General features: G+C 44.0%; 1 protein-coding gene and 3 pseudogenes across 1 annotated transcript; 3 read left to right on the forward strand and 1 right to left on the reverse strand.

The window, feature by feature from the left end:
- The first annotated feature begins 8117 nt into the window (after positions 1 to 8117).
- LOC101176196 lies at positions 8118 to 9089 on the forward strand (annotated as a pseudogene).
- A 10152-nt stretch (positions 9090 to 19241) lies between these two features.
- Positions 19242 to 20105, forward strand: LOC100601358 (annotated as a pseudogene).
- A 7802-nt stretch (positions 20106 to 27907) lies between these two features.
- On the reverse strand, positions 27908 to 60745 carry LOC100582236 (beta-glucuronidase-like). Its single transcript, XM_030795611.1, is given in 15 exon segments — positions 27908 to 28080; positions 40798 to 40911; positions 41065 to 41081; positions 45764 to 45910; positions 45995 to 46165; positions 46393 to 46553; positions 47501 to 47526; positions 47529 to 47669; positions 47672 to 47692; positions 57728 to 57870; positions 58047 to 58176; positions 58179 to 58212; positions 58520 to 58705; positions 60167 to 60525; positions 60607 to 60745. Coding segments are annotated over 15 exon segments (1962 nt in total).
- Positions 51700 to 52573, forward strand: LOC115831009 (annotated as a pseudogene).
- Positions 60746 to 63514: the final 2769 nt, after the last annotated feature.

Consider the following 63514-nt stretch of genomic DNA (forward strand, 5'->3'; position numbering starts at 1 on the left):
TTTCAAGGTTTTTAACTTGTGATGGGTTCAAACCTTCTCCTTTAGCTCGGAGAAGTTTGTTATTACCAATCTTCTGAAGGCTACTTCTGTCAACTCGTCATTCTCCATCCAGCTTTGTTCCTTTGTTCTGTTGCTGACAAGGAATTGCAGTCCTTTGGAGGAGAAAAGCCACTCTGATTTTTAGAATTTTCAGCTTTTCTGCTCTGGTTTCTCTCCATCTTTGTCGTCTTATCTACCTTTTGTCTTTGATGATGGTGATGTACAGATAGGGTTTTGGTGTGGATGTCCTTTCTGTTTGTTAGTTTTCCTTCTAACAGTCAGGACCCTCAGCTGTTGGTCTGTTGGAGTTTGCTGGAGATCCACTCCAGACCCTGTTTTCCTGGGTATCAGCAGCGGAGGCTGCAGAACAGCGAATATTGCTGAACAGCAAATCTTGCTGTCTGATCGTTCCTCTGGACATTTCCTCTCAGAGGGGTACCTGGCCGTGTGAGGTGTCAGTCTGCCCCTACTGGGGGGTGCCTCCCAGTTAGGCCACTCGGGGGTCAGGGACTCTCTTGAGGAGGCAGTCTCTCCGTTCTCAGATCTCAAACTCCATGCTGGGAGAACCACTACTCTCTTCAAAGCTGTCAGACAGGGACATTTAAGTCTGCAGAGGTTTCTGCTGCCTTTTGTTCGGCTATGCTCTGCCCCCAGAGGTGGAGTCTACAGAGGCAGGCAGGCCTCCTTAAGCTGTGGTGGGCTCCACTCAGTTCGAGCTTCCTGGCCACTTTGTTTACCTAATCAAGCCTCAGCAATGGCAGGCACCCCTCCCCCAGCCTCACTGCCACCTTGCAGTTCGATCTCAGACTGCTGTGCCAACAATGAGCGAGACTTCGTGTGCGTGGGACCCTCCAAGCCAGGTGTGGGATATAATCTCCTGGTGTGCTGTTTGCTAAGACCATTGGAAAAGCACAGTATTCAGGTGGGAGTGACCCGATTTTCCAGGTGCAGTCTGTCACAGCTTTTCTTGGCTGTGCAAGGGAATTCCCTGTCCCCTTGCACTTACCGGATGAGGTGATGCCTCGCCCTGCTTGGGCTCACACTCGGTGCGCTGCACCCACTGTCCTGCACCCACTGTCTGACAAGCCCCAGTGAGATGAACCCAGTACCTCAGTTGGAAATGCAGAAATCACCTGTCTTCTTTGTCGCTCATGCTGGGAGCTGTAGACTGGAGCTGTTCCTATTCGGCCATCTTGGAACCGCCCCTACTCTTTCTTCCTTTTTTGAAACAGAGTCTCCCTCTGTCACCCAGGCTGGAGTGCGGTGGCATGATCTCAGCTCACTGCAATCTCTGCCTCCCAGATTCAAGCGATTCTCCTGCCTCAGCCTCCTGAGTAGCTGGAACTACAGGTGCCCGCCACCACACCCAGCTAATTTTTGTATTTTTACCTAGTTGAAATCAATTCAGTTTTTGTTTACCTGGAAGGCCTTATATTGCCTTTATTTTTTATTGATAGCTTTCACATTCAGATAATTACTTCTTGACAGTTTTTCTATGATAAATAGGCACAAAGATTTAAATAGAGTTGAAAGGCTTAGAAAAGGCAACTAAATTACGATCTAAAAAAAGGAAATGAAATTGTTTTTAAATTGAATTGAAAATAAAATTATATTTATGACAACTGATGATATGTTGGACTGGGATGCAGAGACCAGGAAGAATTAAACTTGTGGACAATAAAAGTCTGTGAGTTGTTTGGTCCTGACTTAGGCCAAATGAAGGGCATGCTTTTTAGAGAATTAAAGATGTTGCATGAGAGCACAGCCATGCTGAAACTAAAGAGGCTGAGTGCCTTATAGAAACAGAAGTCACTATTTTAACATACAACAATTTAACACACAATATTAGACTAAGAAAGCAAATAGGCAGTGATAATTATGATTAATGTTAACTTTAGTTTTAATAGAATTGTGTTTGGTGTCACAGAAGCCAAAAAACCAAAATGGACTTTGCTATAAAATCTACTACTGAGTGTGTAAAGCACTCCTGTGAGTGGAAGCCACAAAGAAACCTGAGGGTCAGGGTGGTAGAATAACCCTTTGATACTTCATATCTAAAAAAAAAAAAATCTTGGCATGGACAGTTTGTATCCAAACACTCACTGCTCGAAATAGATGTGCATTTCTATACTCTATAAATGTACCTGGACAAAGTAGTGAGAGGTATAAAGCAGCCTACATTTTGCTCCCATGTCCCATTTTGCTCCCTGACTCAGAACTGTGTCCTCAGGAAAATGGAGCACTTTGCCCATTTAGGTCTGATAGAGGTGGGATTTTCCTGATTCTCACAAAGGTGCTTGTGGTCTGCTTCTTACCATGAAAATCAGAGATTACTGGGGAATATTAGTGAGGCAACCATGAATTACTTGAACCAGTAGTAATGCAGTGGAAAATCTGACATTGTGTTTTACTAATTTTGAAGGTTGGATAATTGGGAGATCACTGTTTTGTTTATAAGAACAGACACCATACAACCCACTGGGCTGAATATACCTGGGGAAATAAGCTTACACATGGAAAAGTTGGAGCACAGCTATTTCTAATGTTTTTTCTAGGAATCAAAAAGTTTCATTTCCCCTTGGTGGTTCCCTTTCTTAAAATCACAAAACCAGAGCTTATGCTATCTTTATAGTTGACGTGAAAATTGTAAGCCTGGAGGGAATGGGCTGATGGTGTTGCTTCCTTATAACCACACAGTGTGGGCCTCATCTTACAAACATGGACTCACTCCAAAGACTCAGCTGGGTGACTGTCTATCTGTCAGCATTATTAACAGTGAGAGCTCAAGACAGGTGAGTGGTGGGATGAGGCAGAATTTTCTCAATGAAGAGCTAGGATCATTGTCTTTCCCTAATTTCAGTCATGTCTCAGTGAATCATATTTAAGTACAATAGATGATTCCAATGAGAAAACCAACTTTATGAATACTGAGGCCATAATATATCAATCTTATACTTTGTTAATTTTGCAATATTGTATTTAAATTGTAATTGTATTTTGTTATTATACTAGTTTTTTCTGTTTAACTTACTGTATATACATAGCCAAAGTTTTATTTTTTGAAATATGAGAAATCTGAATTCATAAGAATTTAGTCATACTTGTTTGTTCTTTTGAAGTTGAAAACACTAAAGTATAATGTTTACAGTCATCTCAAAGCATGATTACTATTTAATATTTTACATTAATTAGCTTTCAGTGAATGACCATAAAATTATTTTGTTTTATTGTGGTGTGGTAGCACATACAGGATTTGGTTCTGGTTACCACGAAACTGTGAACAAATATCTCCTTTTGTCATTTATCACATTTTGTAGAGTTAATCACAACATTACACATGTAAAACTTCTTATACAAATTTGTAAAACAAATTCAGCTTTAGTGTATTATATTTTATTACTATGAACAGCTAATATAATAAGTTATTTTATTTTACTAATGAAAACATAAAATGTTCTATATATTAGTTTGGGTAACATTTATAATAATGAGAGAATAATAATCTTCAAAATTTGAAGAAAATAGCATCTTATTATAAAAAATTATCCAAGTTTTGCATTCTTACAGCTTTTTCTGTAAGTTTCAAATTTGCAACTTACATATTAAAAATATATTCATGAATGTGGCCAGTATATTTTAATTTTGCAGTTAAAATACATGTTAATTTTGTCTAACTTTATTAGGAAATAATGCTTTCTAGCTCTGTGATTTTTAACATATAAAAGAGAGATAGGAGTAAGGAGAAGTCAAAACAGAAAAGAAAAAGATAATAATAATGATTGTCTAATTGTGGCTCATATGGGCATCAAGCCCTCAAAGACATATAATAGTACAAAATCACTATGTCTCTGAACATTAGGGAAATAAAAGCATTTCTAAGTGCTTCAAATATCTGCATTTTATGTATTTAGGAAGAAAGGACCTCAACTGCTCATAGTAAGTGTACACAAAGAATAGAAGATGCGGTTTTCCAAACCGCAATTTTCAACTTGGAAATATTCCTCCAAATTCAGTATCTGACTCATTTGGTAAGACAGGCCTAATCTATAATGTGATTCACAGGGGCATGACTGCACAAGACCCTTCAAATTTTTAGGAAAAAGTGAGTGTTAAACTTAGCTGGTATCCCCTCAGTTGAAATAATCAGAAAAAAAAAACAAAAAACTCTTCCAAAAGGATTTTACTTTTTCAAAATTGGTAGCAAAGAATTTGTGATCAAGACCCTCCAATATTTTTCTATTGCCTACATTTAAAGTAATAATTTTCCTGCTTATTTTTTCCTCCGACGAAGCTGAGAATTAAATGTCATGAAATTATAAATATCCGTGTCAGCAAGCAGCTTCTAGCTGCCATCTACACTATATTTCAACATGCAAAGAGTGGCAAATGCATTACAATCATTCGATGCATCTGACACTTACCATATTTATTATTTTAGTCTTGGTGTATTTTATAAAACTTCTTAACAGGCCTAATCTTGGTGGAAACATTTTTCTTTTCTAAATTTGCCGGCTGGATTTTTCAGTTTGCCATTTATTGCCACTTAACAACAAACCCCTTCTCCCTGGCACCTAAATTTCATAGGGCTGATAAGGCTGTTCTATGAATGTTGTAAAATGTATGATAAAAATAGGCTTTTTATTAATAAAATAAAAAAATTTTACATTTATAAAGATTATATTTTAAATCTACACAAGGGACAATGCAAACATCACTATTCAAATACTACTACTAATAAAATAATACTAAAAAGCTGTATTTTATAATAAAGATGAGAAAATTATTTTATCAAACTTCTTTTTCTACAAATAACATATCCATCATATGCAAAACAGCTTCTGGATTCCTATAAGTGCCTTTTTCCTTTTATACACCTTTTATCTTTGCTTCAGATGTCTGATCTAAGCTTATGTTTTTTTATGATCAGATTTTCATTCCTGGTCTGTATAATGGTGTTATTCCCCTCTTATATATGATTACTTACACATTTTGGGACTTAAAAAATATTGAGAATACACTACAGTGAAAGGCAGTATAATGAGAGTAAACTTGAGCTGCATTATGTGTTTACTCAGGAGCTTCACCCTCAGCCTCAGCAACCTTAGGCTGTCACTTCTAATGGTGAGAGCTAAGCTGTGCATTTAGATTTTGAAATTTTCAATGGGTCACATAGAACCAATTTTTTTTTTTTTTTTTTTTTTTTTTTTTTTTTTTTTTTTTCACTCTGAACAACCTAAAAGCAGCATCTATGGATTTTTCCCCTATTTGGTTTCACACAGTTTGGCATCATATTAATGCAAATTCCATAATTCTTCCATGGTGTAGTTGCCAGATTCATCAAATAACAATACAGAACATGGCTAAGTTTAATATTTGGATTAATATGTTAAAGGCAATTATCAATTGTTTAGCTCTGGCAGGTGAGAAAAATTTTTGAAGATACAATCAATCAATCATGCTCTATTTGTATGCTCTAATTTATGACAACCAAGATTGTGACAACCAAGACTGCTGATCTCATCTGGGATCAGCATCCATGCTCTGAAGAGCCTCAATGGAAAAATACACCATCTGATCAAGCAGAAGATTATTCTGTTTCAGTGTGCTTAGGTTATTTACAGAGTAAGGAGAATGAATTTGAGAGCATAAACTGGATTTTTTTAGGGTGAAAAAATAAAATATTAAAATTCTTATCTATGTTAATCTAATTCTTTGTCCTATATCTTCTTTTGGTGTGTGGTTCATAACATACGGGTTATATTAATAAAACTATACAGATATATAGTTAATAACTCATTATACATATATTATTATCTTACGCTCAAATATATTTTTCTAGTACTGAAATGTGATCCTTAAAATTTGGATACCATTAAGTCTTTAATTTAAAATTACTTTTTTTTTCTGATTTCAACTTGACAGCAGAACTGAACTGCGCTGATGGGGTAGATGTGTGCTGGTGGAAATCTTTCATTGTTTCCAAGATAAATGGATTTACTTATTAAAGTTTTGTAGAAAGAGTAATAACCATTTAATCAACTAGATGTTTCCTTTATAAAATAAAACATATCTGGTGGTTTTAGAGCAACTTTTTCTCAGTCACTGATTTTTGATTATTGTACAAGGATATTCAATGTCAACAATTTTGCATTGTCTCATATATTTTTATTTATGGAATTGTATAATGATGTGACCTTGAATCAGACACACTTTCATTTAAAAAAAATCCGAGTGGGTTTAATGGTGTTTCACTCTTTTAATGTCATGAAGCTAAATTGTTCTTAGTCCTAGATTAAAGTAAAATGATAAATGACGTCTGAATCTTGGCCAAATAACATGAAATGCTAACTGCAAAATTGTTCTGCAAAATTTTACAAGGTGTTATAGTATTGAAGTTATCCCAAGAAAACTTGAGAGAAATTATCTTTCTTATTGAAGACTATTTTTGATCTTATTGAAGACCTTACTGAAGTATTTTTTATCTTATTGAATAGTAAGTCTTATTGAAGACTTAGTATTCTTATTGAATACTCAGACTAAGACTTAAGTATTTTTCTAGGCATGGTAGAGTATCTCTGTATTAAGTGAAGTCTCAGGAAGAAGACCAACATGTGACTATTTTGATGCAACTTCATGGTGAAACAAAGACTTTTTTTTTTTTTTTTGAGACAGAGTCTCGCTCTGTCACCCAGGCTGGAGTGCAGTGGCGAGATCTCAGCTCACTGCAAGCTCCACCTCCTGGGTTCACGCCATTCTCCTGCCTCAGCCTCCTGAGTAGCTGGGACTACAGGAACCCGCCACTAAGCCCAACTAATATTTTTGTATTTTTGGTAGAGACGGGGTTTCACCATGTTAGCCAGGATGGTCTCGATCTCCTGACCTCATGATCCGCCCACCTCGGCCTCCCAAAATGCTGGGATTACAGACATGAGCCACTGCGCTCGGCCCGAAACAAAGTAATTAAAAGTAATGGCCAGGCTCGGTGGCCCACGCCTGTAATCCCAGCACTTTGGAAGGTCAGAAGTTTGAGACCAGCCTGGCCAACATGGTGAAATCTTCTCTACTAAAATAGAAAAATTAGCTGGTGTAGTGGTGAGCGCCACTTGGGAGGCTAAGGCAGGAGAATCACTTGAACCCAGGAGGCAGAGTTTGCAGTGAGCAGAGATCATGCCACTGCACTCCAGCCTGGGCAACAGAGTAACACTGTCTCAAAAAAAAAAAAAAAAAAGTAGTGTTTATTTTGTTGGTAACTGAGAGGAAAATATTAAAAAATGTGTTCTGAGATAAAGAGAAATCACATAATAAATCTCTGGGCTGTGAACTAAACTGAGATAGCCAGAACCATTTCTATATTATATGCAGTAAATTAGGGTTTGATTAAGCAGAACAACGTCCCCCAGTCCCTCTAAGGATATTGACATGTGAATTCCAAGATATCACATTACACATTATAATTTATGTCAAAGAGAATATAAGGGTGCAGATAGGATGAAAATTGCTTTATGCTGATGAAATATTATGAATTTATCAAGGTGAGTCCAGTAAAATCACAAGGGTCAAAAATCATGGAAGAATGATGATGAATAAATTGTATCAAAATGATAGATCATGAGAAAGACTCAACCGAATATATTTTTGTTTTATTGAGTCTTTTCACATTAACATACATTTAATTCAACTGTACAAATACTATTCATTTTATATGCCTGATTGAAGTGCTAAATATAAAATGAGAACATAGAATAAGGATATGATTACTGAGATGAAGGCCAAGGTACATGAGGAATATAGATAGTATGCACCTTAGGCAAAATTGAAAATGTATTTACTATATATAGAGATTCATAATAATTATATATGTATATATTTATTTGGTTTAGAAAATAGTACAGGAGATTCATTATCAAGAATTTATGCAAGATGGGGTTAATCAAGAAATGAGAGTAAAATAAAAATAATAATGGTAATAATTTTGAACACTGACAAAAGAACACTGATGACACAGATCTACTTTTTTCAGGTCTTCAAAATATGTTTCTTCTACATCATTAGGATGAACACACATTTCACATGTTACCTTTCAAAAGGCCTTTTGTTTTCAAGCTGGCACTGGAATCTCAGCCAACATCTTTCTTCTTCTCTGGCACATTTTTACATTCTTTAAGGATCACAAGCCTAAAAAACCATGACCTGATTGATCATCTGTCACTTGGCTTTTGTCTACATAGTGATGCTAGTCATGGCAGCAGAGTTATTGTCTCTAGACGTGTTTGAGTCACAGAATTTTCAGAATAATTTCAGATGTAAGGCTGTGTTCTACATATACAAGGTAATGAGGGGCCTCTCGATCTGCACCACCTCTCTCCTGGGCATGCTTCAGATCATCACCATCAGCCCCAGCACCTCCTGGTTGGTGAGATTTAAACATAAAATAACATATCCTGGGTTTACTCTTTTTTTGGTCCCTCAATTTGTCTTTCAACAGTGACATGATAATCTACATTGTAGGTTTTTCCAATGTGACCCAGCTAATTCTGGATGTCAGTAAATACTGCTCACTTTCCCCAATGAATGTCACCATCAGAAGGCTGTTTATTACTCTGTCGTTATCCAGAGATGTCTTCCTTGTAGGAATCATGCTGCTCTCAAGTGCCTACATGGTGATTCTCTTGTCCAGGCATCAGAGGCGCTCCAAGAACCTTCACAGCACTAGCTTTTTATTAAGAACCTCCCCAGAGAAAAGGGCCACCAAGACCATCTTGCTGCTGGTGAGTTTCTTCATCGTTCTGTACTCATTGGACTTAATTGTCTCATCCTCCACAATGTTGTTACGGGTATTCAGTCCTGTCATCTACAGTGTCCACAAGTTTATGGTCAATGCCTATGCCACTGTCAGTCCTATGGTGCTAATCAGATCTGATAAAAGAATCATCAGTTTTCTGCCAAAGGTTCATTGGAAGTGCCATCCATTTTTAACAAGAGTGATAAAATTTTCTAAAAATTATTTTGTCATCATCAAATTATTCAAAAACACAGAATTTGCTATCTGATTTAAGTAAAACATGTGGAATTACATTTTTGTAATATCTAATTTTTTTTTTTAGATGGAGTCTCGCTGTTTCGCCCAGGCTGGAATGCAGTAGTGCGATCGCAGCTCCTTGCAGCCCTCGCCTCCCGGGTTCAAGCAATTCTTCTGCTTCAACTTCTCAAGCAGCTGGGGCATGTGCCACCATGCTCAGCTGATTTTTGTGTGTGTGTGTTTTTAGTAAAGGCAGGGTTTCGCCATGTTTTCCAGGCTGGTCTTGAACTCCTGACCTCAAGTGATCAGCCCACTTCAGCCTCCCAAAGTGCTGGAATTGTAGGTGTGAGCCACTGTGCCCAGCCTACCTCAATATTTTTTTTCTTATTATACCTTAAGTTTTAGGGTACATGTGCACAATGTGCAGGTTTGTTACATATGTATACATGTGCCATGTTGCTGTGCTGCACCCATTAACTCATCATTTAGCATTAGGTATATCTCCTAATGCTGTCCCTCCCCCCTCCCCCCACCCCACAACAGTCCCCGGAGTGTGATGTTCCCCTTCCTGTGTCCACATGTTCTCCTTGTTCCATTCCCACCTATGAGTGAGAACATGCGGTGTTTGGTTTTTTGTCCTTGCGATAGTTTACTGAGAATGATGGTTTCCAGTTTCATCCATGTCCCCACAAAGGACATGAACTCATCATTTTTTACGGCTGCATAGTATTCCATGGTGTATATGTGCCACATTTTCTTAATCCAGTCTATTGTTGTTGGACATTTGGGTTGGTTCCAAGTCTTTGCTATTGTGAATAGTGCCGCAATGAACATACGTGTGCATGTGTCTTTATAGCAGCATGATTTATAGTCCTTTGGGTACATACCCAGTAATGGGATGGCTGGGTCAAATGGTATTTCTAGTTCTAGATCCCTGAGGAATCGCCACACTGACTTCCACAATGGTTGAACTAGTTTACAGTCCCACCAACAGTGTAAAAGTTTCCTATTTCTCCACATCCTCTCCAGCACCTGTTGTTTCCTGACTTTTTAATGATCGCCATTCTAACTGGTGTGAGATTGTATCTCATTGTGGTTTTGATTTGCATTTCTCTTGTGGCCAGTGATGATGAGCATTTTTTCATGTGTTTTTTGGCTGCATAAATGCCTTCTTTTGAGAAGTGTCTGTTCATGTTCTTCACCCACTTTTTGATGGGGTTTTTTTCTTGTAAATTTGTTTGAGTTCATTGTAGATTCTGGATATTAGCCCTTTGTCAGATGAGTAGGTTGCAAAAATTTTCTCCCAATTTGTAGGTTGCCTGTTCACTCTGATGGTAGTTTCTTTTGCTGTGCAGAAGCTCTTTAGTTTAATTAGATCCCATCTGTCAATTCTGGCTTTTGTTGCCATTGCTTTTAGTGTTTTACACATGAAGTCCTTGCCCATGCCTATGTCCTGAATGGTATTGCCTAGGTTTTCTTCTAGGGTTTTTATGGTTTTAGGTCTAACATGTAAGTCTTTAATCCATCTTGAATTAATTTTTATATAAGGTGTAAGGAAGGGATCCAGTTTCAGCTTTCTACATATGGCTAGCCAGTTTTCCCAGCACCATTTATTAAATAGGAAATCCTTTCCCCATTGCTTGTTTTTGTCAGGTTTGTCAAAGATCAGATAGTTGTAGATATGCAGCATTATTTCTGAGGGCTCTGTTCTGTTTCATTGATCTACGTCTCTGTTGTGGTACCAGTACCATGCTGTTTTGGTTACTGTAGCCTTGTAGTATAGTTTGAAGTCAGGTAGCATGATGCCTCCAGCTTTGTTCTTTTGGCTTAGGATTGACTTGGCGATGTGGGCTCTTTTTTGGTTCCATATGTAGCTTTTTCCAATTCTGTGAAGAAAGTCATTGGTAGCTTGATGGGGATGGCATTGAATCTATAAATTACCTTGGGCAGTATGGCCATTTTCATGATATTGATTCTTCCAACCCATGAGCATGGAATGTTCTTCCATTTGTTTGTATCCTCTTTTATTTCATTGAGCAGTGGTTTGTAGTTCTCCTTGAAGAGGTCCTTCACATCCCTTGTAAGTTGGATTCCTAGGTATTTTATTCTCTTTAAAGCAATTGTGAATGGGAGTTCACTCATGATTTGGCTCTCTGTTTGTCTGTGATTAAATAACAGGCTCTGAAATTGTGGCAATAATCAATAGCTTACCAACCAAAAAGAGTCCAGGACCTGATGGATTCACAGCCGAATTCTACCAGAGGTACAAGGAGGAGCTGGTACCATTCCTTCTGAAACTATTCCAATCAATAGAAAAAGAGGGAATCCTCCCTAACACATTTTATGAGGCCAGCATCATCCTGATACCAAAGCCTGGCAGAGACATAACCAAAAAAGAGAATTTCAGACCAATATCCTTGATGAACATTGATGCAAAAATCTTCAATAAAATACTGGCAAACCAAATCCAGCAGCACATCAAAAAGCTTATCCGCCATGATCAAGTGGGCTTCATCCCTGGGATGCAAGGCTGGTTCAACATACGCAAATCAATAAATGTAATCCAGTATATAAACAGAACCAAAGACAAAAACCACATGATTATCTCAATAGATGCAGAAAAGGCCTTTAACAAAATTCAACAACCCTTCATGCTAAAAACTCTCAATACATTAGGTATTGATGGGACGTATCTCAAAATAATAAGAGCTATCTATGACAAACCCACAGCCAATATCATACTGAATGGGCAAAAACTGGAAGCATTCCCTTTGAAAACTGGCACAAGACAGGGATGCCCTCTCTCACCACTCCTATTCAATATAGTGCAGGAAGTTCTGGCCAGGGCAATCAGGCAGGAGAAGGAAATAAAGGGTATTCAATTAGGAAAAGAGGAAGTCAAATTGTCCCTGTTTGCAGATGATACGGTTGTATATCTAGAAAACCCCATTGTCTCAGCCCCAAATCTCCTTAAGCTGATAAGCAACTTCAGCAAAGTCTCAGGATACAAAATCAATGTACAAAAATCACAAGCATTCTTGTACACCAATCACAGACAAACAGAGAGCCTACCTCAATATTTTTAAAATTTGCTGGTGCTATGAACTATATGGTGTCCTCAGTTGAGTGTCCCCCAGGACTGAATATTCCCAAAGCATGTCTCTCACTTCTTAATTTTAATTTTACCTTTACACAGGACAACATTTATTTTTCCTTTCTTCTCTTTTTACTTTTTTTTTTTTTTTTTGAGACGGAGTTTTGCTCTTGTTGCCCAGCCAGGAGTGCAAAGGTATGACTTCTGCTCACTGCAACCTCCACCTCCCGAGTTCAAGCAGTTCACCTGCCTCAGCCTCTCGAGTAGCTGGAATTACAGGCACCTGCCACCACACCCAGCTAATTTTTGTATTTTTAGTAGAGACAGGGTTTCACCATGTTGGCCAGGCTGCTCTCGAACTCCAAACCTCAGGTGATCTCCCCGCCTCAGCCTCCCAAAGTCTTGGGATTACAGGTGAGCCACCGCACCCAGTTCCCCCTCCCTTTTTTTTTTTTTTTAAATTCAAATACCATTTAAATGCTCCGTAAGAGTTCAGGAGATTCTTCCTACGACAAATCTTGTTTTCCACTAGGGGTTAGCCAGTATCAAGTCATCCTTCGTGGAATGCTCCCTCATGATCAAAGATAACTTTCAGGGACCTTGCCTAACTCCAAGCAGAAAGCCGTCAGATAACTAGTTAATTCATGATGCGACAAGGCACCAATCCATGTTTAGGCTTTTAGTTCTTTCACTACTGCCCCTGTGGTCTTCAGTCTCTACTCAGTTCCTCTAATGTTACCCCTCAAAGAAAAAAGTAATGTCTATTTCTGTCTCAGCTTTCTAAGAACATAAGCCGCAAGAATTTATTTACCATCAGCACTTAGCTGGTGGTATTTATTTACCATCAGCACTTAGCTGGTGGTAATGTGCACAGAAGTGTTTACACATTCCTAAGAGAAAAATTAGAGAGCTTTCTGGAGCCAAAGTCTGGAGATCTGTAAATCTTCCCCTGCTGTCTCTTTCCCCACAGGCAACAACAAGCAAGTCTTTCCTATCTTAAGAAAACAAAACCTGGGTGGTGGCTCATGCCTGTGATCCTAGCACTTTTGGAGGTTCAAGTGGGTGGATCACGAGATCAGATCGAGACCATCCTGGCTAACATGGCAAAATCGCAGCTCTACTAAAAATGAAAGAAAAGAAAAGAGAAAAGAAAAGAAGAGAAGAGAAAAGCAAGCAAGCAGGCAGGAAGGAGAGAGAGAGGGGGAGGGAAGGGGAGAGAGAGAGAGGACAGAGAGAGAGAGAAGAAAGGAAGGGAAAGAAAAAAGATAGAAAAAAGAAAGAAAAGAAAAAAAAGGAAAGAAAGAAAAAGAAAGAAGGGAGGGAAGGAAAGAAGGAAGGAAGGAAGGAAGGAAGGAAGGAAGGAAGGAAGGAAGGAAGGAAGGAAGGAAAGAAGGAAGGAAGGAAGGAAGGAAAAGAAAAGAAGAAAGAAAACCAAACCAAACCTTCCAGGGGTAGTTAGCTTCTACCCTACCGCACTGCACCATTTTACAACCAAAGTCCTCCAAATAATTGTCTGCAATCACTGTGTCTAAAATGCACTCTTCGATCTACTACAATTTAGGTTTTTGTTTCCACCATTACATTGAAACTATTCAAGATTCACCAACCCAAGGTAGTCCCCAATGGCAAATTCAATGGAATTCCAGAATCATATATATCATATATGTGTGTGTGTGTGTATATATATAATGTGTATGTATATATATATGTGTGTGTATACATACGTGTATATATATACATATATATATATACATATATATTGGAGACAGGGTTTGTTGCCCAGGCTACAGGTCAGTGGCAGGATCACAACTGACTGCACCATCGAATTCTTGGGTTCCAGCCTCCTCCTGCCTCAGCCTCCAAAGTAGCTGGGAATGCAGGCATGCACCATCATGCCTGGATAATTTTTAAATTTTTTTATAGAGACAAGGTCTCATTATGTTGCCCATGCTGGTCTCAAACTCCTGAGCTCCAGGGATCCTCCTGGCTCAGCCTCCCAAAGTGTTGGGAGCCCCCCCACCTGATTAGAATATCTTTTGATACTATTACTCACTTCTTTAGGATACTCGCTTCAATTCTCCACTCTTTATTTCACTTACCTTTGCTGGTTCCCATGCCCACCTATAAATGATGGTGTTCCCTTTTGTGCTCTGTCCAATCTCTCCACTTGTCCACATGCTTGGCATCAACCTACACTTATCTGCTGATAACTCCCCTATCAAGACAAGATCTTTCTCCTGAATTCCAAACTCAGTCAACCACCAACTGGATATCTTCACCAGACAAAAGTCAACCACATCTTGGCCAGGCACGGTGGCTCATGCCAGTAATCCCAGCACTTTGGGAGGCCGAGGTGAACGAATCACCTGAGGTCAGGAGTTTGAGACCAGCCTGGCCAACATGGTGAAACCCCATCACAAAAATGAGCTGGACGTGGTGGCAGGTGCCTATATTCCCAGCTACTCAGGAGGGTGAGGCAGGAGAATATCTTGAACATGGGAGGCGGAAGTTGCAGTGAGCCAAGGCAGCACCACGGCCCTCCAGCCTAGGCAACAGAGCGACACTCAGTGTCAAAAAAAACAACAAAACTCAACCATATCTAAAAGTTATGAGTAACCTCTTCCCCATAGCTGCTTTAATCCCAAAACCCACTTAATAATAACCCAAGACTCCTCTCAAAATATCCCTGTGTTCAAGACCCAAATTCAGCCACCAAGTTCAGCAGAGTCGATCTACTTAGCACCTCTTCCATCCAGCCCATGTCCTCTACTCATACTCCTTCTGCCTCAGTGTCTTCATGCAACAAATACTTATAGAGTACCTAAAACGTGCTCTAGGAATGGTTAAGAAAATAAAAAAGATACCAGATTTATGGAGATTACACTCTAATGGTTGTTCTGACTAACATTTTCAGAACTAATCTTGTATCAGCTCACACCCTTACAGAATTAGTATCAGAATTGAGGGTGGCTTCCTGAGGTCAGGAGTTCAAGACCAGCCTGGATGGTGAAACCTCGTCTCTACTAAAAATACAAAAATTAGCCAGGCATGGTGGCACACGCCTGTAATCCCAGCTACTTGGGAGGCTGAGGCAGGAGAATCACTTGAACCTGGGAGGTAGAGGTTGCAGTGAGCCGAGATCGCACCACTGCACTCCAGCCTGGGTGACAGAGCAAGATTCCGTCTAAAAAAAAAAAAAAGAATTGAGGGTGGCTTTAAGTATGTAGCACTTCAAATCTTTCATATTGTTCTAAGTAAGCACTGTCCAACAGAATCAGATGGAATTAATATTAATAATATACTTTTGGCCAGGCACGGTGGTTCATGCCTATAATCCTAGCACTTTGGGAGGCCAAGGCGGGGGATCACGAGGTCAGGAGATCGAGACCATCCTGGCCAACATGGTGAAACCCAGTCCCTACTAAAATATAAAAAATTAGCCGGGCATGGTGGCGGGCACCTGTAGTCCCAGCTACATGGGAGGCTGAGGCAGAAGAATCATATGAACCTGGAAGGCAGAGATTGCAGTGAGCTGAGATCATGCCACTGCACTGCAGCCTGGTTACACAGCGAGACTCTATCTCAAAAAAAAAAAAGAAAAATAATAATAATAATAATAAAATTTGATTTAAGGCAATATCAAAAATATTATCTCAACATTTCAAAAATATTTACAAACTACTTGATTTTTTAAAAATATATCTATGAAATACAAAGCATAAGTTACAATTAATACATCTCAATTTAGATGCTTTTTTTTTTTTTTTTTTTTTTTGGCGGGGGTGATGGAGTTTTGCTCTTGTTGCCCAGGCTGGAGTACAATGGCACAATCTCAGCTCACCACAACCTCTGCCTCCCAGGTTCAACTTCCTGAGTAGCTGGGATTACAGGCATGCACCACCACGCCCAGCTAATTTTTTTTTTTTTTTTTTTTTTTTTAGTAGAGACAGGGTTTCTCCATGTTGGTCAGGCTGGTCTCAAACTCCCGTCCTCAGGTGATCCAACCACCTCAGCCTCCCAAAGTGCTGGGATTACAGGCATGAGCCACCATGCCTGGCCAGATGCCAAATTTTTATTTATTTAATTTTTGGGTTTTTTTTTTAAGACAAGGTCTTTCTCTGTCACCCAGACTGGAGTGCAGTGGTGCTCTCTCAGCTCATTGCAAACTCTGTCTCCCAGGTTCAAGCGATTCTCCTGCTTAAGCCTCCCAGGGAAAAATATTTTGTATTGCTTCAGTTTTCAAATGTAAATTAATTGAAATGAAATCACAAAGTCCGTTTCTTAGTTGCCCTACCCAAATTTCAAATATTAGACAGTGCAATTTTAAGGGGCTCCTTCTAATATGAAACTCTCATTCCTTCAGGCTGCATTCTGCACCTGGCTAAACATCAACATTACCTAGGGGGCTTTTAGAAAACCACAGCCTCTACATGATTTCCTTAGGTCTGGAGACTTGCCAAATGCTATTTCAAGCAGCCTTGCTTCAAGTCCTAGAATGCTCTTGTCATTCCACCCTTCCCACATCCACTAGCCCCAAATCACCCATTCATCTCTCAAGAACTGAACAAAGGTGACAATAAACTACACATTTCTTAACCTGTAGGGAGACCCCCTGAAATTATTGCTACTGAATAAAAGATGAAATGCTCCTGATTATTGTAAATACAAAATTGCATGCAGGATTGTGTAAAGACAATGCCAGGCTGGACTGCCAGAACAAGCCAACAGCACATGATGTGCTTCCCCCTGCAGAAAGCCTATGAATGGACGTGCAGTCAGGGAGGTTTCACATCACCAAGATTCCTATCCCAGAAAAGCAGATGTTCATGGCTCTGGGAATGGAATACGACCCTCGTGGAGAGCCTATAAACGGATGCATGGGGGGGGGGTGCCTGTCCACATGGATAAGATAGGGCTATAAACACCCTCATCTTGCCACGGCTCTTCTAGGCCTCTTTAGGGTTAAGGCATACTCCCTTCCGAGAATTTCTGGTCTAACCAGATGTCTAGCTTCACCTCCTGTTTCCATGGATTGTTTGTAACCAGCTTTTGTTGCAATTGTTACTGCTGATTAATATCTTGCTAATCATAGGTTATGGAAAGATTGTGTTTCTGTTTTAAGGCTCTGTTAGAAATTACTGACACACACACTACATTGTAAATTCTTATGTCTCTATACCGTACCTCTACATACAAATGTACTGTACTTCTACATACAAATGTTATGTTAAAGAATTACTTCATCCCCATGTGACCATCTCACCTCATAATCAAATGACCCTAAATCCTCACTAACCTACCCCCACCCTCACTAAACTTAATAATAAATGCTGGCATATCCAGTGCATTGTTGGCACCACAGGACCAGAAGGCGGTGACCCCCTTGGACCCAGCTTTCACTATCTTGTGTGTGTCTATTATTTCTCAATCTGCCAATCCACCTGGGAACAAAGAGAGAGGCCTGTTGCATTGCGGGCAGCTGGCCAGATCCCGCAATAATTTTGTTCCTTTTGCTCTTCAATCAAATGACCTCTCTGCTCTAGCCAGCTACAAAATGCCATGTTATCTCTTTCAAATGCAAATATCACCTTGTCATTCTCTGCTTAAAGTACTTAAAAGGCTCCCCATGGTTGCAGAATAAAGCCATATCTATTTGGCATAATATGGGCTGGTTTACCTTCCCAGCTTCACTTTAACCATTCCCTATCCATCCACCTATCTATCCATCCATCCATCCACACACCCATCCAACCAGTCATCCATCCAACCATCCATGCATCCATGCATCCATCCATCCATCCATCCCTCCACCCATCCATCTATCCATCTATCCTTCCCCTCCCCTCCCTGCCCATCCATCCATCCCATCCCATCCATCCATCCAACCATCCAGGCAGCCATCCATTCACCCATCCATCCATTCACCCATCCACCCATCTATTCATCCATCCATCCATCCATCCATCCATCCATCCATCCATCCACCCACCCACCTAACCATCCATCCATCCATTTATTCATCCATCCATCAATCCATCCATCTATCCACGCAATCATCCAGGCAGTTATTTCATGAATCTGTCAATCAGTTACGTCTACATGCCTTCTCCTGAATTCTCAACAATTCCCCATAATATCCATAATATATATTTTGCTATACCTCACAACTGTAGATGGGAAAACTGAGTCTGAGAAGTCTCATGTGTGGTGAAGAGCAATGACTTCCTATACTGTATTAATTCCCTCTTTCTTCCTTCTTAATAAAATCCTGATCATGTTAAAATGTCTGCCCCTCATCCACACAGCCCTCATTCCCAGCTTTAGGTATACATGGACAGCAACAAATCTAAACCAAGCATAGACAAACATTTTCTGTAAAGCAACAGACAGTAAATATTTTAATTTGTGAGCCATATGGTCTCTGTTTGCTATGGTTTTAATGTGTATCCTAAAAAGTATGTGTTGGAAAGTTAATCCCCAATGCAACAGTGATGGGAGGTAAGGCCTAATGGGAGGTGTTTAAGTTTTGAAGGCTCTACCCTCATGAATGGATTAATGCTGATTATGAAAGGGCTTGAGGCTCTGAATTGGACCTCTTGCTCTCTCTCACACTTTTTGCCCCTTTGCCATGGGAAGATGCAGCAAGAAGAGCCTCCTTGCCAGATGCCAGCCCCTTGATCTTGGACTTCCCAGTCTCTGGAATTCTGAGCCAATAAATTTCCAGGTGCAGTAACTCATGCCTATAATCCCAGTGACTCAGGAAGTTGAGGCAGGAGAATAATTTGAGGCCAGGATTTTCCAGACCAGTCTGGGCAACAGACGGAGACCCTACCTCTAAATAAAATTTAAAAATTAGCTTGGTGTGGTGATGCATGCCTGTAGTTCCAGCTACTAGGAAGGCCAAGGTGGGAGGTTGCCTTGCACCTAGGAGTTAAAGGCTGCAATGAGCTGTGATCACACCACTGCACTTCGGCCTGGGTGACAAAGCAAGAGTCCATCTCTAAATAAAAGAAAAAATATATACATTCATTACAAATTACTCAGTATCAGCACAAAAACGGACTAAGACGCTCTTTCCCATCTCGCAAGATGGCAGGTGAAAAAGTTGAGAAGCCAGACACTAAAGAGAAGAAATCCGAAGCCAAGAAGGCTGATGCTGGTGGCAAGGTGCAAAAAGGTAATCTTAAAGCTAAAAAGCCCAAGAAGGGAAGCTCTATTGCAGCCACAACCCTGTCCTTGTCAGAGGAATTGGCAGGTATTCCCGATCTGCCATGTATTCTAGAAAGGCCATGTACAAGAGGAAGTACTCAGCCGCTAAATCAAAGGTTGAAAAGAAAAAGGAGAAGGTTCTTGCAACTGTTACAAAACCAGTTGGTGGTGACAAGAACGGTGGTACCCGGGTGGTTAAACTTCGCAAAATGCCTAGATGCTATCCTACTGAAGATGTACCTCAAAAGCTGTTGAGCCACAGCAAAAAAACCCTTCAGTCAGCATGTGAGAAAACTGCGAGCCAGCATTACCCCTGGGGCCATTCTGATCATCCTCACTGGATGCCACAGGGGCAAGAGGGTAGTCTTCCTGAAGCAGCTGGCTAGTGGCTTGTTACTTGTGACTGGACCTCTGGTCCTCAATTGAGTTCCTCTATGAGGAACACACCAGAAATTTGTCATTGCCACCTCAACCAAAATCAATATCAGCAATGTAAAAATCCCAAAACATCTTACTGATGCTTACTTCAAGAAGCAGCAGCTGCGGCAGCCCAGACACCAGGAAGGTGAGATCTTTGACACAGAAAAAGAGAAATATGAGATTACAGAGCAGCACAAGATTGATCAGAAAGCTGTGGACTCACAAATTTTACCAAAAGTCAAAGCTATTTCTCAGCTCCAGGGCTACCTGTGATCTGTGTTTGCCCTGACAAATGGAATTTATCCTCACAAATTGGTGTTCTAAATGTCTTAAGAACCTAATTAAATAGCTAACTACAAAAAAAAAGGGACTAAGACACTGTTGCAACTATTCAACTCTGCCATTGTATCAAGAAAGCAGCCACAGAGGATACACAAGCCAATGGGTGTGATTGTGTTCCAATAAAATGTATATATGAGCCCTGAAAATTAATTTGATATAATTTCACGTCATAAAATATTATTCTCCTTTCAATTTTTTTCCAACCATTTAAAACGTAAAAACCATTTTTTGCTCACTGGCCATAAAAAAACAGATGGCAAGTTGGATGTTCTCCCACAGGCTATACTTTTCCAATTTCTGATCTAAGCTACTTAGTTGCATGGTGTCCTCCTGGCAAGGTCAGGGGAGACATACGACCTAAGGGGACCCAGTCACACTCAGGGGAGAATCTACAGTGTCCACAGTAGGTTAGAGAATAATCCCCCTTCTATTCCCAAGTCAGCAGGCCACTGGCTTTCATTGTCATCTTGACTATATAGTCAAGACTATATATGGATTATATAGACTATATAATGAAGATGACAATGAAAGCCAGTGGCCTACTGATGTGGGAATAGAAGGGATTACTCTACTCTCAAGATGACTATGGAAGCCACTACTCTCCAGACAACTATGAAAGGGATTACTCTCAAGTTGACTATGGAATCCATTGACCTATTGATTAAGGAAGTCATTGACCCAGGCACTACTGTCATTTTTCTTGTAACTGAAAGTGATCTCAGAGTCTCCTGGCTGGTGGCCTCAGGAGATGGAACCTCATGGGCCTCCCCTGAGACACAGTGAGGACAAATGAGGGCCCAATATCTTAAGTAGAGTATTAATCAAGGTCTCCCGAGAAACAGAACCAATAGGAGGTTCTACTTCATTCTGTTTCCTTCCTATTTCATTCATACACACACATGTTGGGGGTGGAAGAAAGAAAGAAAGACTTTAAGAAATTGGCTCATGCAATTACAGAGGCCAGTTCAAAATCTGCAGAGTAACTTGGTAGGATGGAGACCCAGGGAAGAGTTGATGTTGTAGTGTGAGTCCAAAAGCAGTGTACAGGCAGAATTCCCTTTTTCCTCAGGGCAAGTCAATCTTTACCTGAAGTTAAGGCCGCCAAAGTAGGAGGATCACTAAAGACCAAGAGCTCCAGACCAGCTTGGGAACATAGTGAGGCTTCATCTCTACAAAAATTAAAAAATTAGGCGTGGTGGCATGTACCTGTAGTCCCAGCTACTCAGGAGGCAAAGGTGGGAGGATTGCTTGAACCCAGGACTTTAAGGCTGCAGTGAGCTATGACTGCACCACTGCTCTCCAGCTTGGATGATAGAGTGAGACCCTGCTTCAATATCCTTCAACTGATTGGAAAAGGCCCACCCACATTATTGAGATTAATCTGTTTTGTTCAACGTCTACTAATTAAAATGTCAATCTCATGTTTAAAAAACAAACAAAAGCCTTCACAGCAACACCCAGTTGACTGGAGTCAACTCTATCTGGTACTTGAGTACCCTGGCCTAGCCAATTATATATCAGAGGTGATACATAATACTGATAGAATTATTATAAATAATAATTAACAGAACTAACAGAATTAAGCATCCACAGGATATCTGAGATCAGGATTGATGGGAAGAATGGAAGCAGGTGCTTCCCAGCCACTAATACCACAAAACCTGAGGAACCCCATGGAAAGTCCTGCCTGACTTCAGTCCACAATCGGGTTTCTTTTCTTTTCTTTCTTTTTAAGACACAGTCTGGCTCTGTCACCAAGGCTGGAGTGCAGTGGTGCGATCTTGGCTCACTGCAACCATCCACCTCCTGGGTTCAAGCGATTATCGTGCCTCAGCCTCCCAAGGAGCTGGGACTACAGGCATGAGCCACTCGCCCAGCTAATTTTTGTATTTTTTTTGCCATGTTGGCAGGGCTGGTCTCGAATTCCTGGCCTTGTTGCCATGTTGGCAGGGCTGGTCTCGAACTCCTGGCCTCAAGTGATTTGCCTGCACTGGCCTCCCAAGGTGCTGGGATTACAGGCATGAGCCACCTCACCCTGCCCACAACTGAGGTTCTTAACTTCCCTCCCTAAGCTGAATTTGGTGCAGAATAAGGTTAGCACTCAGATTTTGCAATACATCTCTGGAGAGTTTATTTTAAGAAGATCAAGTGGGGTACTCCTGGGTTTCAGGATTGGTTAGTCACTCTCTCTGCAAGAACAAAGGGTGATCTGACAACCAATCTCCCTCCTGATGCATGGAGTTTGACCCCCAGAAGAAAGGGCTTGAGATTCATGCTAGAAATGATGCAAATATTAACAGAGGAGTAAATTAATATAATTCTGATGTGCTGTACAATGTTCAGTATTGATTTTTGATTCAACAAGACTAATTAAAATGCTCTATTCCAATCAGTTGCCAAACATACCTGCTCGATAATGTGTCTAAATTCATTATTTTAACAATATTTCATTTTTCAGTTTTATTTTATCCACATATTAACTTCATTTTACTTATGCAAATAAGAGCTTGATGGTGATACTACCAATAACTCATTATCATCCTTTGCTAAGCCAGGAAGGAATTTGTTACTCTGCAGAATATCAGTGCTTTTAACAGGAGAGTACGTAAAAGCTACACTGTCTTGAAATAATTTGCACTCACAAATTAAGTGACAAGCATAACTCTAATAGATTAACTGTATGCAGTAAAACATTTACCTTTAGAAGTGCTTCTCTGTCCTCTTCGAGGCTGAGTCTGAGGCTAACTAGGCTTAGCAAACCCTAGTGACAAAAGGAAATAGTTTTTGGAATGTTTTCTTCGGTCCATCACTGACATTTCCTGTTCATCTGGTGGAAAAGTTAAAATAATTTACAGTGGCTCACACCTGTAATCCCAGCACTTTGGGAGGCCAAGGTGGGTGGATCACGAGGTCAGGAGCTCGAGACCATCCTGGCTAACACGGTGAAACCCCGTCTCTACTAAAAACACAAAATAATTAGCCGGGCATGGTGGCATGCACCTGTAGTCCCAGGCCTTCTGGTGCTTTGGGATTATTTATTGAAAAGATAGTTGTTCCCCACATGCAATGGGATTTGCAAAAATATTCTCAGGTAGAGAGGGATGGGTTGGAAGAGACAATATTTGGGTCATGTATTCTATATGGCGAGACAGACCAACTAAAATAATAATCTCATCTCCCTGAGATTTTCAAAAAGTCTCAGGGAGATGAAGTTCACTCCACTGAAAAGAGTGTCTCTAGGCAGCAGGTCTGCCTGTGAGTCATGGGTGGGTCTACGATAAGGTTGTAGAGCCTCTCATTCAAGACTGGGGTTGCAGGGGGTGTCTGGAAATTTTGGGGGTAGCTTCAGGCTGAAGTGGAAAGGTTAACAGCAGAGTTCCTACACAGCAGAAAGCTACTGTGAAAACTTCCCAGAGTCTGCTGCGGGGCTGCCACTGCCTTTCTAGGAGAAACACTGCATTACCCTCTTGAAGCTTGGCCTAAAGGGCCCTTGTCACTCAGATGCCCTCATTATGAACTCCCTCTGGGTAGCACTCTATCGGGCAAAATTCACTCCCTATATTTCACATAGGTTCTTTTCTATTTTCCCTAAGTGTCAATCGGTCTGAGAAATAAAAGGGCAGAGTACAAAAGAGAGTAATTTTAAAGCTGGGTGTCCAGGGAAGACATCACATGTCGGCAGGTTCCATGATGCCCCCTGAGCCGTAAAACCAGCAAGTTTTATTAGTGATTTTCAAAAGGGGAGGGAGTGTACGAATAGGGTGTGGGTCACAAAGATCACATGCTTCACAAGGTAATAAGATGTCACAAGGTAAATGGAGGCAGGGTGAGATCACAGGACCACAGGACTGGGGCGAAATTAAAATTGCTAATAAAGTTTTGGGCACACACTGTCATTGATAACTTCTTATCAGGAGACAGGGTTTGAGAGCAGACAACTGATCTGACCAAAATTTATTAGGTGGGAATTTCCTCATCCTAATAAGCCTGGGAGTGCTACGGGAGACCGGGGCTTATTTCATCCCACAGCTATGACCGTAAAAGACAGCTGCCCCCAAAGTGACCATTTCAGAGGCCGACCCTCAGGGATGCATTCTCTTTCTCAGGGATGTTCCCTGCTGAGAAAAGAATTCAGCAATATTTCTCCTATTTGCTTTTGAAAGAAGAGAAATATGGCTCTGTTCCCCCCGGCTCACTGGCAGTGAGAGTTTAAGGTTATGTCCCTTGTTCCCAGTGAGAGTTTAAGGTTATGTCCTTTGTTCCCTGAACACTGCTGTTATCCTGTTCTTTTTTTAAGGTGTCCAGATTTCATACTGTTCAAACACACATGCTCTACAAACAATTTGTGCAGTTAACACAATCATCACAGGGTCCTGAGGTGACACACATCCTCCTCAGCTTATGAAGATGATGGGATTAAGAGATTAAAGACAGGCATAGGATATCGCAAGGGTATTGATTGGGGAAGTGATAAGTGTCCATGAAATCTTCACAATTTATGTTCAGAGATTACAGTAAAGACAGGCATAAGAAATTATAAAAGTATTAATTTGGGGAACTAATAAACATCCATGAAATCTTCACAATTTATGTTCTTCTGCCATGGCTTTAGCCGGTCCCTCCATTCAGGGTCCCTGACTTCCCGCAACACTCAAGGAGAGACAGATGTCCACCCTGCAGACTCAGGACCTACTTAGGGGAACTTGATTGCAAATGACAGAAACTCACTGTGAACTAGTGTAGGCAAAGGAAGAAATTCATTGGTCCATGGGGTCCAAGGAACAGTTGTATAAATGGTAACAGCCCTGCAAGATTCATCTTACCCACTGTCCAGAAATCCTAACACACTGAAAACAGCAAAGAAAGAGTTTAATTTCTGCAAGGCAGCTGAGCAGAGTGATGGGAGATGTTTCTCAAATCTGCCTCCCTGAAAGCTCAGCGGCTAGGATTTTTAAGGATAATTTGGTAAGCAAGGGGCCAGGGAATGGAAACTGCTGATTGGCTGGGGATGAAATCATAGGAGTCCAATCAAACTGTCTTCACACACTCATCAATTTCTGGGTGGCCGTTTCTGGTGGGAGTCAGTTCCTGGGTGTGAATCGCAGGTCCCGGTGAAGTCAGTCAGTCTCCAGAAAGCAAAAGTCTGAAAAACATCTCAAAGACTAATCTAAGGGCCAAGCGCAGTGGCTCACACCTGCAATCCCAGCATTTTTGGAGGCCAAGGCAGTGGATCACTTGAGGCCAGGACTTCGAGACCAGCCTGGCCAATATGGCAAAACCCCACTCTATTAAAAATACAAAAATTAGCAGGGCATGATGGCATGTGCCTATAGTCCCAGCTACTTGGGAGGCTGAGGCAGAAGAATGATTTCAGCCCAGGAGGTGGAGGTTGCATAAGCCAAGATGGTGCCACTGCACTCCAGCCTGCCCAACAGAACAAGATTCTGTCTCAAAAAAAAAAAACACCAAAAAACTAATCTTAGGATTTGACAGTAGTGATGTTATCTATGGGAGCAATTGGGGAAGTTACAAGTCTTGTGTCTCTGATTAAAAAGACTTGAGCAATACAGGGCTTATAGAAAATCAAACTAAATAACAATGGTTGATTAACGTTAACTATACCTACATTTTAGCAGAATTCCAGCCCCTTCCATTATCCTAACCTTGCAGCCTTTCATTAGTCTTACAAAGGTGGTTTCAGTCCCCCAGCAAGGAGGGGGTTAGTTTCGGGAAGGGACTGTTATCACCTCTGTTTTAAAGCTAACAAAGACAGTCAGATTTCTCTCACTGTCATAATTATTGCAAAGGCAGTTTCAGAAACAGCCTTGAAATAGGCAGGATGGAAATGGACCTCCAAATCCTCCAGAACCAGAGACTGGGCTTCCCCTCTCTTGTCCTTGCTTTTCTCTGCATTTTTACTTCCCCCAGGCTCCCAGCTGCCTGGATTTCCACACATGGTTAAAATATAGATGCCAACAGCTCCCCAAACATCAAAGTTTTAGTTACTATTAAGGAACTACGGTCAAGTGGTACCATAGTTCCAATGTGGTGGTAAAGGCATCATGCATTCAAGTATTTCAAGGAAGGAAATTATAAACTTGTTTGGGTGAAGTGCTCAGCCCCAGATGAATAAGCTGTAGCATGAGAGAGGGGAGAGGGATGAATAATGTCATAAATGAACATGGCAGCTCCATTAGGGATGGGAGAGGGTAGTTATTGCCCAAGAGGAAATTCTGATAGAGCTCCACTGCAATGCCCAGTCTCTGCTTCCCCTGCACGGTTGTCATCCTCCAACCCTTAGATAGGGCCAAGCACTTGCTGCCTTGGTGTATTAGTCTGTTCTCACGCCGCTAATAAAGACATACCTGAAACTGGGTAATTTATAAAGGAAAGAGGTTTAAAGGGCTCACACATCCACATGGCTGAGGAGACCTCACGATCATGGCAGAAGACAAAGGAGAAGCAAAGGCACATCTTACATGGCAGGAGGCAAGAAAACATGTGGAGAGGAACTCCCGTTTATAAAACCATCAGATCTCATGAGAATTACTCATTATCATGAGAACAGTATGGAAAAAGCTGTCCCCATGATTCAATTACTTCCACTGAGTCCCTCTCATGACACGTGGAAATTATGGGAACTACAATTCATGATGAAATTTGGGTAGGGGCACAGTCAAACCATATCACTTGATGTCCCTTACAAGCCAGAGAGGCAGTATCTTGAGTGTTTGTGTGTCCTGAGTGTAAACAGCTATAACTACCATGGATAAAAAGGTAAGAACAAAAGACATTCTTCAACAAAAATGTCCCTATAAAACCATCCCAATTGTCCCCTAGAAATGATGTTTATAGTTTCTTTTGAATAAAGATAAAAATTGGCCCTCCCAGTCTTTAAACTCAAGAAAGTTATGTTTGTCTTATCTGAGTTCCTTTCTCAGGAAACCAACCATCAGGCCTCCCAGATAGAATCAAGTAGCCGAAACTCACGAGACCACCACATCTGGATAATGAGATGTCAGACCCCTCATCCATCATAATTGCCTAAGCAATTACCTGCTTCCTGTTGGCCAACTTCTCTTCCTTTCCTCTCCCTAATTCCTGTTTTCCACACGATTACATTTCTCTGCCGTATAAACCCCTAATTTTAGTTGGTCAGGGAGATAGATTTGAGGCTGATCTTCCATCTCCTTGACTGCAGCACCCAATTAAAGCCTTCTTCCTTGGCACTACTCATTGTCTCAGTGATTGGCTTTCTGTGCAGTGTACAGCAGAACCTAGACTGAACCCAACATGTCGGTAACACCTTGCTGTAATGCAAACTAACTTTACATAGAGAAGAGAAAGGCACCTTGGGAGTGGGTGAGCTTAGGTGTTTGTGAGAAGCTAATCTTACGGTACAGGGCATGACTTCCATCCCATTTCAAATGTACAAAGTCTAGCTTCTTGGGAAATGCTTGAGTTTCTCAGGCTGACACTGTGTGTTGGGTCATGCATATATATGTCTCCTTAACACACACAGGTGCACAAACACATATAGTTTTCTATAGAAATAACTTTATTTTTTTTCTACCTGAACATCTCAATGGAAAGAGCCTTGGATTAAGGAGTTCAAGATCTCATTCCATCCCTGTCTCTGCATGGGTGAGTTCAGACACATCTCTTTCCTTCACCCAGTCAATGAGTTAGCCTCAAACAGGGACATTAGGAAATGCATGAGGAGGCATTGAGTTGCTCCTATAACTTTAGGGAAGGGAAAAGGAGCGCTAAGGACATTGAATGGGTCAAGGATGCCAGTTGTGCAGCAACAGGTAATGGGGGATTTTCTTGCCCCCATTGATGATTGTGCCCAGATTGAGAAACACCACCTGATGGCCCTTAAGGTGTCTCCATGCTGGAGAAAACAAGGCCAATGCTTCTATGTCTTTCTCAAAGGTCAGAGCAGAGGAGCCTTCCACTAGGAGAGGGCAGAGTGTCCAACAGGCCCATGGCGTCTCAAGAGAAATCTTACTGGGGTCCTCCCAACTGTGCCCTTCAGTGCCAGCCCCTCAGATCTACTCAGATCTGGCTTCTGCAGAGAGCTGCCAATTTCAAGCCAACCCTCACCTCAACTGGCTCCCTCTCTGTTCTCTGTCTTAATAAGGACTGCAGATCCCATGGAACACATGCTTCCTTTGACATTCCCTAATTATGTAAATCTTATAAATTTAGTTACTATAAAAATCTGTGTTGTTACTGCTGAAATGACAATGGCAAGAAGTTCTGGATAGTGCCCCAAGGGGCGGATGCAGGTTCCAGTCCATTTGACTTTTCACTACAGTACTGTAAAGGCCTTTCTCTCCCCCCATCATAATATATTAGGTGTTTTGTTTTGCTTTGTTTTTCTTGTTTATTTTTATTTTTTTTGGAAACAGGGTCTTTCTTGGTCACCCAGGCTGGAGTGAAGTAGTGCTATCATGGCTCATTACAGCCTCGAGCTCCTGGGCTCAAGCGATCCTCCCACCTCAGCCTCCCAAAGTGCTGAGTTTACAGATGTGAGCCACCGTGCCCAAACTGTTAGGTGTTTAAGGTAAGGCTGTGGCGCAGAGATGGTGAGGATATTTGATTGTCTGTGTTGACAAACTATTAGAGGTTGATGCTAGGAGTGCAGTGTTGAGCAGACCACATGACCATATTCAGGCTTGGCAGGATAACATTCTCTGCCTGATTAATGTGACAGTTCATGGAAGAAATGGAAAGTGTTTACCATTCCTGCTCTAGGTGATCAATTCTTTCCAGTCTTGAAAGCCATGTCCAGGTGGAATCTGGTTTAGATGTAGTCGGAAGCAAAAGGAAAGTCAGGGAAAAAAAAAGGTAGGAGAGCCAGTCAACGTAGCCCATGCTTGTAATCCCAGCACTTTGGGAGGCCGAGGTAGGCAGATCACTTGAGCTCAGGAGTTCGAGACCAGCCTGGGCAACACAGGAAGACCCCCATCTCTACAAAAAATAAAAATTAGCTGGCCATGGTGGTACACACTTGTGGTTCCAGCTCCTCAGGGGCTGAGGCAGGAGGATTGCTTGAGCCAGAGAGGTAGAGGTTACAGTGAGCCAAGATCATACCACTGCACTTCAGCCTAAGTGACAGACGATACCTTTCTCAAACAAACAAACAAAAAAACAGTAGGAAAAGGGTGGACAGATTGCCCAAGTAGAGTACAGGGTGTTCTCATCAACTGACAAAACTCCTCCTCTCCTGCAAATGGCCCAACCACAGACCACTCCAAGGCCACCTTGGAGCCTCCAGATGCTGCCCGTCTTGGCACAACACTGCCTTCAAAGCAAGCAGGTTGTCCAGCATTGCCTGGGTGGGCTGTCTCAGTAGAGGTTCTTATTGGCAAAACCCCACCTAGTTCAGGCATAAAAGGCAGCCTGAGGCCAAGGCAGGTAGATCACCTGAGGTCAGGAGTTCGAGACCTGTCTGGCCAATATGGTAAAACCCCATCTCTATTAAAAATACAAAAATTAGCCAGGTGTGGTGGCATGGATCTGTAACCCCAGCTACTCAGAAGGCTGAGACAGGAAAATCACTTGAACCCGGGAAGCGGAGGTTGCCATGAGCCAAGATCACACCACTGCACTCCAGCCTGGGCAACAGAGTGAGACTCCGTGTCAAAAAAAAAGGCAGCCTGAGAATCACCACGAGGGCTCACAGAAGCAAGGCTAGAGGCTTCTAGGCCAAATGCCCATGCCATATTGCATTCCAGAACCCCTTTCACAGCACAAAAAGCCCTCCCCCATGGTGGGGTGTGGGACCTCAATCCTGAGCCCTGTTCAGCTGCCCCTGAATGCTGGACACCCTTTCTCACCCTCACCAGGAATCAATTCTGCAAAGAACCCTCTTCCTCATGTCACTGCCTGCTAAATTGTTCTCAGCTATTCACATTGGATCTGTGTCACTGTGCCCTAGTTACGAGGATGCCTGGAAACGAGTTCTTGGCTTTCGTCTTGAAGAGGCATGTCCCAAAAGCTTGGAAATTTCCCAACATAGAAAAGGGATTCAAAAAATGCCAAAGCAGTCCAAGAAATACATCTGCTGCAGAGATTCATCCAGATTCCGAGAAGGTCACTGGGGCAGGTGTTTTCTTACATGAGGCCGGGCACAATTACAGACGCTCTTTGAGTTACAAAGGAGTTACATCTTGATAAATCCATCACAAACCAAAAATATCCTACTTTTAAAGTGCATTCAGTACGCCAGACCTACCAAACATCATAACTTAGCCTAGCCTGCCTTAGCCTAGCATTCTGCCTAGCTCAGAACGCTTATATTAGCCTACAGTAAAATCATCTAACACCAGGCCTATTTTATAATAAAGTTATTATAAATCATTTTGAATCAAAATTCAAAGTATGGCTTGTATTAAAGAAATATCACATTTGCACAATCCTAAAGTTGAAAAATCGTAAGTTGAACCATCTTAAGTCAAACCATTGTAAGTCAAACAATCATAAATGGAACTATCTTAAGTCAGCAACAACAGAAGAAGTGGTCAAGTGGTTTCCTGTCCACTGAATTCAGCAATGGCATATCCAACACCTACGGCCACTTCGAAAAGACTAGTTTCAGACAAGCACGTTGGCTCATGCCTGTAATCCCAGCACTTTGGGAGGCCAAGCCAGGCGGATCACCTGAGGTTAGGAGTTCGAGACCAGCCTGGCCAACATGGTGAAACCCTGTCTCTACTAAAAATACACACACAAAAAAACTAGCCAGGTGTGGTGGGTGCCTGTAATCCCAACTACTTGGGAGGCAGAGGCAGGAGAATCACTTGGACCAGGGAGGCAGAGGTTGCAGTAAGCTGAGATCATGCCATTGCACTCTAGCCTGGGTGACAGAGCCAGACCTCATCTAAAAAGATTAAATTAAAAAAAAAAAAAAAAACTAGTTTCCAGTACCTTTTCTTCTTTCCCACTGGTCCCAGGGATTTTATGTACTTCTGCTTCCTTTCAAAGGCAGCCTCTATCTACTCGATAAAGGTAAGCTACAAAATGGAACACAGACTCTTCAGGTCACCCCCTTCCCACCAACAGCTCTTATCTGCAAGTGGTGCACACCATCCATCTTCTTCTTTTAACTGAGGTGAAATCTATATAACAGAAAATGACTCAATTTAAAGTGTACAATGGACACATGCACACATATGTTTACTGCAGCACTGTTGACAATAGCAAAGACTTGGAACCAACCCAAACGCCCATCAATGATAGACTGGATAAAGAAAATGTGGCATATATACACCATGGAATACTATGCAGCCATTAAAAAGGACGAGTTCATGTCCTTTGCAGGAACATGGATGAAGCTGGAAACCATCATTCTCAGCAAACTATCACAAGAACAGAAAACCAAACACCATATATTCTCACTCATAAGTGGGAGTTGAACAATGAGAACACATGGACACACGGAGGGTAACATCACACACTGGGGCCTGTCAAGGGGTGGGGGGCTAGGGAAGGGATAGCATTAAGAAAAATACCTAATGTAGATGATGGTTTGATGGGTGCAGCAAACCACCACGGCACATGTATACCGATGTTAACAAACCTACATGTTCTGCACATGTATCCCAGAACTTAGAGTATAATAAAAAAATAAAGTGTACAATGCAGGGGCCTTTAGTACATTCAGAGAGTTGTGCAACCGTCCTTGCCAGCTGGTTACAGAACATCTGCATCACTCTCAAAGGAGACCCTGTACCCATTAAGCAGTCACATCTCATTCCCTCCTTCTCCCAGTCCCTGGCCACCATCAGTCTGCTTTCTGTCCCTGTGGATCTATGAGTTCTGGATACTTCATATAAATGGTCTCACACAAAATGTGGCCTTTCACATTGGCTTCTTGCACTTCATGTACGTTTTTGAGGTTCATTCATGTTGAAGCAGTTTTTTGTTTTTTGTTTTTTTTCTGAGACAGAGTCTTGCTCTGTTGTCCAGGCTGGAGTGCAGTGGCACGATCTCAGCTCACTGCAAAATCCTCTTCCTGGGTTCAAGCAATTCTCCTGCTTTAGCCTCCTGAGGAGCTGGGACTACAGGCGCCCGCCACCATGCCCAGCTAAGTTTTGTATTTTTAGTAGAGACGGGGTTTCACTGTGCTAGCCAGGATAGTCTCAATCTCCTGACCTCATGATCCACCTGCCTCAGACTCCCAAAGTGCTGGGATTACAGGCATGAGCCACTGCACCCAGCCGCAGCAGTCATTTTTATTTTGACTTATTATATTAATTTGCTCAGACTGCCACAACAAGACTACAGACTGGATGGGTTGAACAACAAAAATGTATAATCTCACAGTTCTGAAGACCAGAAGTCCAGGATCAAGATGTTAGCAGGGTTGGGTCCTTCTGAGACTTCTCTCTTTGGCTTGTAGACGGCCATCTTTTCCCTGTGTCTCTTCTCAACATCTTCACACTATGTGCCTGAGTCCAAATTTCACTTTGGCACAGGGGCACCAGTCATACTGGATTAGGGGTTACCCGACTGATGTCATTTTAACTTGATAACCTCAGGAAAGAAACTATCTCCAAATAAGGTCACATTCTGAAATATTAGTGGTTAGGACTTCAACAGATAAATTTTTTTGCAGGGGGGCACAATTACACACAGCACATATCATTTCACTAAAGATTACAGGAAATAAACAAGGGCTCTCAAAATATTGCTGGCACAAAGAAGCCTGGTAGATGTTCATCCTCTAATTGCTTAAACTTGCACTGAGTTGTTATCAGAAGTCCAGATATTTCTTTTTTTTTTTTTTTTTTTTTTTTTTGAGACAGGGTCCTGCTCTGTCATCCAGGCTGGGAATGCAGTGGTACAATCACAGTGGCACAATCACAGCCTCCACCTCCCCAGGCTCAAGTAATCCTCCACCTTAGCCTCCCAAGGAGCTGGGACCACAGGAGTACACCACCATACCCACATGATTTTTTTATTTATTTTTAGAGCTGGAGGGCTCTCACTATGTTGCCCAGGCTGGTCTCGAACTCCTGGACTCAAAGGATCTTCCTGCCTCAGCCTCCCAAAGCACTAGGATTACAGGCATGAGCCAGCAGGCCTGGTCAGCTTCTGTGTTCTTGAAGTCCATCACCTATCTCCTTCCTGTGGTCCCTTTTCAGATCACACAGTTCTCCTTCTCTTGGAAAGCCTCATTCCCAGAAATTTCCTGATGAGACTCTTCCAACTCTTGTGTGCAACTTCCCTGCATACCAACAACCCCCCCCAACTATTATGTCTCCCCAGAGAAGGTCAAAGTTTAGGCATATGGAAGGGTCCCAGGGCTGAAGGGCTGCAGTGGACATCCTGGTCCAGTGGGGGTCTGAAGGTCCCTGACATGCAGAGGTGTTTTATTTGTATGCAAAGGAATTGCATATAAGAGTTAGAAGAGTCTCATCAGGAAAGAGTTGGAAGAGCTTTTCTCTCTCCCTATCCTCAGGGGCCTGATCTCCCACCGAGTCATAATGCAGGGTAACAAATTCCATCAAATTAGTTAGTCCTTGCCTCTGGGAGGACCTTTCAAGAGAACTGTTCCCAGGTAAAATATTGCCAAGAAACATGGTTAACATAAGGGATCCTGAGACCAGGAGGGAGGCAGAATATCTCATCCCAGCAGCTGAGAGTCCCCTGTGTAGTTTAGTGTGATTTGTCTCATCAAAAATTTCTTTCTTTTTTCTTTCTCTTCTGCAAACACTTGGACTTTGAGTGGTCCCTTCACTCCCTACTGAATGAAGGCTGGGCACAGTGGCTCCTGCTTATAATCCCTGGACTTTGGGAGGCCAAGGTGGGAGGATTGCTTGAGCCCAGGAGTTGGAAGCTGCCGTGAGCTATGATCACACCACTGCACTCCAGGCTTGGCAACAGAGCGAGACGCTGTCTCAAAAAAAAAAAAAAAAATCAAAACAGATTTACCAAATGAGAAGAGGGCACAGCACAGGGAAAGAAACAACATCCCTTTTTTGTAAGGCGTAACTCGATGTGTGATGAGTGGTAAGCCATATGCAGCTATCTGGGCCTCAGTCTACCCATCTGCCAAATGGGACTAATTCTACCCATTCCACATTTCTCAATCACAATCACTCAAAACACAAAAGACAATGCAGAAATCACCCAAAACGCAAAAAGCAATGCAGAAATAAAGATTTGCTTCCCCACTCCCCCCCATTCATAGACTCTTAGATCTTATACATCAGCCTCCTAATCTGTTGGTTTTTCAGAGACATAGACATTATCCAACTTTTTTTTTTTTTTTTTTTGAGATGGAGCCTCGCTCTGTTGCCCAGGCTAGAATGCAGTGCCATGATCTCAGCTCACTGAAACCTCCACCTCCCAGGTTCAAGCAATTCTCCTGCCTCAGCCTCCCGAGTAGCTGGGGACTACAGGTGCTCGCCACTAAGCCTGGAAAATTTTTGTATTTTTAGTAGAGATGGGGTTTCACCATGTTGGCCAGGCTGGTCTCAAACTCCTGACCTCAGGTGATCCTCCTGCCTCGGCCTCCCAAAGTGTTGAGATTACAGGTGTGAGAAGACACACCCAGCCAGTCATGCAACATTTTTCTGATATCCTTGTTTTTAGGTATTGTGTTTTGCTGAATCAAAGCAAATTTGATAAACATTTGTAAATCAAAGAAAATTTCTGAGGCGTGTCTCAGTCATTTTTAGAGGTCATTTTGCCAACGTTGAGGACGCAATGGGAGGGAAAAAGGAATAAAAACCACAGGAAACATTTGTGATGGATGCTTTTCTTCCAAAGAGGGTCTTGGAGACTTAAATATTTGAAGGAAAAAAGAGGCCGGGCTTGGTGGCTAATGCCTGTAATCCCAGTACTTTAGGAAGCCGAGGCAGGCAGATCACCTGAGGTCAGGAGTTTGAGACCAGCCTGACCAACACGGTGAAACCCCATCTCTACTAAAAACATAAAAATTAGCTGGGCATGGTGGGGCATGCCTGTAATCCCAGCTACTCGGGAGGCTGAGGCAGGAGAATTGCTTGAATCCAGGAGGCAGAGGTTGCAGTGAGCCGAGATTGCACCACTGCACTCCAGCCTGGGCAACAGAGCAAGACTTGGTCTTAAATAAATAAATAAAGGGAAAAAGAGTGGGCAGTAGGGGAAGGTAAAAAACAAAAGCAGGGAGGAAAAGCAAACTGAAGAGAAAAGCAATTGTGTTCTTTTGAGTCTTTGATCAGCATTTACAGAATTCACATTTTACATGTGGAAAGGGTGGAAGAATAGTCAATTATGCATTCATCTTGCACTTGGTGAATCTGCATTTTTACATAAGGTAAATAAACACAAAGTACAGGAAGCAGTCAGATATGCTTTTGTCTCCGGTGCGCAGAGGGATGACTTTTAGTTCTGTCCTCTGTCCCTTACCTGTGAAGACAAGTTTTTCATTTATGTTATCAGGGTGAAATTCAACAGAACTCTTTTGGCTGGGCATGGTGGCTCATGCCTTCAATCCCAACACTTTAGGAGGCCGAGGTAGGTGGATTGCATGAGGCCAGGAGTTGGAGACCAGCCTGGCCAACATGGTGAAACCCTGTATCTACTACGAATACAAAAATTAGCCGGGTATGGCAGTGCACACCTGTAATCCTAGCTACTCAGGAGGCTGAGGGAGGAGAATCGCTTGAACCAGGAGGTAGAGGTTGCAGTAAGCCAAGATCACACCACTGCACTCAAGCCTGGGCAAGAGAGCAAGACCCTATCTCGAAAACAAAAACAAAAAACCCTAACTGTTTTAGATGAAATTCAAGAAATTCAACAGAACTGTTTGTTTTCCTTTTGCATATTCAATCTCAGTAACTCATCTTTCTGGGTTCGAGATACTGAATGAGCAATGTCTGGCCTCAACCAAACCCTGGTAGATTTCTCACCCAAGAAATTTTGAATGTCAAGCCCATACCCTCTTCCCTGCATAATGACTGTGAAAGGAAAAGAAATCTCAGGACCACCAACTCACTAAGTGAAAGGCAAAAGTCAAGCTGGAAACTGGATCATACAAACCTGCCTCTCCCATTCTGTTCCTAAATAGATAGCTACAAAGATTTTTTTTAAAAGCTACACACCTCCCTCAAAATTTACCCACAAGGAAATTCCTTATGGGCCTCAAGATTTTGACCTTAGAACAGTTCTGTTGCATTTCACCCTGAAAATGTAAATTGATGGCTTATGCTTGCAGGACAAAGGATAGACCCCAAGGTCATCCCTCTGCTCACCTGAGACAAATGCATATCTGACTGTTTCCTCTTCTCCATGTTTACTTTTTTTTTTAATTAAAAAAAATAGAGAGAGGGTCTTGCTATGTTGCCCAGGGTGGTCTTGAACTCCTGACCTCAACCGATCCGCCCACCTCAGCCTCCCAAAGTGCTGGGATTACAGGCATGAGCCACCGAGCCCAGCCGCTGTCTTGAGTTTCATGGAGACTTCAAGACATAGGCATGATTTGGTCTTTAGTTTGCTTTTTGTTTTGGTTTGGTTTTGAGACAGGGGTCTATGCCACCCAGGCTGGCATGCAGTGGTGCAATCACAGCTGGCTACAGCCTTGATCTCCTGGACTCAAGTGATCTTCCCACCTCTGCCTCCTGAGTAGCTGGACCACAGGCATGCACTACCATGCCTGGCCAATGTTTTTATCTGTAGAGATGAATTCTCACTATGTTGCCCAGGCTGGTCTCAAATTCCTGGCCTCAAGCAATCTTCCTGCCTTGGCCTCCCAAAGTGCTGGGATTTCAGGCATGAACCACCCGCGATGGCCACATAGGCATGACTGATTAAATCAGTGGCCACTGGTGATCAATTCAAACCTTCAGCTCTTCTCCATCCCTGGAAATCTGGGGGCAGGAGGCTGAAAGTTCCTACCCCCTAATCACAAGGTTGGTTCCCCTGGCAACTACTTTTCATTTTGAGACTATTCAGGAGTCACCAGAAATCAGTCGTCTCATTAGCATCCACAAAGACACTTATTACTTCAGAGATTCCAAGGGTTTCAGGAGCTGTGCACCAGGAAACAGTGGCAGAGACCATATATGTGGGTTTGTGTATATATGTGTGTGTATTTTTTTGTGTGTTCTTTTTTCTTTTACACTGTAGCTCTCAGATCTTACAAATATATATTTTTTATTATTTCATATTTATATTATAAAAGGAAAATAAAATCTTAGGACCTCAGACTCACTACAACCTCCACCTCTTGGGTTCAAGTGATTCTCCTGCCTCAGCCTCCAGAGTAGCTGGAATTACAGGCATGTGCCACCATGCCCAGTTAATTTTTTATTTTTAGTAGAGACAGGGTTTCTCCATGTTGGCCAGGTTGGTCTTGAGTTCTCGACCTCAGGTGATCTGCCCACCTCAGCCCCCCAAAGTGCTGGGATACCAGGCGTGAGCCACCACACTTGGCCCAATGTTTCATGAACAAACATTTAAACTGTAATTCTGCTTTGTACCAGAATTCATCAGAAACAATCTCTTTAGCTCTGTGATTTTATTTTCTTTTCAAAATTAGCTGAACATTATAGCAAAACTAAAAGTTACAATTTTCTCCCGCCTTCCCTGAAGAAAAGTCCAGAGGGATTTTGTTTTGTTTTTTTAGGGGGAGTTTTTGAGACAGAGTTTCACTCTTGCTGCCCAGGCTGGAATGCAGTAGCTAGGTCTCGGCTCACTGCAACCTCTGCCTTGCGGGATCAAGCAATTCTCCTTCCTCAGCCTGCTGAGTAGCTGGAACTACAGGCCCCTGCCACCATATCTGCCTAATTTTTGTATTTTTTGTAGAGATGGGGTTTTACCATCTTGGCCAGGCTGGTTTTGACTTCTGACCTCATGATCCACCTGCCTCAGCCTCCCAAAGTGCTGGGATTACAGGCATTAGCCACCGTGCCTGGCCATCTCTTTTTCATTAATGGAAACATGTCCCTCGTACCTCATACCGTTACTTATTAAAAACATATTTTCTTTGCATACTTTTCATACAGTCGAAATCCTTTCACCCTTATTATATTGGATTATATTGGTCAGTTACGTACACTGATTAGAATTCTTAACCCTTCCTAACTTTAATTTCCAGTGAAAATGAGGTTGTGGGAATTGTGGACTACTTGTCATTTAACAGCATTCTCTAGTAGATTAGCATATTTATTAATACACCATTCTTTTTTTCAGATGGAGTCTCACCCAATATATTACCCAGGCTGGATGGAGTATAATGGCACAATCTTGGCTCACTGCCACTTCCGCCTCCCAGGTTCAAGTGATTCTTCTGCCTCAGCCTCCCGAGTGGCTGGGATTACAGACGTGCACCAACACGTCCGGCTAATTTTTGTATTTTTAGTAGAGATGGGGTTTTCACCATGTTGGCCAGGCTGTCTTGAACTCCTGACCTCGTGATCCACCCACCTCAGCCTCCCAAAGTGCTGGGATTACAGGTATGAGCCACCGCACACCACACCCAGCCTTAATACACCATTTTATAATTTTTTTCTTAAGGTCTCATTCTGTCAGCCAGGCTGGAATACAGTGACATGATAAGTAACTCTTAATAAAGCCTCAAACTCTGGGGCTCAACAGATCCTCCTGCCTCACCCTCCAGAGTAGCTGGGACTACAGGCATGCACCAGAACGCCCTGCTAATTTTTGTATTTTTCGTAGAGACGAAGTTTCACCATGTTGGCCAGGCTGGTCTCAAACTCCTGACCTCAGGCTATCCACCAACCTTGGCCTCCCAGAGTGCTGGAATTACAGGCGTGAGCCACCGTGCCCGGCCTCATTTTCTTTTACTTCACTTGATTGTGCTTCACAGATATTGCATTTCTTAACATAGTTTTGTTTTATTTAAAAATACAAAAATAGTTAAAACTACTGAGATGGGGTCTCGCTATGTTGACCAGGCTGGTCTCAAACTCCTGCCCTCAAGCAATCCTCCCATCTCAGCCTCCCAAAGTTCTGGAATTATAGGCATGAGTCACCATGTCTGGACCATTACTTAACATGTGAGAGGACTGTGGCAACCCGTGTTGAGCTAGGGTAGTGGTGCCGTTTTTCTAACAGCATGTGCTCACTTGGTGTCTTTGTGTCACATTTCAGTAATTCTTACAGTATTTCAAACTTTATTACTATTTTTTTGAGACAGAGTTTTACTGCATTGCCCAGGCTCAAGTGCAGTGCTTTGACCATAGCTCACTGCAGCCTCGACCTCCTGGGCTCAAATGATCCTCCTCCCTCAGCCTTAGCTGGGACGACTAGCTTGTGTCACCATTCCTGGCTAATTTTTAAATTTTTTTGTAGAAATGGGGTCTATGTTGTTCGGGCTGATCTCAAACTCCTGGGTTTCCAGCAATCTTACTGCCGCCACCTCCCGAAGTGCTGGGATTATAGGCGTGAGCCACTGTGCCAGGCATTATTATTATTATTATTATTATTATTATTATTATTAATTTTTTTTTTCTTGAGACAGAGTTTTGCTGTTGTTGCCCAGGCCAAAATGCAGTGGTGCGTTCTCAGCTCACTGCAACCTCCACCTCCCGGGTTCAAGTGATTCTCTTGCCTCAGCCTCCTGAGTAGCTGAGATTACAGGCATGCACCACCATGCCCAGCTAATTTTGTATTTTTAGTAGAGACAGGGTTTCTCCATGTTGGCCAGGCTGGTCTCGAACTCCCAAACTCAGGTGATCTGCCTGCCTCGGCCTCCCAAAGTGCTGGAATTACAGGCGTGAGCTACCGCGCCTGGCCGAAAGTTAGCATTTCTAGCAAGTTCCTGGGTGGTAATTATAACGGGAAAGAATGACAGTCTGAGAACAACTACTCTGGAAGATTTTATCTTGGCAGCCCCTCATCCATCTGCACGTGAAAGCACAGATCTTATTCTCTTTGAAGACCAATTTTTTTTTTAAAGACAGGTCTTGCTCTGTCGCCCAGGCTCACGTGCAGTAGTGCAATCATACCTCACTGCAGCCTCCAACTCCTGTGCTCAGGCGATCTGCCCACCTCAGCCTCGCAAGCAGCTGGAATTACAGGTACACACCACCACGGCTAGCTAATTCGTTTATTTTTTTGTAGATGATGGGGTCTTGCTATGCTGAACAGACTGGTCTCAAACTCCTGGCCTCAAGCGATCCTCCCGTTTTGGCCTCCCAAAGTGCTAGGATTACAGGCATGAGCCACCATGCCCAGCCTGAAGACTTTTAAATGCTACCACATTCAAGACGTGTTGAAACTCACCTGTATTCGATCAGCCTGCTTTTTGCAAGTAATATAAAACAGACTGAAATACCTTAAGCCTCTTAGGCTTTGTACCCTACTGTGGAATAATGAGTGTGTCCCAAAAGTAAATCCATAATGAGGTCCCATTTTTCCTTCCTCCTTGGCTATGAAACAGACAAGAAAAAGGCAAGCTAGTCATTTCCGTCTCACTATAGCAGACTCTCCTGTTTGCTTTTTGACCGTATTTGGGAGGCGGGGGCCTGACTGCCTTCCTACTTCCTAAGCACAACTTACTTTTCCTAGAAAATTCTCAATGCAACCTACATGGAGTAAGCCAGCTTCCCTCCTTTGTTTCCAATATTCTTATAATCAAAATGGCCAGAATTGGCAAGGCAACCTGAAAAAATGAGGATGGGTACGTTATCCCATGAGCCAAACTGCCACTTACACTGGATAGTCATGAAATCAGCAGAATTCCCGATGAGCTCTCCAGCCACGTACTTTCTGCGTTTTTGATCCAGACCCAGATGGTACTGCTCTGGCACTCTGCTGGTACTCTTCACTGAACATCAGAGGTGGACCCTGGTATTCAAGGCAAAGAGAATCTAAGAGTCAGAAATGGCAGAATTGTAAATGTTAGATAAAAATAAAGATCCACTTGATGGTGACCAAAATATCTGTCCTCGCAGGGGGCTATAGTGACTGCAGGACTCACTGATGCTGGGGTAAAGACTGCCAGGGAAGGATGTAACCCAGAATAAAAAAGGAGGTTTAAAAAAAAAAACAACCTTAATGCGCAACTGCTTTATTTATAAACGTAATTTGATATTCGCTTTACATTACTTTTCCACCTCTATTTGCTGGTACAGTCTAAAGGCTGAACTACACTACAGGTAAAAATACGTCTTTGGGCCAGGTGCACTGGCTCATGCCTGTCATCCCAGCACTTCGGGAGGCCGAGGTGGGAGGACTGCTTGAGCCCAGGTGTTCAAGACCAGCCTGGGTAACACACAGCAACACCCCATCTGTACAAAAAACACAAAAATTAGCCAAGCATGGTGGCACATACCTGTGGTCCCAGCTATTAGGGAGGCAGAGGTGGGAGGACTGCTTGAGCCCCAGAGGTCGAAGCTGCAGTGAGCTGTGTTTACACCACTGCACTCCAGCCTGGGTGACAGAGCAAGACCCTGTCATTCATACATACATACGTATATACATACATACATACATACATACATACATACATACATACATGTAAAATGAAACTAAACTAAACCAGGCTGGGCATGGTAGCTCAGGTCTGGTATCCCAGCACTTTGGGACGTCGAGGCAGGAGGATCACTTGAGACCAGGAGTTCAAGAACAGCCTAGGCAACACTGTGAGACCCAGTCCTACAAAAAGTCAAAATATTAGCCAGGCATGGGGGTGCATGCCTGTGGTTCCAGCTACTTAGGGGGCTGAGAAGAAAGGACTGGTTGAACCCAGGAGGTCAAGCAGTGAGCTGTGGTTATGCCACTGCACTCCAGACTGGGCAACAGAGTGAGACTGTCTAAAAAAAAAATTTTTTAATTAAACTAAATCAATTCAGGTATCCTAGTCATATATCAAGACCTCAATAGCCACGTGTAGCTAATGGCTACCATTTCAGACAGTGCAAATACAGAACATTTCCATCACTGCAAGGGTTTTTTTTGTTTGTTTTGTTTTTTAAACAAGGTCTCACTCTGTCACCCAGGTGGGAGTACAACAATGCAGTCATGGCTGACTGCAGCCTCAACCTACTGGGCTCAAACAATCCTCCCACCTCAGCCTCCCAAGTAGCTGGGACTACAGGCAAGCACAACCATGCCCAACTCATTTTAAATTTTTTGTAGAGATGGGGTGTATGTTGTACAGACTGGTCTCAAACTCCTGGGCTCAAGAGATCCTCTGACCTTGGCATCCCAAAGTACTAGCATTCCAGGTGTGAGCCACCACACCCAGCACTGCAGAGGTTCTATCAGCACTGACCTAGACCCTCTCAAGAGTTTCTTAAGAATTCAGAGCTGAGGCAGGGCATGGTGGCTCATGTCTGTAATCCCAGCACTTTGGGAGGCCAAGGCAGGCAGATCACCTGAGGTCAGGAGTTCAAGACCAGCCTGACCAACATGGTGAAACCTCATGTCTACCAAAAATACAAAATTAGATGGGCGTGGTGGCGGGTGCCTGTAATCCCAGCTACTTTGAAGGCTGAGGCAGAACAACTGCTTGAGCCCAGGAGGTGGAAGTTGCAGTGAGCTGAGATCACGCCATTGCACTCCAGCCTGGGTGACAGTGCAAGACTCCATCTCAAAAATAAAAATAAATAAATACATAAAAAAAGAGGACAAAATGAGTGATTAAACATGGCTCTATGATCTCACCCATGCCCTCAGGCCCTCAATAGGTATTATATAGCACGTACTGTGTCAGATATTGCAGAGTACCTCGGAAGCAACACTAAACAGAACTCCTTCTCGCTCCTGAGCCCACAGTCCGATCAAAGAGAGAGCCAAAGAAATAACGACAGTGCCTGGTGAGAACTCTGGGAGAGCCAGGTTCAGGCTGCAACAGGGGCAGAGCACGGAGAAGGCTCCCTTGGCCTGGGGCAGGTGAGGTAAACCTCCTCATAGAGGGGACAGCTATGAGGAGACTTGGATGCTGAATAGGAATCTTGTCAGCCATGCGTTGTGTGACTCAGGCCTGTATTCCCAGTACTTTGGGAGTCCAAGGCGGGAGAATCACTTGAGGACAGGAGTTCAAGGCCAGCCTGAAAGCGAGACTCCATCTCAATAAAAAATTTTAAAAATAGGCTGCACATGGTGGTGCGTGCCTGTAGTCCCAGCTACTCAAGAGGCTGAGGCAGGAGAATTGCTTAAACCCAGGAGGTAGAAGTTGCAGTGAGCCGAGATCACACCACTGCTCTCCAGCCTGGGCAACAAAGCAAGACCAACTCTGAAAAACAAACAATGAAAGAAATGTTGCAAATGGAAATGACAAGTGGTGGCAGGAATTGGTGTCTACAAGACAATAAACATAACTTGGATTGGAGAGTCAGGGAGAGACTCTTAGAAGAAACGGCCCTTATGCCGAGTCAAGTTAACCAGGAGGGATAAAGGGAAGAAAAACCCAACAGAGGGATCAGTCCCTGCTCAGAGCTCCTGGCACCCACCCAAGGCCTGCACAGTACAGATTTTTTTTTTTTTTTTTGAAAGAGTCTCACTCTGTAGCCCAGGCTGGAGTGCAATGGCACGATCTCGGCTCACAACAACCTCCACCTCCCGGGTTCAAGTGATTCTCCTGCCTCAGCCTCCCAAGTAGCTGGGATTACAGGCGATCGCCACCATGCCTGGCTTATTTTTGTATTTTTAGCAGAGACAAGGTTTCACTATCTGTTGGCCAGGCTGGTCTTGAACTCCTGACCTCAGGTGATCCACCCGCCTTGGCCTCCCAAAGTGCTGGGATTAAAGGCGTGAGCCACCGTGCCCGGCCTACACTGTTGTTGAAGCCTGTTTTCCTCTTCTCTTTCCTCAGTTTATTTCTTCTTTTACACCCTCCCCCATCATTGCTCTGCCCATCCAAAGGCTGTGGCTGGCACATGACGGAATAGAATCTCCCAGCCTCAAGTTCCAAACCTGCACTATCCAACAGCCAGGCTCTCAGATGGGAAGCTTCAAAGCCTTATGAGAGCCTGGCTGAATCACTCCAGCCTGGGCAGCTCCCTTCAATTCTTACCCTGAAAAACAGGCATCTCCTCTGGCCACCTCCCAAAGAAGCCTGTCTGGAAGCCTCAGGCATCTGCTCCTGAAAGCCTGAACTCTTCACTTTTGCAAAAAACGTTGTCCACCCAGTCCTGCTGAGCACACCCCATGCCCCCGAGCTCTGAATTGTCCTTTGCCCAGGCTGGGACAACTTCTCAGAGCCTTCCGCCTGCTGTAGACTTGGCTCAGCCCAAAGCACTCCATGAAATTGGGGTGTGGTGTCTGCCTCAAGAAAATTTCTACAACCTCTACTGCCTCTACCACAAGTGAAAAATCCACCTCTGAACGCTGTTAGAACTGCACGATTATAAGGAAGAAAAGGGGGCCGGGCGCGGTGGCTCACACCCACAATCCCAGCGCTTTCGGAGGCTGAGGCAGGTGGATCACTTGAGGTCAGAAGTTCGAGGCCAGCTTAGCCAACATGGTGAAACCCTGTCTCTACTAAAAATACAAAAATTAGCTGGGCACGATGGCTCACGCCTGTGATCCCAGCACTCTGGGAGGCTAAGGCGGGCGGATCACCTGAGATCAGCAGTCCAAGACCAGCCTTGCCAACATGGTGAAACCCTGTCTCTACTAAAAAACACAAAAGTTGGCCAGGCACAGTGGCTCACGCCTGTAATCCCAGCACTTGGGAGGCCAAGGCGGGCGGATCATGAGGCCAAGAGATTGAGACCATCCTGGCCAACATAGTGAAACCCTGTCTCTACTGAAAATACAAAAATTAGCCGGGTGTGGGACTCCATCTCAAAAAAAAAAAAAATTAGCCAGGTGTGGTGGCTCAAGCCTGTAGTCCCAGCTATTCAGGAGGCTGAGGCAGGAGAATCACTTGAACCTGGGAGGTGAAGGTTGCAGTGAGCTGAGATTGCGCCACTGCACTCCAGCCTGGCAACGGAGTGAGACTCCATCTCAAAACAAACAAACAAACAAAAATGCAAGTTAGCTGGATGTGGTGGCACACACCTGTAATCCTAGCTATTCGGGAGGCTGAGGCTGGAGAATCACTTGAACCCGGGAGGCAGAGGTTGCAGTGAGCCGAGATCGTGCCCCTGTACTCCAGCCTGGCGACAGAGTGAGACTCCATCTCAAAAAAATAAAAAATAAGAAGTAAAAAGTAGCTGGATGTGATGACACACATCTATAATCCCAGCTGCTTGGGAGGCTGAAGCAGGAAGATCACCTAAGACTGGGAAGTCGAGGCTGCAGTGATCCGAGATCACACCACTGCACTCTAGCCTGGGAGACCAAAGTGAGACCCCGTTTCGAAAAAAAAAAAAAAAAACAGGCCAAGTGCAGTGGCTCACGCATGCCTGTAATCCCAGGTACTCAGGAGCCTGAGGCAAAAAATCACTTAAACCTGGGAAGCGGAGGTTGTAGAGAGCCAAGATCACATCACTGATCTCCAGCCTAGGCGACACAGCGAGACCCTGTCTCAGAAAAAAAAAGAAAAGAAAGAAAAAGAAAACCACAACTAGGGTGGGTAGATATTTGGTCCCCTGAACAGTCTGGGTACGGACGGCCCTTCCATCAGGCTGGGACAGGAGGCTGGTCTCAAACAGCACACACCCACCCCAGCCTGCCACCTGCCAGGGTCTCCTTCCCCATCCAGCCCAGGGCAGCCAGGGGGCACTCACCTGAAGTAGTAGCCGGCAGATTCCAGGTAGGACGCAGGCTTGTTGGCCACAGACCACATCACCACGGCGGGGTGGTTCTTGTCCCTGCACACCAGTTCCTCCATCATCTGCATGTGTTGATGCCCAGACACATTGTTGAAAAGCTGCCTGTGGGCCAGGAGGGAAGGGACAGAGGGTCACGGTGCGGCCCGCGGGCTGGGCAGGTGGAGCAGGTGCGTGGCAGGGACTCACGCCAGCACCAGGCCCACGGCGGGACACTCATCAATGACCACAATCCCATAGCGGTCACACATCTGCAGCACTTCCTCCGCGTAGGGGTAGTGGCTGGTGCAGAAGGCGTTGGCACCAAGCCAGTGAAGCAGGTTGAAGTCCTTCACCAGCAGCAGCCAGTCAAAGTCCTTCCTTAGGATCTAGGAGACAGCAGAGCGGAGTGAACCCTGTCCCTGTTGAAGCTGCACTTCCTCTGAGAGCCAGGACCCTGGAGAGCCACCCCAGGAGCCCCCTCTCCAGCCCACCGTGGGGCAGTTTGGAGCCATTTGCCTTATTGCCCTGAGCTGCCCTCAACTGTGGGACATACGGAAGGCAGAAGTGGAAGGTGACCAGCAGCCCCCACGAGGACCCAGGAGCACAAACACAGGTCCGCATCCTCGTGCTTGTTGATGCTGTGGAAATGGAAAGGTTTCCCATTGATGAGGAACTGGCTCTCAGTGACAGCCACAGTGCAGATCCCTACAGGGAGTGTGTAGAAGTCAGACACAGGCCCCAGTGACGTCTGTGCAGTCAGCTGCACCTACGACAGCCAAAGCACCAGGTGTGAGCACCCTGACAGCCTGAGCCCCTCCCTCTGGCAGGAAGGCCCCTCATGCACCCCAGCAGCCGCCTCAGGCCTGCAAGCAGAGATGCAGCAATCAGAGGCTCTGCCCTCCCCTGGCTGACCCTGGGACCTGCCCTTCAAAACTGGGCCTTCCCCTTGACCAGACAAGGTGGCTCATGCCTGTAGTTCCCACGCTTTGGGAGGCTAAGGCAGGAGGATCACTTGAGTCCAGGAGTTCAAGACCAGCCTGGCAACAGAGTGAGGCCCCATCTCTATAAAAAAAAAAATTTTTTTTTTTTTTTTTTTTGGAGACAGTCTCACTCTGTCGCCCAGGCTGGAGTGCAGTGGCATGATCTCAACTCATTGCAGCCTCTGACTCCCAAGTTCAAGCAATTCTTGCCTTAGCCTCCCGAGTAGCTGGGATTACAGGCATGCACCACCATGCCCAGCAAATTATTGTATTTTTAGTAGACACAGGGTTTCACCATGTGGATGGGCTGGTCTCAAACTCCTGGCCTCATGTGATCCACCCACCTCAGCCTCCCAAAGTCCTGGGATCACAGGTGTAAGCCACCACGCCTGGCTTACAAAAACATTTTTTTAAATTAGCCAGGCATGGTGGCATGTGCCTGTAGTCCCAGCTACTAAGGAGGCCAAGGTAGGAGGATTGCTGCAGCCTGGGAGCTCAAAGCTGCAGTGAGCTGTGAACAGACCATTGCACTTCAGCCTGGGTGACACAGTGAGACCATCTCAAAAAAAAAAAAAAAAAAAAAAAAAAAAAAAAAAAATGGGCCTCCCACCAAGGATGGGAAATATCCGAAAGCTCAGAGGACCACGCCTGCCCATTCACCTGTCCTGGGCTCCTGCTGAAGCCCAGATGGGGGCAAAAGACCTCCTTTAACCAAGTTCCAAACCACCATTACCTCCAACGAGTACAGATCGGGAGGTGTTTATGCATCAGGTACGGCCACCAGAGGCTCCTGCCTGCACCTGGTACCTTCAGCTGGCTCTGAGTCCAGGCGCCGGTGGCCACGGCTTTGTTTTCTGCCTCCAAAAGGTGCACTTCCAACTGGATCTGGTTGCTGCACTTGAGGAGATCTGGTAATTCACCAGCCCTGCAGGAGACAAGAGAGACCAGGGCTGAGGGAGGGACATGACCTGGGCCACACAAACGGGAGTGCCCCGCAGCCACCACTCCCAGGCAGCCATTTGTTTCTGTTTTTTTTATTTTATATATATATATATATATATGAACACACACACACACACACACACACACATCACATATATATTTTTTGAGACAAAGTCTCACTCTGTCCCCCAGGCTGGAGTGCAGTGGCGTGATTTTGGCCCACTGCAACCTCCACCTCCGGGGTTCAGGTGATTCTCCTGCCTCAGCCTTCCGAGTACCTGGGATTATAGGTGTGTACCACCACATCTGGTGAATTTTTGTATTTTTAATAGAGTCGGGGTTTTGCCATGTTGGCCAGGCTGGTCTCCAACAGGTTTCTATCAATTTTGTTTTTCTCCCTGTACAAAAGGACAAGAGAAATAGGGCCTACTTCATAAAGTGCCCTTGCACTATAGATGATGTTAATCGCAATCTAACATTGTAGGTCCCTACGGACTATTTATTTCAACCATCTGCTGATGCAATATAACTTTTCACCAAAGAACCCTTACGACCCTCAACATCTACTATTGCCCTCTATATTACTGCTCCAACCCTAGCCCTTTCTATCGCCCTTCTTTTGTGAACTCCCCTCCCTAAACCAGACCCTTTAATTAATTTTAATATAGACCTCCTATTTATTCTAGCCACATCAAGCCTAGCCATCTACTCTATTTGATGATCAGGATGGGCATCCAATTCAAACTATGCACTAATCGGCTCATTACAAGCTGTCACCCAAACAATTTCATATGAAGTCACCCTAGCCATCATCCTGTTATCAGTCCTACTGAGAAGTGGCTCATTCAATTTATATACACTCATCACAACCCAAGAGTCCCTCTGACTGCTCCTACCATCATGACCTCTAGCCATAATATGATTTATCTCCACATTAGCAGAAACTAACTGAGCCCCTTTTGACCTAACAGAAGGAGAATCAGAGTTAGTCTCAGGTTTCAACATCGAATATACCGCAGGTCCATTTGCCCTCTTCTTCAGAGCAGAATATATTAATATTATCGTAATAAATGCCCTAACTACTACATTTTTTCTAGGACCACTACACACTATACATTCACCAAACTCTATACTACATATTTCATTACCAAGACCCTCCTCTTAATCTATTTTTATGAATTCGAACAGCATATCCCCGTTTCCGCTACGATCAACTCATACACCTCCTATGAAAAAACTTTCTACCACTTACACTAGTATTCTGTATATGACATATCTCAATACCCATCCTAATTTCCAGCATCCCACCCCAAACATAAGAAATATGTCTGCCAAGGCCGGGCGCGGTGGCTCACGCTTGTAATCCCAGCACTTTGGGAGGCCGAGGCGGGCGGATCACGAGGTCAGGAGATCAAGACCACGGTGAAACCCCGTCTCTACTAAAAATACAAAAAAAAATTAGCCGGGCGTGGTGGCGGGCGCCTGCAGTCCCAGCTACTCGGAGAGGCTGAGGCAGGAGAATGGCGTGAACCCGGGAGGCGAAGCTTGCAGTGAGCCGAGATGGCGCCACTGCATTCCAGCCTGGGTGACAGAGCGAGACTCCGTCTCAAAAAAAAAAAAAAAAAAAAAAAGAAATATGTCTGACAAAAGAATTACTTTGACAGAGTAAACAATAGAGGTTGAAATCCTCTTATTTCTAGAACTATAGGAATTGAACCCACCCGTGAGAATCCAAAATTCTCCACGCTACCTATCACACCATGTCCTAAAGTAAGGTCAGCTAAATAAGCTATCTGGCCCATACCCCCAAAATGTTGGTTATACCCTTCCCGTCCTAATTAACCCATTAGCTCAACTTATTATTTACCTTACTGTTTTTACAGGTACTTATCACGATGTTAGGCTCACACTGATTTTTCATCTGAACAGGCTTAGAAATAAATATAGTAGCCCTCATCCCAATCTTAATTTAAAAAAAAACCCCGCTCTACAGAAGCAGTCACTAAATATTTCCTTATATGGGCAACCACATCTATAGTCCTCATAGTAAGTATTCTCTTCAATAACCTGTTCTCCAGTGAACAATAAATACTATTAATCAATTTTCATCCTTAATAATAATAACAGCTTAGTAATAAAACTAGGGATAGCCCCTTTTCACTTCTGAGTTCCAGAAGTAACCCAAGGAACTTCCCTAACATTCGGTATACTACTCCTCACATGACAAAAACTGGCCCTATTTCAATTATATATCAAATTTTTCCATCAGTAAAGACGAACATCCTCCTATCTCTCTCAATCTTATCTATTATAGCGGGCAGTTGAGGAGGACTTAACCAAACACAACTATGTAAAATTCTAGCCTACTCCTCAATTATTTATATAGGTTGAATAACAGCAGTACTAATATATAACCCAAACATTACCATTTTTAACCTAACAACCACTGCATTCCTAGCACTCAGCCTGAATTCAAGCACTACAACCCTATCACTATCCCATGCCTGAAACAAATTAACATGGTCAGTATCTATAATTCTATCAATTATTTTATCCCTAGGAGGTTTACCTCCATGAACAGGATTCCTGCCTAAATGAATCACCATTCAAGAGTTTACAAAAAATAAGTCTTATTATCCCAACCCATATGAACACACACACACACACACACACACACACACACACACATATATATTTTTTGAGACAAAGTCTCACTCTGTCCCCCAGGCTGGAGTGCAGTTGCGTGATTTTGGCCCACTGCAACCTCCACCACCTCCGGGGTTCAGGTGATTCTGCCTCAGCCTTCCGAGTACCTGGGATTATAGGCTTCGCTTCAAAACGAAAAGTTCTAACAATTGTGCAACCATCTACCAACTTAGAATGACTATATGGCTGTCCACCACCCTATCACACATTCGAAGAACCAACCTACATGAAGACCTAAGTGAAAAAGGAAGGAATCGAACCTCCAGAGACTGTTTCAAGTCAATCCCATAACCTCTATGACTTTCTCGATAAGATATTAATAAAATTATTTCATAATTTTGTCAAAGTTAAGTTATAGGTTAAGCCCTATATATCTTAATGGCCCATCCAGTTCAATTAGGTCTTCAAGACGCTTCATCCCCTACTATAGAAGAACTACTTACCTTCCATGACCACACTCTTATAATTATTTTCCTAATTAGTTTCTTGGTTCTATACATTATTTCTCTAATACAACAAAACTGATTCATACTAGCACTATAGATGTCCAAGAAATAAAGACTGTCTCAACTATCTTGCCTGCCATCATCTTAATTGCCCTCCCATCGCTATGTATCCTGTACATAACAGATGAAATCAATAATCCTTCTCTCACCATTAAAACAATTGGACGTCAATGGTATTGAAGCTACGAGTATATAGATTATGAAGAATTAAGCTTCAATTCTTATATATTTCCAACAGCCAACTTAAAACCAGAAGAATTTCAACTCCTCGAATTCGATAACCAAACAATCCTCTCAATAGAAATTCCCATCCGCACGTTAATCTCATCCAAAGATGTCCTGCACTCATGCACTATTCCCCCATTAGGGTTAAAAACAGATGCAATCCCTGGACACTTAAACCAATTTGCCTTAACCACTACACGACCAGGCCTCTACTATGCACAATGCTCAGAAATGTGTGGATCTAACCACAGTTTTACATCTATTGTTTTAGAATTAGTCCCATTAAAAATTTTCAAAACTTGGTCTATATCCACACTATAATCTCACTGTAAAGCTACCCCAGCATTAACCTTTTAAAGACTTCTTCTGACAGAAATCACACCTCTCTACAGTGAATGCCGCAACGAGATACTTCCACATGACCTATTATTATATCAACAATCATAACTTTATTGTTGATTATTCAATTAAAACTATCAAATTTCATTTACCATACACCCCATACACCAAAAACAATTGAAATACAAAAACATAACAACCCTTGAGAACTAAAATGAACGAAAATCTGTTCACCTCATTTACCGCCCCGACAATCCTAGTTACCCACAGCAGCACTAATAATCTCGTTTCCCACCACACTCCTTCCAACCTCCAACTATTTAATTAATATACTATCTAATTAATATTAATTATCTAATTAGTATTATCTAATAACTAATATTAATATAATTAATATAAGATTGACTTCTATTCAACAATGACTAGTTCAACTTGTTCTAAAACAAATAATAATCACACATAATATTAAAGGACAAACCTGATCCCTTATACTAATATCCCTAATTCTCTTTATTGCCTTAACCAATCTCCTTGGGCTTCTACCCCACTCATTTACACCAACTACCCAACTATCAATAAATCTCGGTATAGCAATCCTCTTATGAGCAGGCACAGTGATCACAGGTTCCACTTTAAAACTAAAAACTCCTTAGCTCTCTTCCTGCAAGGCACACCCATACCACTTACCCCTATACTAGTAATCATCGAAACCATTAGTCTACTTATTCAACCAATGGCACTAGTTGTTGTACATTTAACAGCCAACATTACAGCCAGTCACTTACTCATACACTTAATTGGAGGAGACACAGTAGTATTATCACCTATTAACCTTCCCACAGCTTCAATTACCCTTATTATTCTAATTCTATTGACCACTCTCGAATTCGCTGTGGCCCTTATCCAAGCTTATGTCTTTATGCTTTTAGTAAGCCTTTATTTATATGACAACACATAATGACCCACCAAACACACACCTCTCATTTAGTCAAACTCAGCCCTTGGCCGTTAACAGGGGCTCTCTCAGCTCTCCTAATAACATCCGGCCTAGCTATATGATCTCACTTTAACTCTATTACTCTTTTAACCTTAGGCCTACTAACCAATACGCTGACTATATATCAATGGTGACATGATATTATCCGAGAAAGTACATTTCAAGGCCACCATACAACAATTGTCCAAAAGGCCTCTGATATGGAATTTATTTATTATCTCAAAAGAACTTTTCTTTGCTGGATTCTTCTGGGCATTCTACCATTCCAGTCTAGCCCCAACTCCAGAACTAGGAGGACATTGACCCCCAACAGGCATTTCTCCTCTCAACCCTCTGGAAGTACCCCTCTTGCATCAGGGGTTTCAATTACTTGAGCCCATCACAGCCTAATAGAAAATAATCAAAAACAAATAATTGAAGCACTACTTATCACAATTACCTTAGGTATTTACTTCACCTTCCTACAAGTCTCAGAATACTTTGACGCTCCCTTTGCTATTTCTGATGGAATTTATGGCTCAACATTCTTCATAGCTATAGGCTTTCACGGACTTCACGTCATTATTGGATCAACATTCCTCACTATCTGTCTCCTCTGCCAATTAAAATATCACTTTACATCTAGCCATCACTTTGGCTTCGAAGCCGCTGCCTGATATTGACACTCTGTAGATGTGGTATGACTATTCTTGTATATTTCTATTTACTGATGAGGATCTTACTCTTTTAGTATAAAGAGTACTACTGACTTCCAATCAATCAGTTTCGACAACATCTGAAAAAGAGTAATTAACTTAATACTATCCCTAGTAATCAACACCCTATTAGCCTTATCACTAATAGTTACTACATTATGGCTCCCACAACTTAATATTTATATAGAAAAATCCAGCCCCTACAAATGCAGATTTGACCCATTATCCTCCACCCACATTCCCTCCCCCATAAAATTTTTTCTAGTAGCTACCACATTCCTCCTATCTGACTTAGAAATCGCCCTATTACCCTTGCCATGAGCTCTTCAAACAAGCAACCTGACACTAATAATCAGCACAGCCCTTATACTAGTTATCATTTTAGTCCTAGGGTTAACTTATGAATGAACTCAAAAAGGATTAGACTGAACCGAATTGGTAGATAGTTTAAGCCAAAATAAATGATTCTGACTCATTAGATTATAATTGAACATATTTACCAAATGCCCTCTATTTATATCAATATCATATTAGCATATACCTTATCACTTCTGGGGATATTAATCTATCGATCCCACCTGATAACATCCCTAATATGCCTAGAAGAAATATTATTGTCATTATTCATCATAAATACCCTTATAACTTTAAATATACATTTCACCCTAGCATTCATAATACGCATTACCCTCCTAGTATTTGCTGCCTGCAAAGCTGCAGTGGGCCTCGCCTTACTAGTTTCAATCTCCAATACGTATGGCCTAGATTATGTACATAACCTAAATTTACTTCAATGCTAAAAATTACTATTCCAACAATTATACTGCTATCAATAACATGACCCTCTAAAAACTCTATAATCTGAATCAATATGACTATTCACAGCCTAATCATCAGCTTCATTGCCCTATTATTTTTTAATCAATTCAACAACAATCTATTCAACTTCTCATTAACTTTCTCTTCTGATCGCTGATACCACCCTTTCTAATCTTAACAGCCTGACTACTACCTCTTATAATTATAGCAAGCCAGTACCACCTCTCCAATGAGTCACCCCTATGGAAAAAGCTCTGTATTTCCATATTGACTTCCCTATAATTTTTTTAAATTATGGCATTCACAATCACAGAACTAATTATACTTTATATACTCTTTGAAGCTACACTTATCCCTACCTTAATTATTATCACCCCCTGGGGTAACCAACCAGAGCGCCTCAATGCAAGCTCGTATTTCTTATTTTATACACTAATGGGATCTCTCCCCCTACCTATTATACTTATTTATACTCGAAATACCTTAGGTTCACTGAACATAATAATAATATTTAACACCCAAGAACTATTAATTTTCTGATCCAATAACCTTATATGATTAGCATGTATTATGGCTTTTATAGTAAAAATACCCCTATATGGACTTCACCTATGACTTCCTAAAGCCCACGTAGAAGCCCCTATTGCTGGCTCAGTAGTACTTGCAGTGGTTCTCCTAAAACCAGGTGGCTACAGCATAATATGGCTTCCCCTTATCCTCAGCCCCCTGACAGAATATATAGCCTACCCCTTCCACATGTCATCCTTATGAGGGATAGTTATGATAAGCTCTATTTGTCTACAACAAACTGATCTAAAATCACTTATTGCATATTCCTCCGTAAGTCATACAGCACTTGTTACTATGGCTATCCTCATTCAAACCCCCTGAAGCTTTACTGGTGCAATTACCCTCATAATTGCCCATGGACTTACCTTGTCCTTACTATTCTGCCTAGCAGATTCAAACTATGAGCAAATCTATAGCCAAATCATATTACTCTCTTGAGAGCTTCAAACACTACTCCCACTAATAGCCTTTTGATGACTTACAGCAAATCTTACTAACCTTGCCTTACCCCTCCCCCCCATTAATAGAACTCTTTGTAATGGTGGCTTCATTCTCCTGATCAAACATCACCATATGCATATAGGACTTAATAGATTAATCACAGCCCTTTATTCCCTATACATGCTTATCACAACACAACAAGGAACACTTACATATTACATTAACAGTATTAAACCTTCCTTTACATGAGAAAATATACTAATACTTATATACCTTTCACCTATTCTATTAACCCTAAACCCTAAAATTAGTACAGGTTTTATACCCTGTAAATATAGTTTAATCAAAACATTAGATTGTGGGTCTACTAATAGAAGTCTGCAACTTATTTACTGAGAAAGTATGCAAGAACTGCTAACTCATGCCCCAATGCCTAACAACATGGCTTTCTCAAGTTTTAGAGGATAAGAGCTATCCATTGGTCTTAGGGACCAAAAATATTGGTGCAACTCCAAATAAAAGTAATAATCATGTATTCTTCCATTACTATAATAATCTTAATCTCCTTAACCTTACCAATTATTACTACCTTAATCAACCCTCACAAGAAGAACTCGTATCCATATTACATAAAAATATCTATCGCATGCACCTTCACCATAAGCCTCATTCCCACAATGCTTGTGAATATAGACCAAGAAGCCATCATCTCAAACTGACATTGAATAACAATCCAAACCCTTAAACTCTCACTCAGCTTCAAACTAGACTACTTCTCCATAAAATTTATCCCAGTAGCACTATTTGTCACCTGATTTATTAGAGAATTCTCAATATGATATGTAAAATCAGATCCTAACATTAATCAGTTTGGGACACTGAAGTGGGAGGATTGCTGGAGCCAGGAGTTCTGGGCTGCAGTGAGCCACGATCTTGAGGCAGGGTAGGTAGTCAAGAAAGTGACCGTGTCCTTGGGACGTGCCAATCATGGCGCTGAGACACGTGACGTGTGAACAAGCAAGTACAGCTACTGAGCATGTCTACCAAAAGAACGACCCAGACCATGCTTAGAGTAACACCTCTTCCCAGCTCCTTAGGAATTCATCATGGAAGACTCCCAGAAAGGGAGTTTCCCCAGTAATAATCGGTGCTGTCTCATCCTTACGAGCAGCCTACCCTGAATTCTCTCAGGGTGAACCGTGTTACTTTGCACTCCACTTTATTTTTTTTTTGAGACAGGGTCTCACTCTGTCACCCAGGCTGGAGTGCAGCTCACTGCAACCTCCACCTCCCGGGTTCAAGCAATACTCCCATCTCAACCACCTGAGTAGCTGGTATTACAGACACACACCACCACGCCAAACTAATGTTGGCCAGGCTGGTCTGAACTCCTAAGCTCAAGTGATCCACCTGCCTCGGCCTCCAAAAGTGCTGGGATTATAGGCATGAGCCACCGTGCCCAGGCTACTCTGCACTTAACTTCCAAAATACTTTTCTCTTTGCAATAAATTGCTCTACGCTGCATCGCCTTTGCTGGGGGATTCTTGTTTAGGTTCTTATTTTTTTATTTATTTATTTATTTATTCATTTATTTATTTATTTAGAGACAGGGTCTCACTATGTTGCCCAGGTGGGTCTTGAACTTTTGAGCTCAAGCAATCTGTCCACCTTGGCCTTCCAAAGTGCTGGAATGACAGGCATTAACCACCGCACCCAGCCTAAATTCTTTTAAACTTGGAACTGCAGCCACAAAACACTGTCAATAATCTCACCACTGCACTCCAGCCTAGGTGACAGTGCAAGGCCTCATCTCAGAAAAAGAAAAAGATATATTTTAAAAATGAAAAAAAAACTTAAAAAATCCTTACACTCTGGGAGGCCAAGGCGGGTGGATCACCTCAGGTCAGGAGTTCAAGTCCAGCCAGGCCAACATGGTGAAACCCTGCCTCTATTAAAAAAATACAAAAATTAACCAGGCATGGTGGCAGATGCCCGTAATCCCAGCTACTCAGGAGGCTGAGAAAGGAGAATCCTTTGAACCCAGGAGGCACAGGTTGCAGTGAGGTGATATCATACCACTGTCCTCCAGTCTGGGCGAGAGAGCAAGACTGTCTCAAAAAAAAAAAAGACAGCATCTCCCTCTGTTGCCCAGACTGGAGTGCAGTGGCATAGTCATAGCTCACTGCACCCTTGACCTCCCAGGCTCAAGTGATTCTCCTGCCTCAGCAGCTGGGACTACCAGCATGCATCACCAAGCCTGGCTAATTTTTTAATTTTTTGTGATGATGGTCTCGCTATGTTGCCCAGGCTGGTCTTGAACTCCTGGCCTCAAGTGATCCTCCTACCAGGGCCTCCTTGCAAAGAGCTGAGAGGACAGGCATGAGCCACCATGCCCGGCCCTCCAAAGCTGCCTGTTCCTTGAGCACGATGTGTAGCAAGCGGAGCTGGAGTGACAGTAGCACCGTGGGGAAGGGACAGGATTGACACCCTGAGCTGTGTGATATTAGGCCAGACCCCTCTTCTCCAAGTGAGGTCAACCATACAGGTGATTTCGGGAGCCCGTGCCCAATCAGCCTGGATTTTAGCTTCATAGGTGGATGGGAAACTGTGAGGGTTCAGAGATGCTGGGAGAACCTTTTCCCTGGGAAAGCTTTCCAAACAGAAAACAAACAGAGCCACCCTGGGCCCCACTGAGGGAGGATCCTACCAGAAGCCCTCACCATTGTCATGCTCCATGCCAGTGGTGATGGTGATGTCATCGATGTAGGTGGTGGGTGTCATATACAGAAGCACAGACCGCTGCAGTCCCACGTAGTTGAAGAAGTCAAAGTCTGTGATCTGGACAAAGTAACCCTTGGGATACCTAGGGTGGGAGGACTGTGGTTCGCTGGGCCCTTGCCCTGAGGCCCTTGACCTCAGCTCACAGGCCTCCTCAGATCCAGGGCCTCCACTCTGCCAAGGTCACCCTGTCCCTAGCAGGAAGACCACAGGGTGGGATGGGAAGGTAGGTGCGTGCGGTGGAGACAGGATGGTACCCACTTGGAGGTGTTGGTCATGTAGCAGATAGTCCCTCGTGGCAGGGTGCAGGGGGTGAGCGTATTATTGATGGTGATAGTGATGCGGGGGCAGGAGGACAGGGGCCCCACCTGGACCAGGCTGCTGCTGTTGGCCCCTCATGTTCTAGCGTGTCGACCCCATTCGCCCACTGCAGACACAGGAGATATGAGGAGGGGGCAGCAGGTTGGGGCATGAGGAGGGGCCCTGCTATCAGGCACTCCCTCATATAACCTGCAGCATGGGGCTCAGGGGCCTGCCAGCCAGATGGGAAGAATGGCATCCCAGGAGGGTAGATCAGGCCACCTATCCCCCTACACAGGGCACAGCCCCCAGGGCAGGGCAGGGCCCACCACCATCCCACCCCAGGAGACAGGCTGTGGGTGGCTGCTGGGGGTCCCATGCTGTTCAGCAGCCATGCCCACCCGCCTACCCTGCCTGCTCCTGGCTGCACTGACCACAGTGGCATAGGAGTGGGCACTGGCAATCCTCAGCACCACTCTTGTGCGCAGGTCCTGGGTCCATTGGTCCAGGAGGGTCACCTCCTGTTCGTACAACACCCAGCCAACAAACTGCCGCAGCCACCAGTCCTGACAGATGTCGTTGAAGCTGGAGGGAACCGGCACGTCCAGGGTGGGGCCTGACTGTGGAGAGAAGGGCCGGGCTCACCTCTAGGTCCCCAAAAAGATCCAGGGCCAGTGTGCTGCACAGCTGTGCCCCCAGGCCTAGTGCAAGTCCTGACACATAGCGGGGACTCTTGGCGGAACAGGCAGATAACTTGCTGAGGACAGATCAATCACCAAGGCAGTTTGCGCACCTGGACTAGTGGGGCCAAGAGTTCCTCTTCGGAGTGGATGGGGCCCAATATCTCCCAAGACAGATGACCCACTGCCTGTCACAGGGAGGAAGGCTGTCTGGGGGGATGCGGGGCTTTGCTTAGGACACTGTGAGTGGGACGCACGCTGGCACCCAGCCCTCTTCTCTCTTCCTCCTGTACTGAATGCTGCAAAGTTTTTCTAAGGGGATGCAAGCCAGGCAAACGCTGCCCAGACCTCACCCAGTGCCACTTCTCTGCTGACTATATCCAAGTCAGGAGGAAAACAGGGGTGGTGTCCTTGGCCTGATGTCATGTCCTGTCCTCAATCTGAACCTTGAAAACCAAGGGACCTTCCTGCCTCAGCAGAGCTGACCTCAGGACGTCTAAACTGTCTCCCTCCTCCCAGCTCTGTGCAGCGCATGCCACTCTGGCCAGACCAGTGTCTGTGTGGCTCATGCCTGTAATCAGCGCTTTGGGAGGTCAACGTGGGAGGATGGCTTGAGGCCAGGAGTTCGAGACCAGCCTGGGCAATGCAGTGAGACCTATATCTTAAAAAAAGAAAAAAAATTTTTTTTTTTTTTTTTTTTTCTGAGATGGAGTCTCTGTCACCCAGGCTGAAGTGCAGTCCAGTGGCTCTGTGATCTCGGCTCATTGCAACCTCCCCAAGCCGGGTTCAAGCACTTCTCCTGCCTCTGACTCCCGAGTAGCTGGGATTACAGGTGTGTACCACCATGCCCAGCAAATTTTCGTATTTTTAATAGAGACGGGGTTTCACCAGTCTGGTCTCGAACTCCTGGCCTCAATTGATCCACCTGTCTCGGCCTCCCAAAGTGCTGGGATTACAGGCGTGAGCCACCAAGCCTGGTCAAGGTTTGTTTTTTTTTTTTTTTTAATAGCCAGGCGTGGTGGCCCCAGCTAACTTGCAAGGCTGGGGCGGGAGAATCCCTTGAGCTCAGAAGTTAGTAATGCACCACTCTGCTCCAGCTTGGGCGACAGGGCCAAACCCAGTCTCAAAACAATTTTTAAAATTAAAAATAAACATTAAAAAGAAAGACACTGCCCGGGCTCACCCTTCGTCTTGGGAGGGGGTTCGGCAGCAGCGCTTCCTTCTTCTCCCGCCTCGGCCCTCCCCAGTTCCCCCGGTCTCCCCGTCCCCCAAGCCTGCGCCCCCAAGCCCATTGACCTTTAACCTCCTCTAGGGCGCCAGCTCCGGGGCGCCCAGGGGAAGAAGCCTGCAGGGGACCGGGGCTCCCCCCTCCGACCGCCGGGCTTCCGGGCGCCTCCTGGCCCTGCCCCGCAGCTCCCGCAGCGGCCGCGGGTACCACTGCTCGTCGAAGCCCTGGCGTCGGTTGTCCAAGTCGGCGCGGAAGCTCCAGAGGCCATCCAGCTCCTTGGACTCCCGCGACGGGCTCTCCCGGGTATACAGCATCCAGCCCTGCAGCGCCAGCGCGCAGCCACCGCCGTGTCGCGGATCACACCTTCCGCTCCACCGCTCGGCCGCCGTCTGCGGGGCTAAGAGCAGCGCGGGAGGAGCCCGGCGGACGGGTCGCGTGAGGCGCCTGAGACCGTCCGCGCCATCTTTGCTGAGGGCGAGTGCCAGGCCTGGAGGGGCGGGCGGGGCCCCGCACTGCCCAGTGGCGCCTGCGGCTGGAACCGTGGGTTAGGCCTTTGGGGAAGCGGGACGCTCACCCTCAGCCCCCGCCAAGAAGGGCGAGGTCGGCTCCTCACCCCAACACAGGCTGGATGATCCAGGGACGCAGGCCAGGACAGAACCCCTGAGATCGTGGAATCCCCGTTTCTTCAAGGAGCACCTCCTCTTGCTTTCCACAGCAGGAATTCGAGCAGGCCCCAGCGAAGCCTCTTCCATTCCTGTCGGATGCAGCCTCTTGCATGGATGCACGTCCTTTGGATGGGGCCATAGCCTTGACCCTGGGCCTCTGGGGCCCCGACCCTAACCAAGGGTCAAGGAGCTCCCTCTTGGGGTTGCAGGCACATGAATGCGCAAGGAGAGAGGCCAAGTGGCTCACGCCTGTAATCCCAACACTTTGGGAGGCTGAGGTGGCCGGATCACTTGAAGTCAGGAGTTGGAGACCAGGCTGGCCAACCTGGTGATACACCCGTCTCTACTGAAAATACAAAAGATTAACTGGGCGTGGTGGTGCACGCCTGTAATCCTAGCTGCTGAGGAGGCTGAGGCAGGAGAATCGTCTGAACCCTGGAGAAGGAAGTTGCAATGAGCCGAGATCATGCCACTGCACTCCAGTCTGGGCAACAGAGTTAGACTGTCTCAAAAAAAAAAAAAAAAAAAAAAAAAAGCTACATACCTGTCACCCAGTTTGCCTGCTAGGAAATTCCTTGTGAGCACCAAGAACTTTACTGACCTCTTAAGTCATCCCTCTGCTCACCTAAGACAAATGCGTATTTGATTGCTTCCTCTGCTGGAAAAATTCAGATTCCCTGAACTAGACAAAGGCAAAAGTGACGGCTGGAGGCAGTGGCTCACGACTGAAATCCCAGCACTTCGGGAGGCGAGGCGGATCACCTGAGGTCAGGAGTTCACGACTGGCCTCACCAACATGGTGAAACCCCGAGCAAATTTTTTTTTTTTTTTTTTTTGAGACCGAGTCTTGCTCTGTCACCCAGGCTGGGTGCAGTGATGCGACCTCCGCACACTGCAACCTCTGCCTCACGAGTTCAAGCAATTCTCCTGCCTCAGCCTCCCAAGTAGCTGGGAGTATAGGCACAGGCCACTACTGCCCGGCTAATTTTTGTATTTTTAGTAGAGATGGGGTTTCACCATGTTGGCCAGGCTGGTCTCAAACTCCTGACCCCAGGTGATCTGCCTGCCTCAGCCTCCAAAAGTGTTAGGATTACAGGCATGAGCCACCATGCCCGGCGAAATCCCATTTCTACTAAAAATACAAAAATTAGCCGGGTGTGGTGGCAGGCACCCATAATCCCAGCTACTCGGGAGGCTGAGGCAAGAGAATCGCTTGAACCCAGGAGTCCGAGGTTGCAGTAAGCTGAAATGGCGCCATTGCAATCCAGCCTGGGCAATAACAGCAAAACTCCGCCTCAAAAAAAACCAAAAAAACAACAACAAAAAGAAAGGCTGATCGAAGACTTAAAAGAATGCGACCATTTGTCTCTTATCTACCCACACCTTTTTAAAATGTCTTCTTCCTTCCCCAATATCTGTCTTTTCTCCTTTAAATATTGAACCCCTCAAAGTAATCTTTGGAGAAAGACACAGACCTGCCTCCCAGGCATGCATCCTTAATGTTGGCAAAATAAACTTTTTTTTTTAAGATGGAGTCTCACTCTGTCGCCCAGACTGGAGTGCAATGGTGTGATCTTGCCTCACTGCATCTTGCCTCCCAGGATCAAGCAGTTCTCCTGCCTCAGCCTCCTGAGTAGCTGGGATGACGGCTAATTTTTGTGTTTTTTGTAGAGACAGGGTTTCACAACGTTGGCCAGGCCAGTCTCAAACTCCTGGCCTCAAGTGATCCACCTGCCTCAGCCTCCCAGTGCTGGAATTACAGGCATGAGCCATAGCGCCCAGCCCAAAATAAATTGTCTAAATTGATCAAGACATGTCTCAGATACTTTTTGGTTATACCTTCTGCTATGATTAGAAGCTTCCTGAAGCCTCACCAGAAACAAATGCCAACACTATGCTTCCTGTACAGCCTGCAGAACCGTGAGCAAATACATCTCTTTCCTTTATAAATTACCCAATTCCAGGTATTCTTTGAGTGCAATAAAGAAAGGACTAATACAAAGAGACTCAAGATTTCCCTTTATTTGGCCAGGCACAGTGGCTCGCGCCTGCAATCCCAGCACTTTGGGAGGCCGAGGCAGGCATTTTGCATGAGGCCAGGAGTTCGAGACCATGGCGAAACCCTGTCTCTACTAAAAATACAAAAATCCTAAATACCAAAATACAAAAATTAAGGCTGAGCATGGGTAATCTCAGCACTTTGGGAGGCCAAGCTGGGAGGATCACTTAAAGACAGGAATTTGAGACCAACCTGGGAAACATAGTGAGATTCCATCTCTACAAAAAATAAAATTAAGGCCGGGCACAGTGGGTCACGCCTGTAATCCCAGCACTTTGGGAGGCCAAGACAGGCAGATCACAAGGTCAGGAGTTCAAGACCAGCCTGATCAATATGGTGAAAGCCCATCTCTACTAAAAATACAAAAAATTAGCCGGACATGGTGGCGTGTACCTGTAATCCCAGCTACTCGGGAGGCTGAGAGAGGAGAATCGCTTGAACCCAGGAGGCAGAGGTTGCAGTGAGCCAAGATCGCGCCACTGCACTCCAGCCTGGGCCACAGAGGTTACTCTGTCTCAAAAAAAAAAAAAAAAAGAAAAAGAAGTGGGCAGCCTGGTAGGAAGATGGGGCAGCCCTGAAAGGCTTGGTGAATGCACCAGCCTGAAGCTAACACTCTGCAGATCTGGGATGCTGCCCTCCAAGATGTGGTACACACTGACAACTGGTGTCCCTGGTAGCTGGATCACACAGACCCGTAATCAAAGAGAGTAGAAATAGAAAAGTAGAGGCCAGGAGTGGTGGCTCACGCCTAGAATCCCAGCATTTTGGGAGGCCGAGGTGTACATATCACTTGAGGC

The sequence above is a fragment of the Nomascus leucogenys genome, chromosome 17, assembly GCF_006542625.1.
Source record: "Nomascus leucogenys isolate Asia chromosome 17, Asia_NLE_v1, whole genome shotgun sequence".
NCBI classification, from domain to species: Eukaryota; Metazoa; Chordata; class Mammalia; order Primates; family Hylobatidae; genus Nomascus; species Nomascus leucogenys.